The sequence below is a fragment of the Cryptomeria japonica genome, chromosome 10 (assembly GCF_030272615.1).
Source record: "Cryptomeria japonica chromosome 10, Sugi_1.0, whole genome shotgun sequence".
NCBI lineage: Eukaryota > Viridiplantae > Streptophyta > Pinopsida > Cupressales > Cupressaceae > Cryptomeria > Cryptomeria japonica.
This window is the reverse complement of record NC_081414.1, coordinates 912,885,466-912,957,147: the sequence shown is the minus strand read 5'-3', so window position 1 is coordinate 912,957,147 and position 71,682 is coordinate 912,885,466. Positions and strand designations below refer to the sequence as shown.

Here is a 71,682-nt window from a genome sequence, read left to right as displayed (position 1 = left end):
AGAGAGAGAGAGAGAGAGTATGTCAGTCAAGCATAAAAGGTTTACACAATAATGCATCACTTAGATCAACACCCTACTAAAACATGCATTGACCAAACAAATAACCATGTTGGCCTTCAATGATCTTTACATGCTTCCTTTTCAATTACTGGAACACACGCTTCAATTACTAGAGCAAAACAAGGGTCTACTAGACCCATATACACATATTCCAATCATATCAACTTTCATCTTCAAGCTACGAATGCTATAGATTCCAGAGCATAGAAATCATGGATCATATTGCAATACACACATCTGGATAGCAATTCAATTGTTGAAACTAATACCAACACTTGATACAAAAGAAAAAAACTCAACCATGACTTGCAAAACACTAGATTTTAGAGCAAAGGATCTTTCAAAAATTATTCTTTCAACATACCTCGAGTTGCTCAATATCGCATACATACATATCTTCCATTGCTACTCAACATCACATACATACCTATTTTCCACTGCTGCTCAACAAGCTACATTCAGTCCTAATTAGATCATAGGGTTTGACATCAATGACAAAATTCACATAAGTCTAACATTTTTTAGATAGTTCAATACAAAACCCCCACTTCTTGATTCATCCAACACTCCCCAAATATCATTAGCAAAAATGTCCCAGTATTTTTTTAAAAAAATGGCTAGAAAACCATCAAGGCCAGGAGCTTTTTCTCCCCTCAAAGAAAATAAGGTAGTTCGTACCTCTTCCAACCTAATAGGCTCCATTAGTATTTTGTTTGGGTCACCAAAAACACAACTCGGGATAGCATCCCCTACCTCATCCTTATACACCTCTTTCTCTAATCCTCCATTCAACAAATTCGACGTTCATAACTCATTGCCTCATTGTTTATATCTTCATGCTCCCTAAATTCCCGACTTGCCCCATTCTTGATTGAAAAGATTTTATTTCTCAATCGCCTAGCCTTAACTGAGGTTTGGAAGAACTTTGTGTTTTGATCTCCCTTTGTTAGCCACGTGTCTCTATATTTTTGTCGCCAATAAATCTCCTCTCTAGCAAGGATTTTCAAATACTTAAAGTTTAGCTTTTTCTCTTCTACAATGTCTATCTCCTCCATACCTTCATGAATCACCTTCAAATGCAAATGCTCCAACTTCATTTCCAAGGGGTTTTTTTGAAAATATATTTTTAAACTGCATTATATTCCATCTTTTGAGGCATTCCTTTAGAAATTATAATTGTTTGAAGAATCAAAATACCAAGTTGTCATATCTATTTGAAGTCTGATTCCACCACTACATAATAAGCTCCTTGAAACCATCAACCTGCATCCACATGTTTTCAAATTTGAAAAATAATTTAATTGGAGTAGAATCTTCATGAATCATCAAACATATAAGATAGTGGTCTAAACCAATCAATGGAATAATTTCCACCTCAAAGATCCATTGCATGTTTGCCCAATTGCCCGAGACAAACAAATGGTCAAGTTTTTCTGCAATATTTAGAAAACCTTGCCTTTGATTGGTCTCGGTAAATTCTCTAGATTTAAATTTTCTCCAACAACCCATTCTCATTAACAAAACCATTAAAATATTTATGGGTAGAACCAAGCCAATTATTTCCACCCCTTTTATCTGACAAAACAAGGGTAGCATTAAAATCACCACCCAAAATGTAAATCGTTTCATCATCAACCCATAACTCATCATAAAGTTGCTTCCACAAGTTTTTTTTGTCAATAGTCATTGTAGGGCCATAAGCATTCGAGAGAAAAAAGACCTTATTAAGTGGTTTTGAAAATATTCTAACCATCTAGAAACTTTTGTCTTGCTTCACTACTTGCAAGAGAACAATACCTTCATTGCAAATCAACCCTATGCCACCAAAGGCTCCCTCAGCTTCCATAAAAAACCCTTTCCACCTAAATAATGTTCTTTCAAAAACATCAATATCTTTACCTTTCGATTTAGTTTCTTGCAAATTCACAATATCTTAGAGATGTGTTTGATCAAGACACCTCTTGATCAATCGCTATGACATTCCATGAAAGAACTCTTTATTCTCAAGAAAAGACTATGCCTTTTCCTAGGATCTCAGTTTACTTTTCCCCTTAGCACTACAAACCATTTCCAATTTAGTTTAATAGTCTTTGGCACTTTCCTTCTTCTTTTCCCTATTTTAATTTTGTCCAATTCTGTTTTTGATTGACCCGAAGAGCATTTATCAAAAATACCTTCCTCTACTTGCATACTCGATAAATCTTCATCTTGTAAATCTTGAGCAAAGTCCATGTCTTCCAAACCTTCATTCAAAGGCTACCTCATTTCTCTTTCTTCCTCCAAGGAGTTATCTGGATTCCTTATGGGAGAGATCTGGATATCTTTGTATTGAGTCTTGCCCAACTCCTCATGAGGATCTAAAGTTGCTTCCCTGTTGATATCCAAATTCTCTCCTACCCTTGCACCTTAATTATAATTAAAGAGTTTATCAAGTATCTGTTGGTTTAAAACCTTTTCCTCCCATCCATCTAGTCCTTCCCTTTCTAGAGAAGCACCTCGGTCCTCTTGCCATTTTAAAATGTCATCCACACAAGGAAAATCATTTAATTTTCGCACCAAACAAACACTTCGCCCCAAAACCATACATTGTTATTTAGAGGGGGAGCACGACTTGGACATTTTATTGCAACATCAACCCTTCCTACCTCCCTTCATTCCTATAAACTTTCAGCAAAATACCTTCCTTATTCGACCCACAACCCATTTGAAAAACTTCCTCACCGTTCTATTACACAACATCATTGGGGGGAAAAATATTGTAAATAATACTTTCACCTATCATATCTCCTCCTTCCACACTCCCCATTGGATTTACTTTCCTTTTGGAGCTTAGTCAATCCATTCACCATAATTCAAGTCTCCCCTAAACCAAACAAAAAATCTATAACTTTTCTATGTTTGAAAAACCCAACATAATTTCTCCTTATCACAACATCTTTCCCCATATCATTTGCCAATTCCAAACCATTACATAAATCTTGCGGTTTTAAATGGAGTCTATCATGCTCTAGCGCTTTCCCTTTTTTGTGTACAACAGTCCTTTGTTAGATGCTTCAAACTCTTGCATTTCTTACAAATTTCTATAGTCTCCTCAATTCTCAATTTGTTGAACCCACACACCTTCGGAGGCGCATATTTCAATATTCTTCTGTAAAGGAGGATGGAGCCTCCAATAGATACAAATTCTAGGATAGATACTAAAATCCATCTTCTCTACCTTTTCATTTGCATAGATAAATCTCCCAAGCTTATTCCCTATTAGTTTTAAATTTTTTAGGTCCCAATATTCATTTGGCAGATAATACAACCTAATCTAGTGGGTATTTCTTTAATACCCGCTTTTAATGGATCAAAATTAGGGGACTAGTCTCTTAAGTAAAAACCAATACCCCAATCATAAACGAACCAAAGCTTTATCAAAATCCTTTTCACATACCACCAAATAAAAACTATTTGGAAGAGTGTTTAAAGTGAATTTTTTCCCTCAATGCTCATTGCACCATTTCCTGACTCTAAAGTAAGTTGGCCACTCTCCCGCCCATTTCATTAAAAACCCTCTATGCCTTAGCATTGTCATTAATTCCTTCCATTATTCACTTTCAATATGAAAAGTTAAAGATATTGACTAAGAAGCATCAATACATACCTTCTCAGGCTTAGGTTTTTTCATTCTAAAACTTGTGTTCAATGTCTCGAAAAATCATTGGCTGAATGTGTCAATTCCAAAAAATGCCTTTATCCTTTTGTTGTCCATTCCATTTCGATACATGCTCGAGGTTCTTTTTCATACACCTCAAGGATTTTTCCAAGAGAGCCATCCTCTCAAAACTTTCTTGGAAGGCACCATACTCTATTCTCGTAGCTTGGCTTCCGACCTTATTGTCCTCATTTTTTACTATGTCATAAAAATAGGATAACCCCTACAAATTTTGTCCAATTTGTAGCTCATGTGATCTAAGAACATTTTTTGAGGTAGTCTTCATTCTCCCTCATGTATTATTTAGGACCCTCCATTCTCGATTCGAAGGTTCTGGTCATTTTTTGAGCCTTTTAAGTTAGTTTTTGTGTTTTGATGTAAATCAGGTTTACAACCTCGAATTACACTTCCCTTAAAATTTTATAGTCAAGTGCAAATTGGGTTTGTAACCCTGATTTATACCACTTCATTGCCATGTCAAAAATCTTGTTAGGTGTAGGTCAGGTTTATAAACCCGAACTGCACATAAGGCCTAAAATCCAAGTCCTCCCATTCTGGTGCAAGGCGGGGTTATAACCCCGACTTGCACCAAGTTCGCCCATTCTGGTGTAAATCGAGGCCGTAACCATGACCTAAACTGAGTCCTCTCAAAATGGTGTATGTCGGGGCTAGAACCACAAACTACATTGAGGCCTTATCCAACGATGCATGTTGGTGCCCTAGCGTCACCATACACCATTTCCTGTGCATTTGGCCAAGTGCTAAGAGTTGGTGTGAATCAAGGTTGTAACTTCAGCTTGCACCATGATTCTTTCTTAGGTGTAAATCGGGGTTATAACCTCGATTCACACCAAAGACAATATTTCTTTCCTTTGTCTTTTGCATCATATTGGACTTGTAAGTCTGATATGCACCTATATGATTGTTGACCCTCCACAAGTGCTTATCAAACTTATAAGTCTGAAATGAACTTCATGAACCACGTCTTTGGTCTTTTTTGTCCAACTTTGGGAATTCTTCGAATCCATTTCTATAACCCCACTCCAGATGCCAGATTCAACATATTGGGACTAGATGACTATGAAATATAGGCTACCTTGCGACAATATGAAGATTTCTTGAAGAAAAAAGGAGACAATGATGAATAAGACGAGGCTCCAGACACTTAGTCATTTTTATGCATCTCTAGTTTAGGGGCATTTTGTAATTCCAATTGACACTTCAAGTGTCATTTTGTATTCAAGTTTTTGCATCTAAAATGTGCACAAGTTCTAAGTCAAATAGGACTCTTATTTGATTTAGTCATAGTTTTTCCTAGATTTTCTCAACGTACCTCACCTATATATATGAGGTTGCTCTTTGTAATATAGAGCTATAAAATATTTAATCTATATGCAACAAAAATCCGCCAAAGTGAATAGCAAAAGTGAAACTTTGTGTTCCTATTGTTATTTTACAAACTTGATCAAATAAGAATAAAGATTTGGCATTTAAACTTTGTGTTAGATTCATTGTGATTTATGGTAAGGGTGTTCTTATTTCATTATTGTTGTAAATTATTATTTTGCTCAAGTAAAGTTGTAGTTGAGGAGACACCATTAAACAGTAGAAACGATTGTTGGTTTGGGAACTTTGTGTCATATTTCAGCTCTTGTTAATAGAATTGGGAATTAGTGAATGTGATACCATTTTGAAGACTTTGAGCTTCATATTGGTATTTTCAAGATTAAAGTTAGCTGAAATATAGTAAGATAACACCTTGAAGACTTTGTGCTTTATTGTGTTGTTTTGGAAAATAAATCTTAATTTGAAGACTTTGAGCTTCATTTTATCATTTTGGATAAATATTGTTCAAAGTTGCAATAGGATATCAAGATAAAGACCTTGTGCTTTACTTTGAATATCTTAACTTGATACCATGGGTTATAGAAGAAATTATTTGAAGAAAGATTGATAGGATAGTTTTTTTTTTTTTAAGACTTTGAGCTTAAGCACTTTGTCCCATCCTGGAGAAGCAATGAAGGACTTTGAGCTTTATAGAAACTTTTCTTCTTTACTTATTTGTATCTTGATCATTCATACATTTTGTGTTAATTTGTAACATTAAAATTGTAAGAATTATTGTTGCTCTATATTGTAAACTCTTTTTTTAAGAAAGAGGAAAGACTAACATCTATTCTCAAAAAAGAGGATAAGATGATACATCACCCAAGTTTAGATTAGAAATGGAAAGTTGTATCTTGTTATAGAAAGTATAGTAGTAAGTTAAAGGGGGAGACTTCCCTTATAAATTATGAGAGGTTTAATCTCACATGTTGTGGTTGAAACCACAATTTTGTAAACTCACCTAGTTTGAAAAATTTTCAACCAACATATCCGACACCTAACCATCTCTTCCACCATAATTCCTACAAAACCCTAGACATCTTGCTTGACTCACTATAACTTAATTTTTTTCTAATAGGATTTGTGGTAATTTTGGCAAGAATCGAACTAGAATTGGTGCATAGCATCGGGATCATTAGCCTAACACTATGCCTCACGACTCGCCCTCACACTAACTTAGCTACTCACACACCCTTGAGCTAGGAGCATGTTAAGTAGTGCTAAGTTCGATAAATGATTTTTGGCATAAGTTGTCGGAACTACTTTTTATTTAATTAATAGATCTTCCTGTAAGGCTCTTGTTTATAAAACACCTTATTAAACATGATTGGTTAAAAAGCCTTCAATTTCAAATTTAAGGGTCTTTGGTTGTGACACTTTTATTCATGTGCCTCAGGAGAAGTGATCTAGATTGGATCCAAAAGCTCATAAATGCATCTTTGTAGGATATGATGAGAATATAAAAGGTTATAAGCTTTAGAATCCTCTAACCCATAAAATGACCTTTTATAGAGATGTAATTTTCAAGTAATTTAGAACCGACTTAGGTGAAGAATAACCAAAGGAAAAGACAAAGACAATGCGTTTTGAAACTAAGCAAGAAGATCCACATGTGAAGAATAGTGAGATGGACCAAAAGATGGAGAAAAAGAAGAGAGTTAAAGTGAAAGTTGTGAAGAGTTTGTTGTAATAGAAGAAGTTGAAAATAGGAAAGAACATGAGGAGAATCTCTTACTCCACCTTTGAGAAGGTCAACAAGACAACATAATCTAGTTGATAGGTAATAGCCTACTAGAATTTTGTTGTAAATGTGCTTTACTACGTATTGACGATGAACTTAGATCTTTCTAAGAGTCTCTGTCTTCTGAGGAAATCAATTTTTGGATGGAAGCCATGTAGGAGGAGATGACAGATTTGGATAGTTGTGACACCTAAGATCTTGTTACTTTTTTTAAAGGAATAAATCTCATTAGATGTAAGTGTATATTTAAAAAGTTTGGTGTAGATGGTTAGTTAGAGCGGTACAAGGCTATATTGGCGACCAAGGGCTACTCCCAAATAGAGGAAGTTGATTTTGGTGAAATATTATCTCTTATTACTAAGATAACCTCGATTAGATTCCTATTATTTATTAATGCTACTTGTGATTTTGAGGTTGAGAAAATGGATGTTAAAATCTTATTTCCTACACGGGGATCTCAAAGAAGAGATTCACATGCAACAACGTGATGATTGTATTGAGAAAGGAAAATAACACTTGGTTTGTAGGTTAAAACGATCACTGTGTGGTTTGAAATAATCACCAAGGATGTGGTACCAGAATTTTGATGCATTTGCATTAAATTTGGGTTATGTTAGAAGTGAAGAGGATCACTGTGTTTATATTTAAGGTTATTGATGATCAATTACTGACTATTGTCTTGCGTGTTGATTACATCTCGTTTAATGGTAACAACGAGGTTGTAGAAGTTGATAATACAACCACAAGAGCCAGAATCATCTAGAAGCAAAACACCTATTAAACAAAAGATATTAAGCAAATATCGATAATATGCTCCATAACAACCTGATAATTTTGTATTATTGCACACAAGATTATTGGAGATACAATATTGAAGATACATTACTATAAATGAATGGATCCTTAGACACAAATGAATGAAACCTTAGATGCAAAACCCTAATGAAAGATTAAATTAGTTAGTGTCAAGTGTCACAATCATAATAAATGAGACAACTTAAAAGCTATTATTAGCCTAATTTGATAAAAGGAAAGAGCACCTAAGTTTAGCTTAAGGGAAAAACTAATTAAAGAACCCAAATAATAAATAATTAGAAAAAAGTGTTATAATTTTTCCAACACAACCCCTTAAGATTAAATTCTAAAAAGTTAATATGAAGGCATGCATGAATGAGCACTGGGCTTGATTGGGTACTCATATAAAAACCAATGCAATTTAATCCCATTCAACTCTCACGAATGGAGAAAAACCTAGTGGAAAAAAAACCCCTCTCCAAAAGAGAGAAAAATAAATGAAAAAGAAAGTACATGTGAGTAGCACGAATGAATCAAGATGTCTTGCCAAGTATTGAATATATCACAATAGCACATTGAATATCCCCCCATATGAGAGAAAATAAGAGACAATGTATCCTCCCATAAGAGAGGATCTCCAATGTCGAGGAGGAAGGCTCAAGGATGAATGCAAATGAAGATCCAAGAGTGGCAAACCACATTCCTCCCCTGGGAAGACACAAATCAAATAGCCAAGGCTGAAATAACTCTGTGAAAGGAGGTGGAAGGAATAGTCTCATGTTGTGTGCAATGGAGGATTTCTCAACTACCCATATGTATGAATCGTGATATGCTAGAGCAACTAAAGTAAGATCAAACAACTATGAAGGAACCTAATGAGAAACCTATGAAGGCATTGAAAATGGGATGACAAGAATGCTCAAGTTGCCATCAATGAAGAACGAAATATCCTCAATCATGTCTCTAATGTTTGGAGTGTGTGATGTATTGAATAACCCTACAATATCTAGCAAGTACTCATCCCACTCCAGTGAAACTGGAAGGGAACAATCAACTAGTAGAAGTATAGATCTCTGAAGAAGCAAGACGCGGAGGGGGATCAACACAAGTCTCAAGAACCACTATGGATGAATAAAGCACACATAGGTTCAAGTGACCAAACCTCTCCTCATATACCTAATCTACTCTTGATGCATGAGAGAAGGGACTAGTCAATGGAATTGCATGCTCAATTAGAGAAAAATGAGAGAACTCGTATAATTGAGATGCATGATCAACATTGCCAACTGCAATAAGCTATCTACTATGAAGATCTCTGATGAGTGTTGAATCAGGGGTAACATTAACTATCTTGCTTGTCCCACTTTGAGTAATTTGGTACATGGAAAGGAAGTTGGAAAACAATAAAGAGACACAAAGAACATTATTGATTGTCCCACTATCAACCTCAATAGAACCACTCCCATTAACACTCGTGTGAGTATTATTACCTATCAAAATTGGTGGAAAATAACGATGCTCAAAAGAAGAGCTTAACATACCATTTGATGATTCCATATGATATGTGACTCCCAAATCAAGAAGCCACTTAGAGGATTGAAGTTGTGTCAATGCAAAGAGAGCATGGCCTTTCAACTTTGTCTTCACCATTAGCAATAAATTTTTTTGCATAAAAAAATAATAAATTTTTCTTTAAAAAATGATTGATTTTTTTTGGACCTACAAATTTTGGAGACCTTGCGCCTATAATGGGGTATGGATTCCATACAATTATATGGTATGAGATGAAAATTCGTGTCCTAAAAAAATTGAATTTTTTTCAATTGCTCCCTTTTTTGTATTTTGATAGGCGATTTTAAGTTTCTTGGACCTTCTAAGCACAATGGTGACCTTTATTTTTCTCCAGAGTGCCTAGATTTTTTTCTACCCCTAGGTTTTGGCTTAATTTTTGTGTCCTCAACCAAATTGATCCAAAAATTCAACTGCTTAGATTTTGACAAAACAACAATTGATCTTAGGGTTTTGGGACGTTGTGATTTTTGGCACGCATGGATGAGTTTCTTGAAAATTCAGTTTACCAACTTCTGGCTTTATCGGTTCCGGTTCCAAAATCAGAATGTAAGGTTCTTCGTCCTCCTTCTCCTTACAACTGAACCAAAAATTCTATTTGAGCCCAATGTGGACAAAACGATCCCTAAAGGTTGAATCTATCAAGCGTATGGACACAAACTTGACATATCTTATGCTTTAATATCATATACAGGTTGATGATACAACCACATGAGCCAATAATCATCTACATGCAAAACACTTGTCACACAAAAGAGATCAAGCAAAGATAATATGCTCCATGACAACCTGATGGTTTTGTATTATTGTACACAAGATTATTAGAGATGCAATATTTAGGATGCATTACAATGAATGAGTGAATATTTATAAAAGATATGAATGAAACCCTAGATGCAAAAACCTAATGCAAGATTGAATGAGCTAATGCCAAGTGTCACAATCATAATGAATGAGACAAGTTAAACTATTGTTAGCCTAATTTAATTAAAGGAAAAGGCGCCTAAGTTTATCTTAAGTTAAAAAATAATTAAAAGACCTGATTAATAGACACTTGAATAAAGTATCCTTACTACTTCAACAAAGGCAATGATTGGAGATCCAAAAAATCAACGTTTAAGATAGTTTGATATGAAGGACTTGGGGATTGCTAGATATATTCTTGGGATGGAGATCAACATGGATCAAATTCAAGAAAATATTTGGTTAATTCAAAGTAAGTATGTTGAACCATTTTTTAGAGATTTAAAATTCAAGACTATAAACTAGTAAGTATTCCATTTTTGGTTGGTACTAAATTGAGTGTAGACATGTGTCCTAATTCTAATGATAATATTGAAGATATGTCTAATGTTCCTTGTGCTAGTGTCATTGATAGTTTGATGTATGCAATGGTTTGTACTAGATTAGATATAGCCCAAGTAGTGGGATTTCTAAGAAGGTTTATGTCTAACCTAGGTAAAGAGAATTTGACTTTTGTTAAAAGGGTATTTAGGTACTTGTGAGGAGCTTCTAATTTATATTTAGTTTATCACGCTACTGTTGACATGTATGTCATTGGACATATAAGGTTATTTTGATAAAGATTAGTTAGGTGACTTGGACAAACTACTATTTAGTTTATCATGCTACTATTGACATGGATAAGTCATTGGACATATAAGGTTTTTTTGATGAAGATTAGTTAGGTGACTTGGACAGACGAAGGTCCACTACTGGCTATATGTTTTCTTTGTTTGGAGGTGCACTGAGTTGGATGAGTAAAAGACAATCTACAATTGCCTTGTCCACCACTAAAGTAGAGTATGTGGCTAGTAAACATGCCTCTGAGGAGGTGGTATGGTTACAGAGACTTGGTAATGGTATTGGTTTTGATTGTAGGATAGCGCAGATCGAATGTGACAGTCGCAATGTATCAAGCATGTTGATGTTTAGTATCAACTTGTGAAAAAAAGATGCTTGAGAATGGATAGGTATCGATTGAAAAAATTGACGCCTAAAATTGTCCTCTTTAATTAAATAAATATTTTTATTTATATAATTATTTTATGCCAAGTCTTCTATTAATTAAATAATTATTTATTTATTTAATTAATTCATTAATCCTCTTGTAAGCCTTTCCTCGTTTAAATAAATGCTTTTATTTATTTAAATTATCCTTTTCCTAAATTAAATAAATATTTTATTTATTTAATTATTCCCTTTCCTCTATTAATTAAATAAATCCTTACTTATTTAATTAATTCATTAACTTTTTCTACCCATTACACATGTCACTTATTCTTAATTCCTCTCTTATCTTACCCCTTTATCATTTAATTATTTCATATACCTACCCTTTAATCCTAGCCAACCATTTATCTTTACACTTCTCAATCTCATCTCTCTATTTTATTACAGTGTTCTTTATATAAGAATATTCTTATTTCATTATCAACCCTAATCATCTAATCGTCTAATCGATCTCATGCAATCAAGCCTTCTTGCGATCAAGCTATCAACCACAATCCGTTCTTTGTTGAGCTCTTGTGCACACATACAATATGAGAGCAAATACATCAAATAAGATCAATGGAGATAGGAAGAAATGGATATTGAAACCCTACTTGACATGTGAATGGCATATTTGGTCTATTTTGTTTATCTGCACAGTCTTAGGTATCTTTATTTGTGTATGGTGGATTGCTTTCATTGTTAGGCTACGATTTTGTGGTTGGATCCTTGTTAGTCTTTCAATATTGTTGTTTTCCATTATCCATTTTCATTGTATACAAACATCGATTGAAAAATTTGACACTTTGGATAATGTTATAGATTCTCTCATGAATCCAATAACCATGGATAAGGTTTCTTAGTGCAAGAAGGCCACGAGCCTTGGTCGCTATACTTAATTTTATCTTTATGAATCTCTATGGGGTGAGTTACATTGTATGATCTCAAGTGGGAAAATGTTAGGATTTAGGTGTCATCATACTTGTAAATACTAAAATTATTTATTCCATGATGTTATTTGTAATTTACCCATAAGAGGTGAAACTATTTAACCAACAGTTGTGAAATTTAACTCATGTAAAGGCAAAGTTATAGTCATAGTTTGTCTTATAGGAAAAGGACAAAATAGCTAGGAGCCCCCTTTGGATTCTCCTATTTTGAGATGCTTGGACATTTGTCAGGAGTTGTAAGTGCATGCATGATGATTATGATGGTTATCACGAGTCTATATGATAACATTTATGACATAAGACTGTTATCTTGAGTTTTTTCTTGGTCGTTTTCTACCAGTTGTTTTGTGATAACACAATGGTATTCAATCCCAAGAGTTTCTATAAATTAGGGCCTTGAGCTAGTGTTTTCCATCAAGTTTTGTTCAACTATCTTTGTCCATAGGTGCCCAAATTGGCTAGATGCCTTATGCAATCTATAAGTGGCTATTTTGGGAGGTCGACATGGGCTTTTTCTAGGTGATTTTCTACTTGTTATTTTGTGATACCATAGTGGTAGTCAATCCTAAAAGTTTCTACAAATCAGGGCCTTGACCTATTGTTTTCCATCAAGTTTAGTTTAACTATGTAAGTAAAAGAGTGCTTTCAAATTCTATGAAGTTATTTAGAGAAGTGTATTCTCTCATTGGATTAGTAATATACTTGCCTCTCTTTTTGTGGTGGATTTTTTTTCCCTTACAAGTTTCCCAACTTAAATCTAGTGTTATATGCATTACGGTCTTCCCTTTCTATTCTTGATTTTGCAATCACATACATTAAGGGTTAATCTTTGGATTTAGATTTGCGATTACATTTGGTTTAAGTTCATATTGCAAGCTTTCTTCATGTTGTTTTAAAACAAAACCATCACAATCCTCATTTTGAATATCCTTTACAACCTTTGGTCAATAATTGCTCCCAAGAATGACATTTAACATCATCTAGTCTTTAAATAGAAGGTCACATCCATCATTTTGTTTTACGATGGTGGCACATATAGTTTGATGTCCATATGTAACGAGGTGCCATCACAAATATCAATCACTTTCAACAATCAATTCAAGATATGCATTCAAAGTCATTAATTAACTCCCCTCACGAATTCACATGACAATTGTACTATAACTCTGATGAACCCTAGATGAAATCATGATCCTTCATGTCTATCATGCAATTTACCATTCTGTCTGCTATTTTATTTCCATTTTTATAAACACGTGTAATAATGAAGTTTTCAAATTCTATTAGGAGCTCATAAATGGGGGATATAAACTTATTTAGTTTCAATTAGCTATGTTCCTACAATGTAGTGCATTTTAGACAATGAGGGAGCTCCCTTTTAGTTGAATTTTTGCAATTTCAAGTTTCTTGCATAATCCAAGAGGACTTATTGACCTTGTTGTAGGGTAAGAACCTGGTTAGACTCGGTGACAAATACAATAGCAGAGTTGAACAATATCTACCTTTGAAGATGCAATCATATCATATATGTTCACATATCATGTGTAAGAGCATAAAAAGACCAAATGTCACTCATCTAAGCCTCATTCACGAAGGGATAAATGAAAGCATATCTCTCCACCTTGTTACACACATCAAACCTCATATTTTTAACATTTCAACAATTCATTAAGGTTGGACCCCACCATGTTGAAAATCATCTAATTTGTCATATGATTTTTGGTGTTTAAATAGGTTTTATCTTTTTAGTTTAGATATAAATATTTAATAAATCTAAAGTTTAATAATTTTTAACTTTTAAAAATTATCATATTAATTAATATTTTTTATTTTTTAAAATATTATTTTTCTTAATCTAATTTTCTATTTAAAAATATGATATATAATTTTAAAATATATTATTTTTATTGATTTTATTTGTTTATTTTTTTTCCACATTTCAAGATCAACTCAATTATTTTCTAGATAATTACTCCTAACAAAGACAATGTTAATTAACCATCACACCTCATTGAAGATGCAAATGATAGTTTAAATAATTTTCTCATATAGCTAAATGTGATAAACATCTTATTTTATAATTAAAAAAAAATCATATATGTACCTCTCTGGTATCTCCAAAAGGCAGGTCATAATAAAATAAACTCGAAAAGCCGTTGTCAACGCCAATCAAACTGCAGCAAATATGAGCTTAAAAAAGTTCATCCCTTAAAAAGAGTTTAAAAAAACTCAGAAAACAAACCTAGAAACATAAGAATCCGCCCGGACCTTAGCATTTGGTCTGTCTATTTTTTCTGCAAGAGTAACCAAGGAAGCCTTTGTGTCGAAAAGTTAATAAAAAATTGTTTTCAATGGCAGATGAATCGGATAAAAACTGTCCTCCTACTGAGCAGGATGCAGCTTCGGAGGCTACATCTTCTGATCCTAAGGAAAGTTTATCAGCTTCTGATCCAGAAGAAAGATTATCAGCTTCTGATTCCTCACCAACTACAGGGTCTGTTGCTGCTTTCGTATATATATACACTTTTTACATTCTGGTGTGTTATGGTTGATTGACACGTTTTCTTGTGTTGTTCTTCTAGTGGGGTCAGCCTTAGCTTGGATGAGAGGTTCAGTCTGGTGCGCAGCGTGGGAGAAGAATGCATTCAAGAAAGCGAGCTGTTGGCGCTCTTGGAGAAAAAAAAGGAGCCCATCTGTTATGATGGCTTTGAACCCTCTGGCCGGATGCATATTGCTCAGGTATCCAGATATTATTTCTTTTCGGTTTTTGGGTTGTGTTTTAATTTTCTTTCATTGGTGATGGGACTTGAACTCTTCACCACCCAGTATCATTTCCACCAATAGGTAAATGCCAGAGAATCCAGTGTTTGTGAGATGATTTAAAATAAAAAAATTATGGTACTTAGGCTCTATATAGATTGACAAAGTTTGTTTCACTGCCAAACTTTGTAGTGAGGTTGAAATCCGGGGTTAAAAAACTTGAACATTATATGTGGTAAATGAAAAGAAATCCTACAATCTGGGTGCTCGGTTCTTACATGCTCAACTGGTAATTAGCCTGGCTGTGATCAGAAAAAACTAAAAGCAACTTTTACTTTTTAAGTTTTTATTATTCCATAAGGTACTATTGGTGATTAACCTGTGCCGGTACAGATCCAAACTAGCCCTGTACTCACTGTCATGTGGTTAAACCGGAAAAGAATATCGATTGACTGATCAAGGGACTCACTCGATCTCCTTGGTGTAGATAACCCCTGAAAAATACTAAATGTCAATCCCAAGATGTAAAAGCCCTACTAAAAGCAAAAGTAATAATAACCTAGAAAATACTCGAGCAACATATTTTTTGTATCTTTATTTATATTCAAACCCACACAATCAAATTGAAATTTAACAGTTTGATGCAGATAACTGGACACATTTAACATGCAAATCTAAACACCTCTGATAAACCTGGCAAGACTCTGAAACTCAATCTACTGCTTGAGAGTTTCTGTCCCCAAGAAAGTCTAGCTGCCGCATCTGGAGGTGTCCGCCTTTAAATGCCCAAAAGCTGCTGCTCACAGCTTCATAATCTTGAAAATGAAGTTGTTTTTTGTTTTAACGTTTTAAAAATGTTTCTTCTGTTTCACACTCAATGCCTCTAGCCTCTTATAACCTATGTGCTCCCTGGATTCCCCAATCATAGGCAGTTTCAGCATTTAAGCGAGCAATCCTTTCCTCAATTTCAGCACTTAACTGAGCAGTTCTCCTCAATTGATGATAGTTTTTAAGCAGTCAACTGTCAAAGCCAGTCCTCAGTCCTGAACCATAGCAGAAACCAAACAGTTAACCAACCACCTAATTCCAGTCCACTGCAAACCTAACTAACTGACCACAGAACCATCTTATTTCAATCCTAATTATCTGACAGAAACTACAAACACACCCATCTATGCACCTTGTACACTGACAGACCACTCTGTCAAAATGGAGACATTACAGAAGAAAAATAAACGATAAAAGAACTTTGATTGATTGATGGAACAGATAAAACTGACGACTTCTTTCCACAAGAGTGTAGAACTTTCGACCCAATACCCAGTTTGATCTCCAGTTATGCAGGGATGAAACTACTGACTTTTACTGGTTGCACTGCTGGGTTACTCCTCTTGCCATCAGGGTAGTTCACATTGTGCCAAGTGGCTGGGTTTGCTTGGTCTGTTGTCAGTGACATTTGTGCATTTGCTGGATGTATTGATTATAATTTATTTTGTTGGACATGTGTTTTGACAAAGGTGAAAGTGAAAAGAAACCAGAAATAGTTTTTAATGTTTGGCAAACCAATCAAAACCTTGCATTTTCCCATGCAATGCATACATAAGAGGAGCATACAATCACAAAAGAGACAGCCAAGGTAAGAAATCTACCCCTTTATATGGTTCAAATTGTCCTTGCTGCCAATTTTTTCTCATTAGTTGAAAACATGGACACTAAGGATGAGACTAATAATATTCATTTCAGGAAAATGGAGGCTTAGAAGACTAAGTGGTTTGTAGGTACCCAAGGGATAGTCTGCGTTAGAGCACGCATTCATATTTGTTTTCCAACAACCATTTTGCTTCTATTAAGCTTAGGGAAAATAGAATTGTGGCAGACATGTAGAACCTATTTCTGCAGGTACTCGATAGTAGATACCATTGTGCTTGGTCAGAAATCATGAAAGCTCAGAAAAGAGTCAACACTTAAAAGCTTTTTTGGAAGCACCATGGTGCCCAGATACTAGGTCTAATTGTGGCGTTTGATTCACTAGCTAAATGATGTAATAGCTGATGGAATATGATGTTTGGGGTAAAGTTAAGCCAGTTTTTTAGACAGGTCATATCAGAACTGCATTTGTTACCATCTATTGATCTGTAATCAATATTGATATTCTATGTTATGATTCCACAATATGAATCCTATATTCAATACTTTTTTGTCGACAAGTTCTATGCTTAATTGAATAGTATATATGGCTCCAGGTGATGATGTTCCTACATATCTATGATTGATTTCTAACACAGTACATTCATCATGCAAAACAGAACCTGCTCACGATAGCCGTTATCTACTTTTGCTATAGATGTTATCAGTTTGCAACAATCAACATGAACAGGTGAATGAAAACATCTTAGGAAGAAGGTAGGTATAAAACATGTGATTTACCCCGGAGATTCATGTTATCTACATGTGATTCATTTTATGATTCCACAACATGAATCCTATATTCAATACTTTTTTGTCGACAAGTTCTATGCTTAATTGAACAGTATATATGGCTCCAGGTGATGATGTTCCTACATATCTATGATTGATTTCTAACACAGTACATTCATCATGCAAAACAGAACCTGCTCACGATAGCCGTTATCTACTTGTGCTATAGATATTATCAGTTTGCAACAATCAACATGAACAGGTGAATGAAAACATCTTAGGAAGAAGGTAGGTATAAAACATGTGATTTACCCCGGAGAAACTCACGCAGAAAATTCCAGCAAGAATTAAACTATAAATGATTGAAGGGATGCCAAAACATTTGTTAAGAGCAGTGACCACATCTTGTAAAAAGTAGCACTTCTGATTAATAAGAAAAGTTAAATGCAATAATAAACATAAGAGCCAAGTCTAGAGGAGTGTGATTTATAGCAAAGTAATTAAAGATTCATTCGGTTCATAAAGAGAAGAAAGGGTGTGATCTATGAGATCTATTAATATGTTGGCAAATATAATAAAAGACTTGTTAAAGAGAATTTCTTCAAGAGTCACGATTTATTTTAGAATGGTCTAATTTGTTTATTAAAATAAAAAAATGTGTGAGAATGCAGCAAATATTATTTAAAGAAGAATAGTTGTAAGAGCAGATCAAGAATATTAGAGATATGTTGTAAAGAGGATTTGATGCAAAGATAAAGAAGACTTTGGAGCAGATTTATGAAGCATTTTGAAGAGAGTATTTTGAGAAGTCTATGTCAGATTTAGGAGGACAACTAGGACCATTATATCTACAAGAAGATCATTTATAGAAGCAAATTTGAAAAGAAGAGCTTGTTGATTCAAATGTGATTGCTTATCATCCATTGATGTGGACATTCGCAAGAGGATAATGAAATGGATAGAATCTATATGAAGATCTTTAGATAAGAAGCAAGTTAGATTACCCAAAGGGATGGAATTGATCATAGTTGGATGTTCTTGCCTCTTGTCGGCCGTGTGATGAATTGGTTACCCCAAGGGATGTAACTGGTCATAGTTGGATGTTCCTGCCTCGTGTGGGCCAAGTGATGAATTGGTTATCCAAAGGGATGGAACTGGTCATAGTTGGATGTTCTTGCTTTTGTGGGCCAAGTGATGAATTGGTTACCCCAAGGGATGGAATTGGTCATAGTTGGACATTCTTGCCTCTCGTGGGCCAAGTGATGAATTGATTTGCCCAAGGGATGGAACTTGTCATATTTGGATGTTCCTGCCTCGTGTGGGCCAAGTGATGAATTGGTTACCCAAAGGGATGGAACTGGTCATAGTTGGATGTTCCTGCTTTTGTGGGCCAAGTGATGAATTGGTTACCCCAAGGGATGGAATTGGTCATAGTTGGACATTCTTGCCTCTCGTGGGCCAAGTGATGAATTGATTTGCTCAAGGGATGGAACTTGTCATATTTGGATGTTCCTACCTCTTGTGGGCTTAGTGATGAATTGATTACCCCAAGGGATGGAACTGGGCATAGTTGGACGTTAGTGCCTCTTGTGAGCCAAGTGATGAATTGATTACCCTAAGGGATGGAAATGATCATAGTTTGATGTTCTTGAGGCTTTTGGGATGTGAGGTGAATGGCCATGATTTGGATGTGACACACTCTTAGGCTTAGTTGGGTTGGGCAGTTTACTGGCGCCCTTTCGTGTTTCCTACCAAACTAAGCAATGATTGTGTTATAGGTTAATTAGCTAGTCATAATGTTAATTGTAATATGCCTGTTCACTATGTCAATAGACAATATATATTCATGTGTATGCTCCAAGTTTAGTTCATGGCTGATGTGATTCCAACATGTCTATTCCACGAGTCTCTATGATTATTGCCTTGGGTTGATTTATTCAAATTATAGAAACCTACATTGCTGGAGGACAAGCAATGTTGGGAAGGGCAGACTGTCATGCCATGTCCTAAACCCTAGGGCAGCCTTCATACTTAATACTGATCGCAACATTATATATACCCAGGTGTCCAAATTAAAAACAAGAAAAAATAATAATTCTTCTTTAAGAGGGCCGAACTAGGCTAACCCCTGATTGGGGCCAATCCCTCTTGATTCATACACCAAATTCAGAAGGTAAATTTAATTAATTTTTGGGCCGACCCTATCTTGGCACCCAATTTTGTAAGAAAAATGGATTTAAAAATAAATAAATTAAAGGGAGGCCGACTTGGTAATCTATCTTGGGAAAACCCTTCACTTGAGGGTGAAAAACCCAGCCACACAAAATGAATCTTTTATTATGATAGCAAGTCTGATACAATAATAAGAAGTCAAGAACTAAATAGGATTGTTATCATATAACAACCCAAAGTAATCTGAATCTGTTCAAGAGAGACCAAACCTTCACAGAGAGAAGACTGAAAAATGATGAAGATCGCAGCATAAATGATCTCCAACAAAAGCTCGAACATTACATAGACGCCCAAACCTTACACAAGAAACTTGAACATTACATATGAAGCCCGAACATTACACAGGGTGATTATCAAACAAAAAATGAATGATGGAATGCCTTCAGCTCTACCTACGGCTGCCTTATCACCAACCTTATATTGGAATCCATCATAACCTGCAACAAGAAAGAGAACAATCAATGCACGAAAAAGACCAGACTCTTCACGTACTCTCCCGAACTAGCCATTACTCTTCCCCGCGGGAATGACAAGAGTCACGCATAAGAAAGAGGTCGGTTACACCACCGACGCAAGGAGGAAAGGCAATTGACGAACTCCATACGGAAATAGAAATGGCAGCTAGCACAGAATAACTCCACATCGGATAAGAACAGCTGGCAAGGCTTCTTCAGAAAATCTCTCTTGCAGCTATAAATTTTCAGCACTTCCTCTTAGCAAGAGAGAGATCTTCAAAATGTCATCACATGACAAGTACACATAGCTGCAACCAACAGAATGTCAACAACAAAAAAAAATCTCATCACAGATTTTTTCAAATAAAAAATGTTATCTCAGCATAACAATATTCACCATAGCTACCCCTAGAGGGTGAATCAGAAAAACAGAAAATAAAGTCATGAAGTCATACACATGACTTCCACCATGGCTACTCCCAGAGGGTGGATCCACCATAGCTACTCCCAGAGGGTGGAACAAGGGATTTCACCTCGAATTTCTCTTGCAGAGAAGAACTCATCAACAAGGGATTGCACCTTGACCTTCTCCCTCATAGAGAAGAACTCATTAACAAGGGATTGCACCTCGAACTTCTTTCTCACAGAGAAGAACTCATTAACCAAAAGATGTGGCTTCCTCTGAAGCTGAAAGTATCACTCCCTCTGAAGCTGAAAGTCAAGCTCCCTTTGAAGCTGAAGTGAGGCTCCCTCTGAATAGTAATTCCTCCTCTTCAAGAAAATGTCTACAGTCACCAACTCAATCTCATGGCAACCATCATCAAGGTCTTCCTTCCTTGAATGCAATCTCTCATCATCCTTTTATAATTTTGCTCAGCAATGGAATTTCCATTCACTTGGATTGATCACACCAAAGCACCTAGTGATGATCTGATGGCTGTGTGGCCTTTGGCTCTCGCCATCACTCATCATCTATCCACAATATCTGCCCCGTGCATAGTTTAAGCATCATCTGAAGAACTGTCGTTAATACCATCCACAACAAAGTGATGGACCAACCACATAAATGCTAAGCTGCAGTGCCCATCCTAGGACAAAAGCACAGGATCTACCTTCAAGCGGTTAGGCTCTATAGGAGGAACCTGGCTCTAATACCATGTTAAAACCTGAACCTGAATATATAAAACTGAAACAAGATACACATAATCTATCCTGGGAAAACCCTCCACTTGAGGGTGAAAAACCCAGCCACACAAAATGAATATTTTATTATGATAGCAAGTCTGATACAATAATAAGAAGTCAAGAACTAAATACGATTGTTATCATATAACAACCCACAGTAATCTGAACCTGTTCAAGAGAGACTGAACCTTCACAGAGAGAAGACTGAAAAATGATAAAGATCACAGCATAAATGATCTCCAACAAAAGCTCGAACATTACACAGAAGCCCAAACCTTACACAAGAAACTTGAACATTACATGTGAAGCCTGAACATTACACAGGGTGATTATCAAACAAAAAATGAATGACGGAATGCCTTCAGCTCTACCCACGGCTGCCTTATCACCAACCTTATATAGGAATCCATCATAACCCGCAACAAGAAAGAGAACAATCAACGCATGAAAAAGAAGAGACTTTTCATGTACTCTCCCGAACTAGCCATTACTCTTCCCCTGTGGGAATGACAAGAGTCACGCGTAAAGAAAGAGGTCGGTTACACCACTGATGCAAGGTCGAAAGGCAACCGACAAACTCCATACGGAAATAGAAACGGCAGCCAGCACAGAATCACTCCACATCGGATAAGAACAGCTGGCAAGGCTTCTTCAGAAAATCTCTCTGACAGCTATAAATCTTCAACAGTGTCAACTCTCTTGGGTGAAGGGGTACTTGTGTGGGATATTTAAGAATGTAAATTGGTGGAGTTAGAGGGAATAGATTATGGAAAATTATTCCCATTTTTTAGCAGATCTAGAGTAGACTCTAGAGCAGATCTGAGGTGCATTTATGAGCAGATTTGAAGGTAAATTATTACAGATTTATAATCAGATCTTAAGGCAAATTACTGCAGATCTATAAGCAGAAAATATTGAAGATTTCAAGCAGATTTAAAGAAGCAGGTAACCGAGACAAAACATCAAAGGAGACAACATCAGGCATCACTGAACAGGATCAGATTGGATTTTAGACAGTCATATTCAGGCATACAGAAATTTAATATTATAACTGTGATTTGGGCAAAAACTAAGGTATTTACAAAGGGGACATTACATCGGCTTTGTTATTTTGTTGTACAAGGTATGATATCACCTGCTGCTGAAATGGTTTGGCACACCGTATCCATCATGGCGTTTTGCCAAAATACTAAAACTATTTCTTCCTGAGTCAAATACGTCAATACCAGACAAATCTTTCTATTCTTCAACTATTTTGAAAATCACTCATAGGATGGCTAATCATTCAACCAACTAAGCTCGATGTTTATGCAATAAAATTTGGGTCATCTATTAATTCTTTGCTAGTTTTGGACTGATGCAATCCAAGCATACCTGTTGATTGGTGCACTTTTTTTGCCGATGATTTCTGAACGTGAGTTTCCTCAACCAAACAACAAATAAGCACCCAAAACTTTACTGATGCCAGTATGTTGGGTTCACCAATGTTAACATGCACTGGGTCCAAAGTTCATTCTTTCACGCTTAGTTAGGAAGGTGCAATATATCAATATGACAACACAATCGAATAATATATTGTAATAGTAATGCACAATAAGCTATAGATTCAAATAGCAGCAATTAGTAGTTTTAGATTGGTATAGCTTATTATAGGCTTGCAAGTTGATGATTTCCTAACTTGAAATGAGCTCCCCAATATACAAGGTTATGATCAAAGGTTGCAATCTTTGATGAGGCCTTTTCCTACTAATTAAACTTAATTGAAAGAAGTCTAGCAACTTAATCAAACTCAGTATAGTTAGTGCTGAACTACATGCAAAATGTACCTATGTTCCTGTTAAGCTGCCTACAATAATGAATGCTAAAATAAGTAAAACATAACAGAATATGATAATAAATGATAAAACTTAAACATTAATATTCCAAAATGGATCTGATACTGACAACTAATAATATGCAATAGAAAACTATGTAGATTGAAATGATAAGGATTCCAGATCGAGTGTCATGTCCCATTTTTAATTAATTTGATTTCATGGAAAAATTGCTCATTCCAAATTTTCCAAGGGTTAAGGAAGGAGATTGGAAAATAAATTATTTAATGGACCCCACGATAAATATACATTTTCAAGCTGTTTAAATGAGGTCAATTAATATTACATATATTTTATTTAGTGTTGGAAACCAAAAATAAAGTGGGGGTTTATTATGGTGCGATTAGTAAATTCCGATATCATGTTGCACCTAGTTTCAAAATATTCTATGACAGTTATGATAGATTTTATGACAGGTTGTCATAATGGGAGTTTTTTTCTAATTTTAGTTAGAAATCTTTCATGGGCTCTTTTGGTGAGCATCTTTGGAGGAAAATTAATAAAAATCATCATTTTATTTGTTTTTCCACAAAAGGGGTTGTTTGGATTTGCTCCTCTATATATTTATAGGAAATTTCACATTACATGCACCTCTTTTTATCTTTCAAATTCAAATTTATCAAATTTCCACAGTTCATGCTATTGATTGTGAATCGTGATATATTTCTGGATTCAACTGTGTAAGAACTTTTGCATTGACGTTTTGGGTCACACTCCATGAACCATCATCAGGATGAAAGAGAACAGCTGAAGGAGAAAAATCAAAGTTATTTTTATCTCATCAAAATTCTATCAAGATTTGTTTGGACACTCATGTTTAATAAATAGTCTTTTGTGGACAAAAACCCATAGAATATTAGTGATTAGGGGATGAAAACCCATTGGTTTGTAATGTCCCCTTTTGGGGGTACACCTGATTTTGCCCAGAAATAACAAATCCAATAATACAATTTATTGACAAGAGTATTCTTTCACCAAATTACACAATAGCAATTGAATTTAGGAAAATAATCAATAAACATTAAAAAAAATGATAATGAAGATTCCTCTTGTAAACATGCACACTATAGCTTATTCCTAATAACCAACCATATTAGAAACTTGAGGGGAAAGCTCAATAGGGTGTCGGGAGACTGTCCTCCACAACTAAGCCCAAGAGCGTTGAACAACCAACCAAGTCAATCCGACCCTGTGGCCCACAAGCAATTCAACTCAATGGGTAGTCTACTTAATTCCTACATCTCCTGCATCTCCCTATTATGTTTCCTTATTAATTCCTAATATGATTGCTTTATGAAAATAAAATGAATAACCACTAATGCTTCTTGATGGATTGGCAATCTAATGCATTAAATAAATTAAAGATTCATTAGATTCAACCATATTGCATACCAATCACTTGCTAAATACAAATGGATTCTTTTTCTGAATTCAAGTCAGATCTCAAAATTTTGCTTTTTAGTCAGATTGGATTACTTATTTCTTATCTCTTTCTTGTTTTTCAGATGCCTACCTCAAATGAGACTTCTCTACTTTTATACCTTTTACGGTGGAAAGGGTCATAACCATTAAGTTTGAAAAGATGTAGCCTTTGCAATGAAGTGCTGCCCTCAATGAATAATAATCACCAAATGACCCTTCACTTTACTGAGTGTTAAGGATAATCGATATTCATAAGGATTGTCGACCAGTTTTGCCAAGTGTTGATATTAATAATGGATTGCTGACCTGTAATTTATAGTCACCTCTTTCCTTGGTGAGTGTCACTCTTGATTTGATATGTTGACATTTTTAATTATAATAAATTGCAATTTTTGTGGTAGAGCATGACAGTTTGCCCTTCCCAAGATTGGTTGTCCTTAGGCAATTTTAAATTTGGATGATCAAAGATCTCGAATCCTTCCCAAGTGGTAGATCTCGAGTCCTTCCCAAGTGGCGCCTTCTATAGGTAGACCCTTCATTTAACCATATACTCAAGAATAGTCTGATTCCTTAACCTCTTCTCTCACATATCAAGAATGGCTTTGGGCTCCAAAATCAACTTGCCTTAATCATCAAGCGGGGGTAATTTTAAACATGGAGTAATATGCTGGCTCAGTACCTTCTTTAGACGAGACACATGGAAGACATTATGGATTTTGCTATTTGTTGATAGTTTCAATTCGTAAGCAAGCTCTCCTATCCTTTTTATAATCTTGTATGACCCATGGAATCTAGATTTTAGCTTTCTCGGCTCCACTTACTTTGATTGATGATTGCTTATTGTTGGCAATTAACACTGCAAATGTTGAGCAGAAGAGCATAATAGAGATGAGTTCAACCGAACTCATGATGATTGCAGCTTAGAAAATGATCAAGGAAGGGACTGAGGAAAAGCAAACAATTGATCATTCCATTCCAATTTTGCACTAGTTAGTCCTGGAATGCCAAATTGATAAGGGAGCAAGCCCATTTGGCAAGCTAAAAATGCTGACAGAGCATATTTCAAAGGAATTTCAATCACTGCAGCATATTTTTAACCGGCATGCTCTGGACTGGTTTGCTCAGGCCAAAAGGGCCACTTTTGATCAGTTGATTGAATCGGACAAAGTACAGATAGCAGATAGATTGAAAATGATAGATGATGCTTTGAGGCAATGTACAAATATTTACCGGGTATGCTGCAATTCAAGTTTACTTACAGCAGGTATAGACAAAAGCATTAAAGATATTCAAAATACAATTGCAGGCATTGTAAATAACTTTGATGGAGTAAATTCTTTAACCACATCTTTGGATGGTCAAATTTTTTTGTTAGAAGTCCAGATTTCAGCTCTTGAAAGAGACAGGGATAAAATCATACAGAGAGCTAAAGAGCTCAGAGGGTTAGTGAGTCCCCGGTTGGACGTGTATAGATATGATGGAAAAGGCCACACTAGCAGAACTCAAGGAAAAATAATCTCATGCATATGTCCTAAATGGACTTGTGTCAATTTCAGGGGTATTCAAATCTAGTTGGGACACATTTGGAGTTCTTGAAGAGTGCTTACCCGGAAATCTTCAAGCTCATTCAACTCCAATAAGTATTTTGAGAGACATTCCCCTTACAGAATCTGATTGATTTATTCATTCTTTGTACCGGTTTTTGGCATTGATGCCAAAGAGGGAGTGATGTATGTGAAAAATAGAAAGGAGAAATATGTATGGATTGGATTTCAGATGATATATATAGCTTAGGGGGAGCAGAATCACATTCTAGGATCAACAGGGCAGATTGAAACCATTTTTCACATGAGTGTTGCCATCAATGCCAAAGGGGGAGATTGTTGGCAATTGACACTCATTCGGTTTGTTATGTTGTCATTGATGGCAACATATTTTGGTTCACATTAACAACTAACAAACACTTCACTGGCATCAAGGATTATAAAGGTAACCGGCAAACTAGGTACCGGTATGGGAAGCCGACATCACTTGGAGATCCGACAAAGGGTAGTATCCGACAAATCATTTTATAATTCATAATGAGCCGACATGTATTATCATTTTGTATGTAAGCCGACATATGACATAAATGTTTGTAAGGGTATATAAGTAAGTCTATTAGGTCATTTTCAAAACAACATTTTTTTGTGATAAGATCTAAAATGCGAAGTTTATGTATGCGAGATCATTTGTATGTGAAAGCAATATTCTGTAATGTTCTGTAGATGATTTCTAAGGTACTCATAAGGTGTATGTTATTCCGGCAAGGGTTTAGGGTTTAAGAACCGGAATAGTAAGAGCCTTAACCGGAACTCAATCAGGCATAGCAGATGCATTATATGAGTTCAGTTTTGCATTTTTGTATCAAAAAGTGATTGCAGTCAGTGAGACTCTTGGTGATGAGAAGTGTGCTCTAGGCAGTGTGCCTTCCTGCATGTGCAAGCCCCTATTATGCGTAATATCTCTTCATATGGCCAGTGAATTGATATTGTGGGTCACACATCCCACCATGGTTTTTCCTCATTGAGGTTTTCCACGTATAAATTCTCTATGTTATGGTGTTCATTTATGTGATTGCATTAGTTGTTTCTGTAGACGTATAAAAATGACCATATTCCTAAATGAATATTTAATGTTCATTTTATTCTTGAATTCCTCTATTTTAGTTAAATCTAATTTAATTAAATCACCACATTCTTCTATTTAATTAAATAAATTATTCAATTTATTTATTTAAATTCACTTAAGCCCTTTATATCATTTAATTGAATAAATCATTTTATTTAATTAAACCCCTTCTCTCTATTTTTAATTAAATTTACATTTAATTAAATAGTTTACCCCAATTAAATAAATCTAATTTATTTAAATCTCCAACTTGCAACCAAATTAAAATAAAACAATTTATTTTAATTAATCCTGTATCTTCCACCCACTTGTATTTTCCTACAAATGCAAGTTGCACAACTATTTTAAATAAATCATTTATTTAAATCACCTTTATCCTCCACCCACTTGTATTTTCTTACAAATGCAAGTTGCACAACTATTTTAAATAAAAATTATTTATTTAAAATCCTATTTATCCTCACCCACTTGAAACCTTTAATGGTTTCCCTTAAAGTCGTCAAACTTAATGGCTTCCTTCTAGAGTCTTCTTAAGCCTTTAATGGTTTCCCTTAAAGTCTTCAAACTTAAAGTCTTCAAATTTAAAGTCTTCAAACTTAATGGCTTCTTTCTAGAGTCTTCTTAAGCCTTTAATGTTTTCCCTCAAAGTCTTCAAGCATTTAATGCTTTATCTTCCTTTTTCTCATGTAAATAAATTAAGATTTATTTAAATCCAAAATTCACATTCACATTTAAATAAATTAATATTTATTTAAATATTTATCCAAATGCAAATTACACCATTTAATTGAAATAAATGATTTTATTTTAACTGAAAATCCCAAAATTCCTCCCACTTGCATTCTCCTACAAAATTCACTTGCATGCCTAAATCCCTTCTAGATTCTTCTAACTCCTTCTAATTAGCCTAATCCTATCCTAATCATTGTCACATCTCTAAGCAAAGGGAAGTCACTTCTCAAACCTTCAAAGTCTTTGAAAACTATTAAAGGCTTTAAGTCTTCAACAACTTAAAAGTCTTCCAAACCATTAATGGTTAACTCAACCCTCTTGCATGGTTAGAGACTTTTTGACTAACTTAACCCTCATGTAACCCAAGGGTCTCATCAAACCTTTAATGCTTTGACCATGGTTATTCCTTAATCCCTTGCACAAGAGTTTATCCTTTGGGTAAAAGCTTTATCTATTGGATAAACACTAATCTAATCCTAATCCTTACCTCTTAAGGTAACCATCATGTCCCCTCAAGCATTTAATGCTTCCTACCTCTCCTCTCAAACAATCTTATGTTGACAATTGTCACCATTTCATTGGTGAAAATTGTAAATATGGATTGATAACTTTCAATCCTGACCCTTGATAACTCTTCCAATCTTGACCCTCCATTGCCCTATTTTCACTATAAATAGAGCTCTCCATCCCTCCATTTTATCACCCAAGCTTTTAGTATCTCTTTTATGCTCAATTTTAGCTTGCATCTAGCCTCTCTTTGCAATAGGAATTAATCTAATATAGCATTTTAGAGTTTCTATTATCATTAGCTTAAATCATTAACTAGTATATCATGTTAGGATAGTATTGCTACTAACCTTGTCATCTTATAATCTAGTTTAATCCATTTTGTAGAAACATGCATAAATAGGATGCATTCATGTTAGAATTAATTTAAAGCATCTCTCATTCTTGCATTAGTCATCCCTAAGTCACTTTGCTCATTGATCTGAGAGCAAAGACATTGGCTTGAGGGACCTTGTGAGATAGAGAACCATGGAACCAACCTTGGGAAGTTGAGCTATCCTTCATAGCTCCATAACTTGCACCAAGAAGTCCCATGTGTGTGTGCGGACAAGTCTTTTGAAATATTTTCATATATTGAGTTTCATCAACCCACTTTTCCCGCATACAGTTTCAATTATATGTATTTATGTTTATCAGTTGATGAATGGATGCTTTGATAAGGCTAAAATCTTATATTCCGAAAGAACACTGATTCACCCTCCCCTCTCCAACTTCAAATGTCCTTTCAATCCTTCTTCGATCAGCATATATCTTTTGGTGATTTTGTGCTTGATGCAGATTATCTTTAAGTGTATTCGTAATGTCTACATTTTGCTGCACAAAGTCTTTGGCTCTTGGTACATGACTTCCCGGAAGGATTAAATTGCCAAATGAAGTTGCCTCATACCCTTACAATGCCTTGAAGGGACTCATTCCTATTGACATATGATGTGTGGTGTTATAACAATATTCTCTGAGGTGTAAATACTCGATCCATGGATTTTGCCGTCTCGATTTGCCCATTGGTTTGTGGATGTTAACTTGTACTTGATGTGAGTTCTGTTCTTGCTAGTTGGAAATGTTCTTACCAAAATAAGCTAAGGAATCTGCTTTATTTGTTGCTGATGATGTTTCTAGGTAAACGATGTATTTTGAAAATCTCCCAGAAGAAAACATTGGCTATCCGAGGAGCTCTATAGTTTGTGGATATTGCAATGAAATGTGCGTACTTGGTAAGGCGGTCTACCACAATGTATATACTATATACTATATTTACCTTGCACTTTTGGAAGCTCTTTTTTAAAAAGCTTGGAAATACTTTCCGATTTTTGGTTATGTATGGGTGGGGGTTGAAGGAGCCTGCTGGAAAGGTTTGTTTTCCCTTGTTCCTTTGGCACATCATACATTCTTGAATGTGTTTTAGGATGTCTTTCTTGAGACCCTTCTAAGAATGCTTATCTCTTACTTGCTTATAGGTTTTATAATATCCTTGGTGTCTGGCTAAGGGGTTGTTATGGTATTCTTCAATGATTTTCTCCTTTAACTTCAAGTTTGGTACAAGATATATCCTATCTTTATATAGTTTGGTACAATACATCACAACACACATAGGGTTGCATTCTAGGGCAAGCAAAGCACACATAATATCTAGTGTTAAATCTATGACCTGATGATAAATGGTCAAGATTTACAATGATAAATTATACACAAAATGTGGCTTTTAGGGGTGCTGCTTCAGAACCCCTGTTGGGGGCACTATCCTTGCCAGACCCCACAAGGGGAGTACCTTCCCTCCCTCCCCTTGCAACCCTCCACGCTCATTTATCAACAATAAACATTTATAATTGCAAGGTTGAGACCATTTTCCTAACAGTACCTATAGGCCATACACATTATGTTATTTACCTGTATGTTCAGACTGGTGAAGTTTCCATTGGATTTAGTTATCAAATTCTCAAAATTGGGTGCATAGTTTATATAGAATATTGATAAATCTTTGTGGGTATTTCTGTTTATGTTGGAAAATAAATTTATGAGGGTTTGAGCATCATTTTTTGCTTAAAAATTGCTGTGTTTATTTCATTATAATCAATTTGTTTCTATTGGGAAATATTACGTTGAGAAGGTTTTTGATGATATCTACATTTAGTCTTGTTTTGTTTTGAGTAGTAGTAGATTCTTATAGTTAACTTATTTTGTGTTGCAGGGAGTCATGAAAGCAATAAATGTAAACAAGTTGACAGATGCTGGCTGCATTATGAAAATATGGATTGCCGATTGGTTTGCGCAGCTAAATAATAAGATGGGAGGTGATTTGAAAAAAATTAGGACTGTAGGTCAGTACATGATTGAAATCTGGAAATCAGTTGGTATGAAGCTTGACAGAGTGCAATTTCTCTGGTCGTCGGATGAGATCAACTCACGAGCACATGAGTATTGGCCACTTGTCATGGAAGTTGCACGAAACAATAAGCTCCCAAGGATTTTAAGGTAAGAATATAGACTTAGATATGGTTTTCAGACAATAAATAAATTCTTTTCTTGGAAAGGAGAGTACAAGCAAAACATGTTTTCATTTCTATTAGAGTCACCTGTTTACATCAAACTGAAAATTGAAAGTAAGGTAGAGATAGGGTAAAGTTTTTTAATGTTAAAGCTTTCATTCAGCAGAAGGGCTAGAACTGATGGTAGGCATGCAATGTTAAGATTAAGAAGTTCAATGTCTATATAGTAACCAATTGCATGCATTGATAGAAGCATAGCATAAAGTTTAAACGCTTTGGTGGTGTAATTTTAAAAAACATAATGAAGTTCATAAACCACGTCTGTAGTCATAAAGTACCAAAAATCCTTTACGAGTCTTGCATTCTAACAGTTGTTCATTTGTGAGATCCACTTTACCATCTACGCACATGATGATTTTAATATATAAACAATAAAAGGTACTCACTGACAGAAGCAGAGCTAAATTCCCTTGATGGTGTCATTTCAAAAATTTCTAAACCATATTAAAGTTAATTAACCAATTATATAGTCTTAAACTACAAAAAGATCCTTAACAAGTAGTTCGAATAGGCAACTGATGTTTCTCTTGTTTTCCATGAGTTGCTTTTTTGTCAGCTATGGAAAACGAGAATCCAAATTCTCCACATTTGTACATGTTATTGATACTTATACCTTCAAATCTTAAAAGTGCATATAACTAATGTTGCTCTGTAGATACGGTAAGATTTTTGGTAAAAACTGTGAACATTTATTTTGTTATGTCCACCACCTAGCTGGATTGGTCAGCTTCCAGCTCAACTGTTATAAATATATTAATTAATAAATATTTAAAATGAAAATAAATAAATGAAATAATATTAATATTTTTTCTTTAATATATAATAATAAAAGTTTTGTTTGTGGGCCGATCTATGGTGGTTTTGTCTGGTGGCCGATCTGTGTAAAGGTATTTGGGGTTTTGGTGCCACCATTTGGGTATAAAAGTTAGTACAATCACCTCCACTTGGGGATCGGTTCATACAATTCTGAGTTTGCAAAGTGCAGATTCATTTCTCAACCGGGACAGAAATCTCAGTTAGAGAAGGCTACAGGTAGGATGCATACCCTGCCTGAGAACATTCCTTTTAGAGCAGCTCTTGGTTAATTCAGGATGTTGCTGCACCAATCCTAAGGCGCATTGAAGAATACTATCCTTAGCAACAACATATTCACCCTACAGCAACCTGGCTTTACCAACCGGCACATCCAGATAAAATGTTTTCGACTATTGGAGCAGATCAGGCATGATTTTGCTCATGATTAACCTGCTACAAAAGATCTGTCAGCAATGTACTGTAATTACTCTTCTGAGAGTACAAATCCTGCAATCGAATTCTTCTTGAAGTTTCTGTGATCTGTGGTTTATATTGTCTTGATTGTAATTTGCTTCCATAAGACATATTAGACTTATTATGCAAGTAAACAGTAGTGTGGACAGTATCATCTGTGAATTTCTTTGGCACATATCAGTTTATAATGCAGAAATTAGTGGTATTGAAAATTGTTTCCGATCAATCCATTTCAGTAATCAGTGTTTGGTCCATTCCAGTTGTTAATAATAAATATAATGAGATTTACATGCAAAGTTGAGTATATTCTCTAATCTGAGTGGTTAGGAATGCAAATGTCATGGTTTTACTGCTGCTGTTGTAATTATCACATGCATGTATTGGTTTAATACTGTTAACCAGTCAATATAGAAAAGTTCATTCCTTATTTCCTAATGTTTTGGATCACTCTCTGTCATCCGTCATCAGGATAATGGGAGCAGATTGATAAGATGATTGCAAGATAGCAAAATGTAAACAATGGATGGCAAGAAGTGACATGAAGTTAAACAAAACATGCTAAAAATAAAAATTCAAAATAAACATTTAAAAAAGGGATAAGAGAAGAACCCTACGAGACAAAGTTTAGGGTCAGCAATTAATGTTAAAGATTTTTTTGCAAAGTTGAGTATAGTCTTTAATCTGAGTGGTTAGGAATGCAAATCTCATGGTTTTACTGCTGCTGTTATAAGTATTACATGCATGTATTGGTTTTAACTGTTAACCAGTCAATAAAGAAAAGTTCATTCCTTATTGCCTAATGTTTTGGATCGCACTCTGTGATCCATAATCAGGATAAGGAGAGCAGATTGATAAAATGATTTCAAGATAGCAAAACATAAACAATGGATGCCAAGAAGTGACATGAAGATAAACAAAAAGTGCTAAAAATAAAAATTAAATTTGTAAATTCAAAATAAACATTTTAAAAGGGGATAAGAGTAGAATCCTATAAGAAAAAAAGTTTAGTGTCAGCAATTAATGTTAGAGATTTACGTGCAAAGCTGAGTATATTCTCTAATCTGAGTGGTTAGGAATGCAAATGTCATGGTTTTAATGCTGCTGTTATAAGTATTACATGCATGTATTTGTTTAAAACTGTTAACCAGTCAATAAAGAAAAGTTCATTCCTTATTTCCTAATGTTTTGGATCACACTTTGTGATCCATCATCAGGATAATGAGAGCAGATTGATACGATGATTGCAAGATGGCAAAATATAAACAATGTATGCCAAGAAGTGACATGAAGATAAACAAAAAATCTAAAAATAAAAATTAAATTTGTAAATTCAAAATAAACATTTAAAAAGGGGATAAGAGTAGAACCCTATAAGAAAAAAAGTTTAGGGTCAGCAATTAATGTTACAATATTTAAAATAAGGTACACTACAAAGATTAGAAAAGAAAACTATAAATATTACAAATTCAAAATTAAAGACTTTAAAAGAGGGGGCTAAGTTTGGAACCTGTAAGATGAAAATTATGAGATGAGGTTAGAGAAAGAAAAGAGGAAGGGAAATAAAGTTTTCGTTCTCTCATAACCTCACATTTTTATCTAATTCTCTCCTTTAACTTTTCGTCTTATATTCCAATTTTATCACCTTTTCTATTAAATCTTTTTTTTTGAATTTGTAGTTTTTGTTTGTATACGTTATTTCAAAGTGTAACTTTAATTGCTGACCCTTATTCTTTGTCTTATAGGTTCTACTCTTATTGCCCATTTTAAATTTTATTTAGTTTTAATTTAAATTTTTTGTTGTTGTTGGTTTTCAGGCCTTTCTTGACATCTGTTATATTGGAACATCTTGTAATCCTCTTATTATTTTACTCTCTTTATCTTGATGATGGATCACAGAAGCGCCGATGAAATAAATGCACAGTATTACCAGAAGCTTTACTTTATATCATGGACTGTGAAAAACAAATGTTCACTAGTGATGCCCTGTGTAAATTCTATTTTATTTACCTAGAACTACCAGTTTGCATCAAACTAAAACTTCAAACTTAATTATTTCTGAAATAGTCTACAGAGGAAAATATGTCCTGTTTCTATTCCAACAAATTACTATTATCTAGTTAACTTTTTTCCTTATAGGTGAAAGGAGAATCCTAAATCTATACTTTTTTACTTGTTATGGATATGGATCGTTCTTGTACCTTCAAAAGTCCATATAAGTGAGGGTGTTGTCATTCTTGTTTGCAGATCCTTGAGTAGTTTCATAATTTCTTTGACTTTTGCAATGCTCGAAACAGAATGTGTCTGTATCTCAATGTAACATGTTTGAGAAGACTTTTCTCTGCATATTGCAATAAATCAAATAACTTTTCTTAAGCATTTGAAGAATTTGGTTTGGAGTTTCATATTTTTCATTGCTTATTGAAATGATCCTTTATGCCATAAATTTCTATAATGAGTTTCAGTTCTTTAATCAGGGTTTATATGGTGCATATCCATGTCTCTGGGCAAGATTGTGCTCCACAACAAATAGACACCTTGATTCTGACACCTTAGACAGCCTTTAGCTGATTGTGCAAACATAAGCTTCCACTCTCTCATTGAATGGTAGAAATGTGAAGCCGTGGACTTAATGTACGTGTCGCATACAATATTACTGGCAGTAGCAATATTTTGCAATAAACAGTATCCATATTGACTCCTTGCCTGACCACAAGAACAAGAAACAGAGTAGTAACAGTAGAATTTTCATAACCTTCAACCCTTAAATACACCAGATTAACAGCAGATGATTCGTCACTTTACATCAATTGAATCAAGATAGAAGAGCCTGCCAGCTGATAGGCTGGTTACTGAATCCTAATCATATTAAATGCATGCTCAACTTAAGATGTGAAGGTTATGCTGTACCTAGGTAACCAAAAGTCACTAACAAGCAAGCCAGATGATGAACTTTTATTCAGTGGGACAGTTGCCAAAAGATGTCTCCTCCCGTATCAAAATAATTTACCAAACGGCATACCAGGTTTTATTGCAATTTGGATGTCATTGAAATCTTTGATATTGTACATTTGGGAAATATGTGTGTGGGTGTGTTTCTCTATGCATGCATATAAGCACACACACAAATATCAATAGAGTTGCATTTTTATAAGGAGCAGGTCCCTGTAATGTCTCCTATTAGATATAGGCCTTTTTAACAACAATTACCTAATTTTAATACACTTATGACTTAATTAATTTGCTTGATTAGGTGACAATTTCCATTCTTAACTTGCTAACAGTATATCTGAGACAGATATTTATCATAGTACTCTATGTAATTATCCTTGAATTTAATATCCTAGTGCAATCAAGAATTCATAAATTTATAAATCAGAAATAGGGCTTGAGACTTACCTTGTATTAGGGGAGTGGAGACTTATAAAGATAACCTGCACCCACAACGAAAGGCAAACACCTACAAGCATATCCATTCTTAATCAATCATAATCTATTCTAAGGTAACAACAAAGAGAGTGGGTATACGAGACATGAAAGGGTTGCTTGGGTCCGTTGTCTACCAACTCCAAGGAATGGTTGCTTCTAACCTCCTTGCTAGATTTGGCTGTCCCTTCCAAGCCCATTACCTATACACTGAGACTTGAAAGGGTTGCTTGGGCCCGTTGTCTACCAAGTCCAAGGAATGGTTGCTTCTAACCTCCTTGCTAGACTTGGCGGCCCATTTTGTTGTCCCTTCCAAGCCCATTATCCATACACATCACCATCTTTGTGAGTTTGGCATAGAGGGAGTAACTGGTTCCTTGACTCCATCATGGGTCCTTATGACCACTTGTGAGCCCCTCGTCACCACTAGGTTACTCCTCCATCGCTCTCCCACAAAATGGGCTATCAAACACAGTTTCTAATGTATCTCTTAGAACAACTATCATACCAGTCGGTAATTACATGCCAGTCGGTAATTATGTCTGCTATCCTTCTCGATGTTAGCAGATTGCCTTATCCACTGAAAGATAATCCACTCAGATCGGCAGGCCCGTCTTATTCTTATCTTCTTTCCAGGTGCTTTTTCTATCGTGTTTCTTTCCTTTGAACCTTCGTATGAGTTTCAGAAATCTCTAATGGCTGAATTTGATCAATGCTTCTCTTCCAAGATTGTTCTATGGCTGGATCTGGGTGCTGGAGTGATCCCTTATATCCTTCGCTAGACATTGGAGAGTCATGACCCTTTCCATGGGTTGCAATGATTGTGAGGAATGCGCCTTTTCATGGTTTGATTGCTGCCCCTTTGTTAATCCATGTGGACTAATCAGTTGTTATGAATGTAATCACACCTCTATTAACAAATCAATTATGATGAATGTGGTTGCTGTATTATAGAAGAGATCCGATCCTTTAGGCTGATGCTTTGATGCTGTGTATTGTCTAACAAACTCGACTTCATGGGATAAACAATTGTGTTTGATTCATCGAATTGTGAAGTCTTACTTTGTAAGACAATTTCAAAAATTGGTTTGCTGTTCACCACATATCAGGTCGGGATCATGGCAAATTAAGGAATGGGCTAAAAGTGTGCTAACTTCAATGTATTATGAATGTAGATGGAATTAAGTATGACTGTCATTCATATTGTAGTCTATATTAATATTACTATTAAATTCTGCATAAGAATATTATCAGGCTTCATATATTAAGCACATCCCCATGCATACCTCCAAGAACCAGGATGTTAATGCCTGTAACTTAACAACAGTACTGATCTGGTCTGATTTTTGGTGATCTCCCTGGAGGCTTTTGATTCCTCTCCTTTATATCTCTCAAAGTGGGGGAGAGGTCACACCCCTTTATTATGTATGCCTTTTCACAAGAGACACACCCTTTCACCATTAGCAGCCTTTGAAAGAGTGCAACTCTTCATTATTTCTGCCCTTTGAAAGGGACACGACCTTTCACCAATTAGATCATCACTTCATAATATCTTATTTAAATCAGATCTGCACTTCTGATTCCCCAAAACTATCCCCCCTTTAAATGAGTTCTCTTTCTCCCTTTTATACCTCATATTTGGGGAAGTCACAACTTATCATATCATGCCTTTTGACCATTCATTAACTTAGTTAAATTTTAATCATATTTAATTATATATTTTTTTGATCGGTAATTGGCCGAAGCTTGAATAGCTTTTGACTGGAGCTATGAACCAGTGGGGACACAGTAGGGGGCCCCATCCCCATTACATATCTTTGAATTATTATTATTATTATGTTTGATTAGATTGACCCCAAGACCTTCCCCATCTTATGGAAGGCCAAGAGTCGCAACTTAGAATTCCAATTCAGATGTCCCTATTGGGAATTGAACTTGGGTCTCCACAGTGAGAACCCAGTGTTTTAATCAGTTAAGCTTAATTTTTTATTCTTTTGTATTTTAATTTTATTATTATTATTATTATTATTATTCATTATTAAATCATATTTCAAAGTGGCAACATTACAGTCCCCTTCTTATTTTACAATTTGCATGATATCTGAGAAGGCACCTAACTTTTCCCACCTTTGCTGGATGCTACCATGAAGTCAATGTTTCCACATACAAGAAGCTGCATAGAGGTGACCACCATTTTTTAACATAGTGCAACATGTTGTGGGGTTTTGGATCTGGATCAGTTTTGCTAAAGCGCACTAGATCATAGCCAAGTTTAATCCATGTGCAATCTAGGTTACTTGTGTGCTATCCCTAAGAATGTTAGAGTTTTGTGTTAGTGTGCCATTGACACACTTGGCACTTTTGAGCATTGGGGGCAATGCCATGAGTTGTGGATGTTGTTGTGTGCCAAGGATAGCGAAACGGGACACAAAGGAGATGCTTCCCGCCATCTCTATGTACCTGGAATGGGTGAGGGGATGGAGATGCAGGGTTTGGGGGGATATTTCCCCATGTTACATAGTTCTACAATTATTTTTCTTTTTCAAATTGTATGTTTATATTTGAAATTGGTCAGGCTGTCATCACATTTGTGGATCTGAATTAATTTCATTCCATTAGGGTTTATGTGTATTTTCAGACTGACACTAGCATTAGAAATTATAACGATTTTGAGATTTTTTTTCAAGTTATTTGTGTAATGTCAAAACCAAACATTTTCTCATCTAACTGGCATTTAACCTGTTTTGTGAGCCATATGTTTCAGTTTTACTTATTTTTTCTTAGCCCACTTATGAAGTTCAACTAGTTTTGATTGCTTGAGGGCATTAACACATTTTTGTTTATAAGAATATACTTATAGCTCTGTCTATTTCTTAATGACCTAAAAACTCTCAGGCACTATTCTGGTCTAAATTAGGCGCTTTCTTTCCTAGCTTTTATGGGAAGAGACTTTCCTTGTGATCCTTGTGCTCAGCTAATGTAAATTGTTAGTTGATTGAGATTATATAAGATGCACTTTTTTCAAAAGAAGTTTTGCATAGATTAAAGGGGCTTGGCTGGCCAGATAGAAATTGTTCTTTCAGTTTATGCGGCTGCAAATTAGAATTGGTAATGCGAGTTTCTATACTGTTATAAGTTGGCTTTTAACAAGGTGATTTCTTAAACATGCAGATGTTGCCAAATAATGGGTCGTAGTGAACAAGACGAGTTAACTGCTGCTCAGATATTCTATCCGTGCATGCAATGTGCTGACATTTTTTTTCTGAAGGTTTCTCTTTCATCCTTGAATCCTTTTGGAGTTTAACGAGGTTTAACACAAGCTCTATAATATATAAATTGTGTGCAATTGCTAAAATGACTCATGGCTGAATTGTGGCATTACAGGCTGATATCTGTCAGCTGGGCATGGACCAACGTAAAGTAAACATGCTGGCAAGAGAGTTTTGCGATGATACCAAAAGAAAATTCAAACCAATAATACTATCTCATCGTATCCTGATATGTTTTATATCTAACTTGGTGCCATTTTTATGTAGTCTCACATTGATCACATTTTTCCCTTATATTAAATATAATAGACATGTTGTCTGGACTACAACAAGGACAGGAAAAGATGTCAAAGAGTGATCCAAGTTCTGCTATCTTCATGGAGGATGAAGAGGTGGCGTAAATTCCTACAATTTTTTCTGTCAAATTCTGTGTGGTGTAATATATGCTTAAGATTGCCTTGACATCAAGAAAAGTGGATTTATATTAAATACAGCATTTAATGCAATTTATTTTTCAGGCAGAAGTGAATGTGAAGATAAAAAAAGCTTTTTGTCCTCCAAATGTAGTTGAGGGAAATCCGTGCCTGGAGTACATTCAATACATTATTTTTCCATGGTTTAAAAAATTTGAAGTACAGCGCGCAAAGGAAAATGGCGGTAACAAGTAAGTATGCTTGCGACCAGATACCTTATGGTTCACCCACAGCTGTTATTTTCTGGTTCATGTTTTTGCGTGCTAATCATTTGATTCTAATTCATAGTTGTATCTTTTCCCTTCTGCATATACATGTTTTATTTCTGGACGTATCTCTCTTTATGTTTTGTATTTAGCTCATTATTGTTTGCAAAGAATGCCTTTTGTTATTCATATTTTCTTTTTATTTAAAAGTATTTCAAGTTTTTGCATTTGTCATGTGACAGATTTTAATTGTTTCTTTTTACCAGGACCTATACTACCATGAAAGAGTTAGCAACAGATTATGAAGCAGGAGCATTGCATCCAGCTGATGTCAAACCATCTCTATCAAAGGCTTTGAACCAAATATTGCAGGTGGGTTCCTGGAGTTGGACAAGTTTTATATTCTTTCCGATTGAGGGAACATTATTACTTATTTTTAGCTCCTTTGCAGCCTGTACGTGACCATTTCAAAACTAATGCAGTAGCTAAAGATTTGCTGAAGAGAGTTAAGGTGTGCGTTTATATCTAAATGGCCTACTGCCTTCACTGATTCCTCAAAGTTTTCATGTTACTTGAATGCATAACAATTTAGCCAGGTTGCTCAAGAATACCGTTGTAATTTGGGTTTTTATTTTGGGATATGAATCTTTGAATGTCATGTTTGCAGGCATACAGAATTACCAGGTGATAGAGACCAAATCAATCGCTCAATACAGCTTTTGTACTGCAAACTGAAGATCTAGTAGGCTAACGATCAACTGCATTCTTTGTGGGCAGTATCATTTACTACCATTTGTTAAATCTTTTTTGCTAATTCCGTTTTTATCAATTTGAGGGCTACACTACTGCTGACAATATAAATATACTTTTTTTAATATATATCAGATTCAAGCTGTCAGAAGGCATGAACTTAGAAGTTGAAATTACAAAATTGAATCCCAAAAGGCCATATTTGGTAAATCTTATTTTGTTTGGTCATTGTTTGTTGTTCAGACATGGCTTAAACTTAATCGTAAACTGAATCATGTGTCTATGTAATCTCACACCATTATGGGCATGTGCATAACCAACCCTTGCCATGTAGGCCATTGAAGATTTTTTATCAATTTTATTGAACTATGCATGAAGAATGCTCCTTATGCACGTAATATCTCATGCCTTTATTTTTACTAAGGTGTTAGTAATAAACTGTTATTGAAGGATATGTTTATTGCGCTGATCTTCAAGAAGTAAATACCAAAATATAGATTAACCAAAGTTCAATTTAAAAAAATTGTCTTAGCAAGCTTTCAGTGGCAGAAGCAATTTATATATAAGTAATTGCAACACGAGTGGTAGAGGAGCTTGCGATTGGTTTTTTCATTCACTTTATCGCTCGAGTATGTGATCCATTATTTTGAGGTGTAAAATGGGATATCGGGGTATTACAATAGTTAAGAACTTCATATCGAGGATAAAATCTTCATTTTCTATATTGAGGGATATGCTTTTGGCTTTGTTGTGAAGCCTTCTAAATCTATAAGAAACTAATACCACGCTAAATAATAGCATATTTAATGTTCTTTTTTCTTTTTTACATTACCTTGGAGATATCAGAGGACTACTTTTAAACTACTTAGGTGCATGAAGGAAATCGTCTTCTCTTGCAGTATTAAAACTCCCAACATCAGTGCATCCCTTGACAATCAGATCAGTTGGCTTCCACTTACATTCCATATTCCTCTTCTCCTATACGCCATTCCACATTAGTCAGGGTGGAAGGTTGTGGAAGCAACAACAAAAAGGGACAGGCGGGAGAAAATTATCTGAACAAAGAGGAATCTACCTAAATCAGGGCAAGGTTACGGCTTACAACATTGCAATATAACCAAAGACCCTGGCTTGAAAACAAGAGATGTTTATTCGGGGGGAGTGTTGAGTCACATAAATGTCCTCATTTCCTATTTTTAATCTTATACTTTTCACGACATTTCTATTTTAAGTACTTCAGCATAATGGATGATAGATATATCATGTTGACAAATGAATGTGATTTTGTAGATGTTTATGGAATGTTATGTGTTTTGATGTTAATAATGATGGTTAATGTTGATAAGATAGTTTTGAGGAACTAACTTGTAGCTGAGTTCGATTGTCAACCCCCTGTCGAAGGGTTGTCACCCGTAGCACGTCCATACCCTGCAGTTGATAAACAAGGTAGCAGTCATGGTGGTAGCGGTTATGGAGTAGTAGTCAAAGAATGTGGAATGGTTCTTACCATCTTTTGTTGTTGTTGTCAAATATGTGTAATTGCAATCATGGAACAATAAAGGATTTATGGAATGGAAGAGCATTATTCATAATCATGTTGCTTTGTTCTTGCATGTTTTCAACTTCAATTATTCTTTAATAATGCAAGAGTCTGAAGATGTCTGTGATACTCTCAAATCCACTTAATTAGACATTTATTGTTGTTTATGGAAGAATAAATAGTTGGTTGTTTAGAGTGTGCAAAAAATCCAACTCTTAGGATTTTTTGTATAAATCTTGGATCCTATCAAAGTTGGAGTTAGTTGCTAGTCAGTTAGATTTTGTTGTTAGTATCTTTGTCAATCAATAAGACTATTACCAATTTATGTTTTCCTTTTCAATTTGCAATAAATGATGAATGTTGATAATGAAACTGTGACTTGTAGATTTAGTATCAATAGATGAGCTTACACCCACTAAAGAAAGGGCCACTTGAGGCACTATAATTCTCTTAGTAACATAGATTATTGTTAATGATAGATTGCTGATTAGTTGGTAGAATAAATTGTTAACTTCTTTAATTCAGATCAATATGATAAGCTAATAATAATAAGTTGTGTAATAAGCAACAAATAGTTAATCCAAATAGAAACCGACACCCGCAACAACTCCCGTGTCATTAAACAATCACCTACATCAAGTAATTTACAATTAGATTTACTTTTAGCATAGTTATGCTTCTAGTTTAGTTTGGTTCTTTAAATTGATTTCCCATACAAATTCGATAGAATAACTGAGTTTTTCTTTAACTACACGTGCAATGCCAACACGATACAAGAAGATACACTTCCCCTAGTTGATAATTAAATGCGCCTAATGAGTTTATAAGTTACTTGATAAAGGATTTGTTGGTCCGTTGTGTTGAATGCATGACTTTTTTGCATAAATCTATTACACTTAAGAGTTAGTCAGATGTTATCCTTGGAATTTTGACAATAGTCTTGTTTGTTATCCTGGGTTTGTAGCATTAATCATTTGCTTGGAGCTTCATGATTTTGTTTCTATATTTGAAGTTGACATGGATTGATTGGTGGATGCTCATGAAGACTATAGATATCTGTGTGAGGCTAAGAGATCTTTTTTTTTTTAAAAAATGGAGATTGTATGTTGAGATGGTTATGGATGCGAATCCATTATGGATTTGAAGAGAAGATTTTCATGTAATGCAAGCTTTAATTGCTTGTTTGAGAGGGTTTGAAGAGAGGATTTTCATTTAATGCAAGCTTTAATTGCTTTAAGTGCACATGACAATCTTTATCCCACCCTCAATCTACTCGAAAGGTTTGATTTGAGAGGGTTTTCCCACTTGATTGTCATGAATTCTTTATTTTTTTATCTTATTTTCTCTCGTGAGTCTTGAATATAACATCGTTGAGGACATGTTGAGATGAATTTGCATGGTTTTATGAATTTGTGATGTATTTTTTTTTGTCTTGAGCTATGTTCTCATTGTTTATTTTCTTGAGACTATGTAATAGAGGAGCTAGCTGTTGGCATTATTGTCAATGAGGTCAATAAGTGTTGCAGTGTGGATGCCAGAAGAGGTTTCCGATTGGAGAGTGCATAGAAACAAGTGTTGCAGGTTGCAGATGGTTTCAATTCCTTACAGTCAACATAACACACAAGTTATACTGTAGCATTATTAGATCGAAATAACTATACTGATGTTGGAGTTTCCTTTGTGTTTTGTCATAGCGGAATAGCTATACCGACAAGGAGACCGAGGAGGTGTATTAGAATAGCTACCAAGGGCGGAATGGCAAATTTCCCCTATGCCGATAGACCAAGCTATGCAGATAGAGGAAAATGAAGAGTTTGACCTTTTGGCTGTGATTTCAGAATAATCTATTCTGATGGCGTTCGTCATCGTGGAGTTTGATCATTGGGATAACATATGTCGATAATGCGAGATCAACAATATGTCATCAGTATAACTTGTTTTGTCGTTTTTGGCATGTTTTCTCTATGCCGATAGTTATGACTATTTTGATGAATGGTTGTTTGGTTTGAAGTCTTCAGTTCGGGATAGTGTATGTCGATAAGGTGTGTCAACATGGAGAATGTAGTTCGGTATAGTTCATGGTGATAGGGAAAATCAAAGGGGAGGTTCTCATCGGAGTAACCTATGCCGACAAAGAGAGGTTGACAGTATGATTCAAAATAGCTTACACTGTTGATTCAACATGATTTTCCTATGTCGATAGTTAAGGGTTATTTCGATGAGGTCATATGATCTGGAAGTTCTTTTTTGGAATAGCTATGGCAATGAACATGAGGATAGAGTAGATCGGGATAAGGGTTTACTGTTAACTCGATAGATGCAACATAACACGAAAGTTAGTGACAACATGAAGATTGACCGATTTTAGCAGCCCCATTGTCCACATGGTTTCTGACCGACCTTGACCATCTGATCTAGGCAAAGAGTGTGAAGACATGTGGCTCCTTGGTGGACAAAACAAATCAGATCTGCTGTAGTCGGTGACGGTGGATCTCATATAGTCGTCAAACCTGTCTAGGTAGATCGATAAGATGACAATGATCTCATTAATGGTGACTGAGTTGCAGATGCTTGATGGGCTTGAGATGATTGGCAGATGTAGGATCAAATTTGGAGTACAGATCAAGCTTGCTAAAAATAGCAACCCAGTGACAGAAAGTGAATCAAGCATAATCCCAAAGGGCAGAAAACATAGTAGGGTCAGTCGATTCAAAAGATCAAATCCAATCTACTACAAATTGTATTCAAGAAGGGCAGATTCATATTATGAAGTTTAGTAATCTATGTATTGATCGACCTGAAGATAGATGAAACACATTTAATGTATGTAGCCAGTCTGAAATCATTTTGTAGACAAAGAATAAGATCTTGTTGAAAAAGAGAGCTGACAAAGGGCAGGGCAATGTGATATGATTCGATGGGAATAGATGAGAAAGTGATTTTTTGTGAAACTAATGACATCTCTTGAAGTTGATTGTGCGAGAGATGTTACGTGCAAAAGTGAAGTGCATTGTTGAATAAAATAGATAGAGGGAGTTAGAGTGTGAGCAATTGCAAAAATAGAGTAGTGAGGGCTATTGTAGCAACAAAAGATTGAGGACTATTGTAGCAGCAAAAGATTGAGGACAAAGAGTAGTCTGAGATAGGTGAAGTTGAGGCAGAGTAAAGAAGAAAAAAGAGTATAGAACAAAGAAGAAGAAGATAGAATTGTTTGTAGAGAACTGATAGGGTGTAATCCTCAGAATCAGAGAGAGTCATTCTCAAGATATGAGAATTCTGCAGTGTTACAAAATTCATTTGTAACTTGGATTTATCATTGTAAACCTGAATTTTATTTTATTTTCTCTGAGTGGGTGCTCAGAGCAGGGGTAGGTGCTCCTTTGAGTAGGTGCTCATAAAACTAGGGATTGGTGCTCCTTGAGTTGGTGCTCAAAGTATCAGGGGTTGGTGCCCTAAAACATCTTGTAAACTGTTATTTACCTGAGGCTGGATTGGAGTAGTAGACTCCAACAACTATTCTCATCGAGGTTTTTCCCACATTGAGTTTTCCTTGTACATCTAGTGTTATGTGATGTGCTCTTGTGTGTGTATGGTTATGTTTGCATTACATCCTTAAAGTTTGCACACTGAACTTAAAGTTTTGAAATACACTGATTCACCCCCCCTCCCAGTGTCCATTTGTGTTCTTCACTAGCCACATCTTCTATATGAAGTATTATAGATATATTTGGTATGCTTTAATCTATTTTTAGATTTGACATTACTCATGTAGTGGGAGTTTATATCATGTCTTGTTATCCTTTTTGATATCTTGGTTTGTTGATTATTGACGTGATAATGAGTTTGCATGTTTAGTTGGATTTGGATCTACAAGTTATGCAATTTGGCTAGGTGCATACAACCTATTGATTGTAGTTGGACAACTGAAGTGTGGGTTGTCTATATCCATGATATTGTTTCACTGTTAATGTAGGACTTTGTTAGTTGGCCTTGGTTGTGATCATTTGTGTTAGTATGTTATATTGAGATAGGTAGATTGATATATAGAGACTTGATTGTAGTTTAGAGTTGATAGATTAATGGCATGAAGTTCTCTATATAATTGTATACCCTTGTTTGAGGTATGGTTAACTTGGATGAATTACAATTTTTTTGGTTGCTATTCCATGTGGCATGAATAAGGCAACTACTCAAAGCCTTTGTTATCATTTGAAATTGATGTTTGTGTTCATGGAAATATTGGTGCAAGTTTCAATGACATTTGATGGTTCAGATTGCCATGTTCCTTTTCTTGCATAGGTCACATATTGGAGGATGTGAGTATTTGTTTTCTTGATGGTGATTATCACGGTTGCTTTTGTAGGCATCTTGTTAGAGCATGAGAGCATCAGTGAAGATTCAAGTGGTACATGGTTGACTAAGGGATGTTTTTTCCTTGTTTGTGATTTTTATGGGTATATTTATAATGTATGATGCCAAGTGGGAGAATGTTAGGATCAAGGTGTTGTCTACCTTGTAAATTGTATGTCATGGTTCTAACATCCTTGGAAATTGTCCTAAGGCACTTAGGGTGTATTGGAAAAGTAATATTTAATATTTATCTCACTATTATTTGTAATACATTCATAAGGTGTTATGGGTTCTATTAGCAGTGGTAAAGTTGGGTTCCAAACATAATTAATAAATATTATTTTTCCCAAATGTGGAAACCTAGAATGAGATAATTAATGACATGTGAAGATGACAAATGAGTGATCTTTTGGCTTATCCAATTGAGTGTTTGGAAGAGGTAATATGTGGTATTTCATCATTTATTGTATTTAATGTAATGGATATCTTACATGTTTGGGCGCCCGAGTTGGAGGGAAAGTATTGAAGCCAACATTGGTGCTATTTTGCATTTCATAAAGGCATTTCAAGTAGTTAGGAAGTTTGGAATGAATACTCTTCTTTAGACACCTTGTTCAGTGTTTTAGAGCTTTTGACATGTCTATATAAACAACTCCTTAGATGTAGAAAGTACAAGAGGAATTGTTAAATGTAGACTTACTTTATAGGAATAAGGATAGGTTGAGGCATAAGGACATTGTTCACAAGTACACAAGTGGCGCCATGTTGGAAATGTAATATGGTAAATGAGATTCAATATTCTAATTATGCAAAACTAAGAACCAAAAGCCATTTATACAAATAACACATTCAAGAATGAATCAATAGGCCTGGACTACAAAACCCTGGGAGAGATGGGCACAATGATTGATTATTCTTCTTCTTGTGATTTGATTGGATGGGATGAATGCAAAGAACTATATTAAATATTGTAAAATTGACAATAAACAATATAAATAGGCAAATGTAGATTTGAAAATCATTTGATATGTACATAACTGAAAAGGGTATGCAAAGAAAAACCTACGATAAAATATTGAGCTCAAAATGGGTAGACATTGTAGGCTCCCTAGTCTAGACAACTTTTCAGGTGTGGAGTAGGAATCCAAATAACTTAGGTCCTCTAATCAATTTGTAGGTCAAAGCACTTGGACTATGGTGCTAGGCGCCCTAGTCCTCTTATATGTTGGACTTGTTCTTGTCGCCTTTGTCTCTATTTGTATTGTGATCCTGTATCCTCAGTCTGAACCTAAAATCGGTTTCTAAGTCTACATATGTACAAAAGGAGAGAAAATGGTGTTGAGTTGTATAGGGGCTTGCCTCAGTCAAACATTAGGTTGGACTCAACCCTACAACAATGATGATTAAGAAAGAAATAAAAATTTGAAGTAATAAACTAAACTGAAATAATATTACCTCAATATTAATGATATCAATGACGATGCAATGCTGTTAGGGTAGGTCCTTCGCGTGTTGATGCAATAACATGATACATCATCACAAAATCCATTATGAAAAAATAATTAAAGATGTGTTACCTCAATCTTAATGATATAAATGGGGATGCAATGCTCTTAGGATAAGTCCTCCATTTGTTAATGCAATAATATGATTAATCATCACAAATTCCATCACAAATACATAATAATAGCTTGATTTTCTTTGAACTTAGATATGTCCTTGAAGAAGAATAATTACTCTTGAATTGGAATGATATCTTATGAAGACATGATAAAATGAATTATGGATGATGTCTTACATAGGGTTCTCAAGGTAAATTCACTTTTTGGTTGCCTTACAATAGTCATATCCCAAATTTGACGATAGATTTGGAAAAGTGAAGGTCGACACTTTATCCACCTAAAATTTCAGCCAAAAAGCATCATAAGAAATGTAAGATAATAAGGGCTTGATGTTGGATATGTAATTTTTAGGAGAAATGATGACATTTAAGTGGGGGAAAAAGTGCTTTGAACTTTAAAATAAGATAGAACCCATATAGACTTAAAATGATATAGAAGAAATGACACTCTTAAAATAAGGGCCCAAGAAGAAATGTGTTGATGTTTTAAAGTAAGATAGGACTCATAATCATGAATTGAGGATTAATTCAAGGCAAGAAAGGTCCCAAAATGCTAAGAGGATTGGGTTTAAGCTAAAATGAGTGCTTGTGGACTCGGAGGAACCTAAGGTTTCCTTTGGTTTTCTTTGAAAATCCTGACTTTGGGCTTCCCCTTTGCCTTCTTGGTTTCCTTTGGAGTCCTAGACTCTGGGATCCTAGGACTCACATTAATGTCAAGTTTCTACAATATTCAGGACCCCAAAATCCCATATTTCGATGTGTTTGGTGCACTTCGGAGTCCCAGACCTTGAAGCTTAGCAATTTGTCATTAATGCGACTTAAGGAGGGGTATTTAAACTTGCAAAAGCTCATTTTTAATTTCATTATGCATTCAAAGAGCTCTACGACCCCAAGACCCTCTTTCTTATTACCTGTATTGACTGAGATTCCATTTGATCATGTACACTTGCTCGTGCAAAATTATCAACTTTGGAGTGCATTCTTTTGTTGTTTGTGTGTTGGGAGGTAGGTTTTTTTGCTTCCCTCTTTGCCCCTTTGCATTTTTTTTGTTTTTCCTACTTTTTGTTTGCATTCTCGTTCTTGCTTGTTTAGTCTAGTTTTGTTTAACTTAGATTAGTTATAAGTTGACCCCCTTCGTGGGATTCAATATGTGGACCTTGAAGCAATCATCTTGTGCCCTAGTTTTCCTGGTGTGATCTTGGGTTTAAATTTGTGTTTCTCATACTTTTCACATTGTGCCCTAGCTTCATACCTTCAAAAAACCTAGCTCTAGGGTTTTCATTAATTACTAATGCATTCAAAAACCCCGACCCCTCCTTATTTGTGCTGAAGTTGGTTAAGTGTGAAATCTTCTTTTCTTCAAAGTTTCAAACTCTAGTGTCTCCATCAACCATGAAGAGTGCTAGTAATGATTCTCTAGAATCCTAGAATCTTGGGATCTTCATTTGCCTTTCAACCCAAAATGACTTATTTTGGAATTCTCAACTTAAGAGTTCTGGGTAAACCTCTACCAAATTGGACCTTGAGTGATTGAAGTCCCGAACCTTGAATTCTAGACTTAATACTTGAAAAGAAACATGCTTCATAATTATAGACTTTGGGAACTTGTCCAACCTTGGCTAAAAGGTTTGCAAGAGATTGAAACCCCGAACCCTGAAATTCCAAATCACTATGTAAAAAGACCAATTCTTTAGAATTCCAAACTTCAAGATGTTGGGAGAACTTGTGCTAAGACCAAGAGTGACCCAAACTATGAGATTTTGCCAAGATCAAGAGCTTAATGAAAAGTACAATAGAGAGACAAAATATCGATAGGAATAAACTGTATTCTATCAAGATGAAAATAATGATCAATTGGATCATCAAGCGTTACATACAATGAATATGAGCCTGCTTATATAGGAAAGGCTATATGGATATGTGAGCACACAAACATGACATGTAGCTCAATAAGAAACAAGGGTAGGTAGGAAATAGGTGTGGTAAGTAGGAGAAACAATATAATATTCCACATGAGGTGGATCACCCACCAAAGGTGGAATTATCACTCCACAATAAGTGGATATGATAGACTAGTAACAAAATCACACCATAAAAGGTGGAAATTCTCCTACACACACTATCCCAATGTGGCACAAACACCCAAGTGTCTCATACCCAAACTACTATGATATGCATGTACCTAAGTAAACTTAAGTAAGGTGTAATAATATCCAAGATGAATAATTAATTACACCAACACCCCCCCTTAAGTGCAACTTAGGGGAATGCACTTAAGTCTACAACACAACTAAGCAATGCAAGATGGGTCTTGGCTACATGGCCATGTTAGGTACCCATGTAGAAATACAAATGCACACAAACCAATGCAATAAAATCTCTCATAAAGCAGGGAAAGAGAGAAAAACCCAATGGGAAAAAACCCTCCCCCAAAAAGAGAGATAAAAACTATACAAGAGAACTCTCATAGAAGTATGTGAGGAACAAAACCCCATGTGAGGAAAAAGTCCCCCCCATATGAGAGAAGAAGAGAAGCTAGGTAGCCCCCCCTCAATATAGAATCTGCACCAATGATAGAAGCTCAATGATGTATGAAGAAACTGCTCCACGAACGTTGAACAACGTTCCTCCCCTTAGGAAGAAACAAAACCAAAGGTGTATCCATGAATTCTCCCCAATCATGAAAATAAGAAGTAGGAAAAATACTCATGATGTATCGAATCTCTGAAAACTGCTCGTGTCCCCATGTTGATGCTGAAAGTTACCCCCTCCAAAGGTGGTGAATTGCTCCACACTGTTGGAAAAGGCACTCCAAGATCTAGTGGAGAAGAATGTAGAACAATATCCAAAGACTCACATGTCTCCTCAAAAGATAAAGAGACCTCCTCCAAGTGTTGTACAAAAGTATCCACAATCATGTCAACCTCGAAAGAATGATCATGTAGAGAATTCACAAGAGGGTCAAAGTGATCCCTTGCAACAATCGAAGAAGGATCATCTTCAACAAAGAGAAGATGAATGTCATCAATGATGTCTCCCAAATCTGCAATGTAGGACTCCACAAACAAACTTGCAATGTTTGTCAAGTAGTCATCCCAATCAACTGAAGCTGGAAGATAAGGAATATACTGCTGCACTGAATCACAAGAAGGCAAAATTGTCGCACTAGCTGCATCATCAGGTGCAATAGGTGGTATGATATCAAGAGGATGAGATGAAATAGAAGGCTCAAGAATGAGGTCACATGTAAGAATCCCCAAGTTCAAGTGCCCAAAGTTCTCCTCAAAATCTGAATCATCAACATAGGAAGAATCAACCTCATCAATAGGACCAAAATGTGAAAAATAGTACAACCGAGATGCATGATCAAGCACCCCAGTCGCAATGATATGTCCACTCTCCAAGTCTCTAATGATAACTGAATCAGGTGTGAACTCCACAGTTTTCCTAGCTGCCCCATGTGTGATTTGATAGATGGAAAGAATATTGTTTGTCAAATGGGGCACACACAACACATCATTGAAGGAGTTATCCCCAATGGCAATATATCCTTTCCCAATCACATCCATGTATGTATGATTTCCCATCAAAATCTATGGCATGGTGCAAGGCTCAAATGAAGAGAACATAGACTACGAAGATATCATATGATGAGAAGCCCCTAAATTTAGAAGCCATCTCCCTAAATCATGACTTGTAGTACCACAAAGAGCTTGTCCCTTTCCTTTATATGTCCCAAAAGAGTTATCCTTTCCTTTATATGTCCCAAAAGAGTTATCCTTTCCTTTATCCTTATCCTTGGAAGAAGCCGATGTAGATATTCTAGAAGGTAGGTTGATTTTGTTCTTCTCAAGAAGAGTCTTCAATTCATCAATATCCTTCTTGTAACAATGATGTTCATCATGTCCCGACTTCTTGCTGTAGACACCCAAAATTGTCATGTCTAATTAAATAAATATTTTATTTATTTAATTATCTAAGCCTAATTCTTCTATTAATTAAATAAATCTTTATTTATTTAATTAATTCATTTATCCTCTTCTAGCCTTATTTCTCATTTGAATAAATACATTTATTTATTTAAATTATCCTTTTCCTAAATTAAATAAATATTTTATTTATTTAATTGATCCCACTTCTTCTATTAATTAAATAAATCTTTATTTATTTAATTAATTCATTAGCCTTTTTCTACCCATGACACATGTCATTCATCTCTTAATTCCTACACTACCTACCTCTTTCATTATTTTATTATTTCTTCTACCTACCCTCTAATCATAGCCGACCTCCTTTTTACACCTCTCAATCTTATCCCTCCATTTCATATAGTGTCTTCTATTTAAGGAGATGCTTCCTTCATTATCAAACCCTAATTAGCTAATCAATCATTCTAATGACCTAATGACCTAATGAACTATTTTTGATCATTTGACTACACTATGATCCTACTTGCAACCACATTCTGTTCTTTGTTGAGCTCTTGTGCACATAAAATCTGAGAGCAAATATATCAAGCAAGATCAATGGAGATAGGAAGAATGGAGTTCAAAACCCTATTGAACATGTAATGGTATAATCTTTGTGATTTCATTTGATTTGCATTGTCTTAGGTAATCTTCATATGTTATGGTGGATCTTTGTTGTTGTTAGGCTAGGGTTTGGTGGTTGAATTCATTTAGCCTTTCAATTTTGTTATTATTGTTATCCATTTTCACCATATACATTTTGGCACGCCCCGTGGGACATGGATTTTTGTTAGATCTGTGTTTTTTGCAGATTTTTCTAACCCTATATTGCTGTTTTGTAAAACAATTTGGAGAATAACCTTGTGCATCTAGGGTTTTGGACCAAAAGTCAAGATCTTGGAGAGATTTGATCATATCTCACAAACGGCTAGAAAATTTTGCACCAAATTTTTTTTGCAGGTTGAAGAAAGTATCAGGAGCTCTCAATACAAAATTCAAATTTTTTGGAGCATATTTTCATTTTATATGAATTTTTTATGATTTTTCATAAAAAATTAATTGTGAGAGCAAATGAGAGAATTTTTTAGATTTTCTTACATTTTTGGAAATCTCTCATAATTATACATAGTATCTGTTCTTTGTGATTTTAATTTTGATCCAAAATATTTCCCTAAAAATCAGATCTTTAAAAATTAGGGTTTTTCCTTATTTTGATCATATCTCACAAAAGGATTTGAATTTTGGCATAAAATTTTTTTTGAAGGTCAAGAAAAGTATTATAAGGATCCAGTACAAATTTCAGATTTTTTGGATCTATTTTGAAATTTATATGAATTTTTTATTATTTTTCATAAAAAATTAATTTTGAGAGAAAATTAACAATTTTTTTGGATTTTCTTACATTTTTGGAAATATATCAGAATTATACATAGGATCTGGTCCTTTTGATTTTAAATTTGATGCAAAATAATTCCTCAAAAATTAGATCTTTGAAAATTAGGGTTTTGCATTATTTTACTCATATCTCACAAACTGCTTGGATTTGTTGTAGAAATTTTTTTATGCAGGTTTGGAAGACCATCAGGACTCTCCAGTAAAACTATTAGATTTTTTGGATCGATTTTTCATTTTATATGATTTTTTTATGATTTTTCATAAAAAATTAATTTTTGGAGCAAATTAGCAAATTTTTTGGATTTTCTTACATTTCTGGAAATCTCTTGAAATTTTACAGGTGGTCTTTTTTTATGATGAGTCAGATCTTTTAATTGGTCAACAAAATGCATTGTTGAAGGCCCCTATTTCACAAAGTCATTTGGATCTAAAATTTACCTAACTTGTGTGCTTGCAGGAAGGGATGATCATTTGAAACAATCCAAACTACTAATAAATCTTTGTTGCAGGTCCTTGGCAAGGGTTTTTTGGATTTTTATTGTGTGCCTTGTTTTCATAGACTAGCAAACACTTCCATTGGTGCACTAAATTTGAATCATTGTTTTTTGTGTCTTGAGCACTAGGCTCTTTTTGTTTAATCTTTAGAGGGCCTGTCTTCCCGTGTGGTCATTAGGACTACTAGTGAGAAGAGAACGACCCAAGTGGTAGCAAAAGAAAAGCCATCTTCTTCCAAACCACTATAAATAACTGTATTCATGGTGAAAACTATGAATAACGTGTGCTGATTAGTTCATACCGACACTATGTCTCCCCATAAACCCGTTTGATCAAATTTATTTGATCAGTTGTAGGGCGTAACCCCTACTGGCTGGGAGCCTTCTGTATTTATAGAGCTGAAAGTGCCACATGTATGGCCACACGAGCGGATGCCCTTACTAGCACCTTTTTGTTTTAGAAGCCCAAATCCTTCTAGTTGTTGGGGCAGGAGTTCGGACCTCTGGTAGCGGCCCACACACATACGGTTCTTAGTAGAGATATAAAGTTCGCCACAGGGAGTTTTCATGGGGACTGATGCTTGGTTGACCCGAGAAGTGAGTGCCGAGGGTGGAGCCAGTGAGGTCAAGCATCTAAGTATCCGCTCTGAATAGCGTAGCCTTGGGGGTAAAACCCCATGTGGGATCAACAACTATTGTCTTGGCCAGCCATAAGAATTGTGCTTGACTTATTTTAAACATTCAAACATTCAAGACCAAACAGTAAAACATTGTGTCTTTTGTGTCTTCAAGTGTATGCAAAACAATTTTACATCAAACAACACACTTTTCTTGGAGTCATTGTCAGTCTAAACACTTGCAAACATTGAGTCTTTATCAACATTGTGTCCTCTTGTCACAAAAAATAGTCAAACATTCAGATTTGGTCACAACCAACAACTTCACAAATTGGAAAATTTTTACAGTCCAACAAACAAGAGCAATCAGTTTCGAAATTCTTGAGCTTCCTAGGTTGTTTCTCCAGGTTTTCATCTAGCATTCAACTTGTCTTTGGGTCTCACATAGTCCATCATTGCTTCACATCTTGCTTTACATTCACACTCGTCTAACTTGAGTCAAAAGGTCACTTGCTTGTCCTCATCATACTTTGTCAACACACTACATACAACAACACTTTGCTAAGTGGTCCCTCATCAAGGTCTATCACCTTTGGGTCTCATTTGGTCTTACTTAGAGTCAAGGTCAACTTACCTCATCAAGAGAAACTATCCTCTCTTTGGAAGTCACACCTACTCTACTACATACATACTTGGTCTTACACTTTGGACATTGCAAGTACACCTTAGATTCATTTACACTCCATCCAACTCTTGGTCTTCCATACTTTTTCCATTTTCATCTAGTCTCACACATCTTGGTCAATACCTAGTTCATGGTTGAAACTTATCTTCAAAAATCTAGGAGAGAAACTAAAGAGGCTCAAGAGTCCGCAAACATGAGTTCTTATGAGTATGACAATGATATCTTTTTCAATACTGATCATAACACATTACCTGACATGGATGCCTATAGAAACATTCCAAATGTTGAGAACATTGACACTACAAACAACAATGATACACACAATGACAATATGGACAACTTTTCAGTACATTCAGCAGATGTGGAAGAATCCATTATGGACCCCTGCTTCAATCGATTGATTGAGGAAATAATGAGGAGAGATAGACAATACTTCTTACAAATGATGGCACAAAGTGGAGCCAAGATACCTCATGATTTTGGCATGTCTCAAATAATGAAAAATCGACCTTTGCAACAAACTCACTCCAACATGGATCAAAGCAGACCTAATAGTGGAGGCAATAGAGGACCACATATGGTGCCTGAATCACCATCATCTTTGTTTCAAAAACCAGAGGTCCCACATACACATGGTCAAGAATATGATACTCACCTTCGCAGACCATCATGGAAGTCTTATGCAGAAAGATATGCTCAATCACTTACAAATGCTAAGGATCAACTACCAAAGCAATTGGATATTCAAAGGCATGCTCAAAAATTGGACACAAGGAAACCCTGTGTCAAATTTGGGGGCAACACATTAGAACATGACATGCATGTAGAGTATGGTATACATGCACAAAATACATATGGTGTTCCTCAACATGAATCTATACCAAGTGGTCCATATACGCAACATCACTATAGACCACCTCCATATGAACATGTGTATGATCAATATCATCCATATATGCAACATGATCCTCCTCCAATTGGTGCCTCAAGCATGGGGTATGGTCTGAGAAGTCGATCTCCACCTAAGAGCAATTTGGAGCAACAAATCAGGGACTTACAAAAGAAAATATTTGGAGCTTCAGAAGAGACATATTTGATGAGATTATTCCCACAAAGCTTAGGTGATCAAGCTATGGAATGGTTCTCCCAACTCCCACCTGGTATTAAGTCATGGGGTGACTTAGCAGAGGCATTTATTCAACATTTCTCCTACAATATAGAGACAGACATATCAGTCACTACTTTATGCAACACCAAGCAAAAAGAGGGAGAGTCTTTTGCATCATTTTTACAAAGATGGAGGAATCTAGCTAGCAGATGCTCTTGTGAAATTCCACAAAAACAAATGGTAGAGATGTTCACACAAAACGTTAACAAAGATATTGGCTATGATCTAAGGAAAGCTTGTTTGTCCACCTTCAGGGACGTTATTGAAAAAGGCTTAGCAACAGAAAAAGGTCCTAATTGAACAAGGAGTCATTAAGATATTTAAGAAGAACAAAGATGACTTTAAAGGAAAAGACAAGCCAAGATTTTGGAATAAAAACAAGAACACAGTCAATGATGGTGTTGTTGATGCCAATACAGTGCGACCCAAATTCATCTTTTCAGGATCAAGTTCTACAAACAATCAAGTGAATACTCAAACAACTTCTAGATCACGAAGGAAGTACACTCCATTGGGAGAACCACTTGAGTCAGTCTTCAAAAAGTTAGTGGCAAACAAGGTAATCACAGTTCCAGATTTTCCTCCATATGAACCAAAGGTTAAACTAAATTGGTGGAATGATGATGAGTATTGTGAGTTTCATAAGAGCAAAGGTCATAAGACAGGAAATTGTCACCGACTGAAGAACATCGTACAAGATCTCATTGATAGAGGTGACATTGAGATTGAGGGACACTCATCCAATCAAGAACATGAGATGTTTAAGGAACCATTCCCAAAGCATGACAAGGGAAAAGCTAAAGCCACAGATGATCAAACCAACTATACTAGAGCACATCTCGATGGACAATTATGTCTCTACTATTATCATCAAGGACAAAAACCCTGAGAATTCTACTCAAAGACCCAAGATTGTCCTAAAAGGTGTTGGATCTTCTTCTGAACCTACCTCTGAATGTCATGTTACAACTTGTCGAGGTAAAATTACTTTGCCAGGTGCTCCAACTAAAAACACCGCTTCGTCATCAACCAAACCTGAGTATGACCTTGCAGAACAGTTAGGGAAGACACCCGCACTTATCTCCATACTTGAGCTCTTACGCATATCCCCCACACATAAAGCCATTCTTGACAAAATCTTGAGAGACACTGCCGTTCCTACTGATCTGAACATGGACCAGTTTCAAGCCATGGTGGGATACCTTTCCATTCCACATTCCCTTACATTCATAGAAGCCGATGACGCCTCCGTAAGTCAGCCACATAATGCACCATTACATGTTGAAGCCTTCATACACAAACATAGAATAAAGTGAGTCCTGATAGATGGAGGAGCTAGTCTAAACATTTGTACATTGAGCACAATTAAACAATTGGGATATTCTGATAAAGCTGTGAATTCAACAAATCAAATCACTATCAAAGCATATGATGATGAAGAGCGTTCATCCAAAGGCATAGTCACCTTACCTCTCAGAGTTGGGCCAGTAACAAAGGATGTGGTTTGTCAAGTCCTAGACCTAGATCTCACATATAATATATTGCTAGGATGTCCTTGGATTCATGAAATGAGGGCAGTCCCATCGACATATCACCAATGCATCAAGTTTCCACACAATAGAGTTGAAGTGACCATCAAAGCGGATCCAAATCCATTCATATATTGCAACAATTTGCAACCTAGATCAAAAATAACAATCCCATTCAATCGAGAAGCTATTCCTTCATCAGCATATGTGGATCCGGAATCCTTGAAAGCTTCTACATCCAAACAAGCAGAGATCAAAGAAAAGTTCAAGATTAAAGACATGGGATGTGGTGAGTATATCTTTCATGTTGATCAACTCCCACTATCTGCTAAGATATTCAGTCGACAAGAACAAACTACAAAAAATTTGCAATGTCAAGGAATTGTGTGTGAACCACCTAGTGTTGTGGCTACTAAGTCTGAATGCAAATCTCCTCTAGTGGTGCAAGAAACTCTTGATATCAATAGTCCTAAGAGTGGTTCCAACAAAGAATCTATTGAGCATATTGCCAGCCCTCTTGAGAACTCACATAGCTTTACCATATCATCCACTCATTCCATTTCCACTCCTCTCCTAGACTTGGATCAACAAGAATTACAAAAGCCCTTACTCATTGGGGATCAAGAATCAAGCTTTGAAAAGAAAAATTTAAAAGTCAAAAATAAAGAAAAGTCCTTTAGTCCAAATCAAAATCAAAAGCTATTGGACTCTCCAAATATTAAAGTCAAGGATAAAAATCCTATGAAGCAAAAAGAGAAAGAGTTGATCTCCCCTAATATCAAAATAACTGGGGGCAAAAGTTCTAAAATTTCAAGTCAAAAAGCATACTTGTTGATCCTAAGTCTCCATCATGCTATCATACTTTCACTTCTTTTTGCAATCATAAGCCTTCATAACTCATCCACTTGTTCCACACATCCTTTCCCTTCTGGTGATACATCATGGACCTTTAATGGAGCTTCCTCGAAGGACTTTGTTATCAGGGATGCCCAAACTTCTTCAGGTGACATGCATATGGGCCTACATAGTCCACATATTAGTAATTCTATCTCAGTTCCTTCATCAAGGAAGACAGTCACTCGAGATACACATCATTCAATTAAAGAACGTTGCAGTTACAATTATAAAGTGAAGCCTCATACATTTGAGGTAGGTGACTTGGTTCTCAGAGAAAACCCCAAGAATCAGCAAGACAGAGAGAAGAAGGGCTATCATACTTTCACTTCTTTTTGCAATCATAAGCCTTCATAACTCATCCACTTGTTCCACACATCCTTTCCCTTCTGGCGATACATCATGGACCTTTAATGGAGCTTCCTCGAAGGACTTTGTTATCAGGGATGCCCAAACTTCTTCAGGTCACACGCATATGGGCCTACATAGTCCACATATTAGTAATTCTATCTCAGTTCCTTCATCAAGGAAGACAGTCACTTGAGATACACATCATTCAATTAAAGAACGTTGCAGTTACAATTATAAAGTGAAACCTCATACATTTGAGGTAGGTGACTTGGTTCTCAGAGAAAACCCCAAGAATCAGCAAGACAGAGAGAAGAAGGGCTATCATACTTTCACTTCTTTTTGCAATCATAAGCCTTCATAACTCATCCACTTGTTCCACACATCCTTTCCCTTCTGGCGATACATCATGGACCTTTAATGGAGCTTCCTCGAAGGACTTTGTTATTAGGGATGCCCAAACTTCTTCAGGTCACACGCATATGGGCCTACATAGTCCACATATTAGTAATTCTATCTCAGTTCCTTCATCAAGGAAGACAGTCACTCGAGATACACATCATTCAATTAAAGAATGTTGCAGTTACAATTATAAAGTGAAGCCTCATACATTTGAGGTAGGTGACTTGGTTCTCAGAGAAAACCCCAAGAATCAGCAAGACAGAGAGAAGAAGGGCAAGTTCGAACCAAATTGGCTTGGTCCTTACATCATTACAGCAGCATATGGATCTGGGGCATATCAGCTCTCAACTATAGAAGGTGAACCTTTGGAGGATCCTATCAACAACATGCACCTTCGTAGGTTCTACACATAGCTCTTCAGAATATCCTAATTCAAAAATACAAAAAAATCAAAAAAATTCAAAAATACAAAATTTTTTTTTAAAACAAATAAAAAAATTGTTACTTGGTGAAAACCTGGCAAACAGGTGCCTTGTGACAACAAGAAAAAATCAAAAAATCGAAAAAAAGTAAAGAGAAATAATTTCGTCCAATGGTGAAAACCACTTCGGTGGCACCCTGGGCAAGTACCATGGTGAAAACTGGGTCACCAGCGCCATGCGTAGAGACATTGCTCCTCCCTCCTTCAGGATTCACTTTCATCCTTTTACTTTGCACACACTCACGACCAATTCATCCATAATAAACTTACCCATTCCCATCATGGCTTGTTATTGATCTACCCAAGATTGGTTCGCCATTCATAATAAACCTTCCTTTTCACCCCTTTCCATCCATAATAAATCAGATCCTATCCATGGCTAAGGCAAATCCTACATCTAGTGATGGGTGTGGAACTAAGAACATCACATGTTTCAAGGAGTATAGTTTCTTCCAGCTTCCTTCAGTCTATCCGTGCACACTCCGTAATAAAGCAACATTTGCATCACAGATCCACAAAAAAGTTTCATCTTCTCTGCAATAAAGTATCAGTTTCATGGATTCAATCAGTTTCAGATGAGACACAGCAGCAACAATGGGTTTCAACAAATCAAATCTTTCAGCAGACTCAGACAACATATGGTTCAGTGCTATCTATCCTTTTTGTGAAAGTAAACATTGTGACCACAATCAAATAAGACTTATACAAGTGACAAGAGACACTAAACTTGAGAACTACAGTGGATGTTAGTGTTGAGTCTTGGTTTTCTTTTGATTTTATCTTTTGGTGACATGTCTTTTAGCTTTTCTAGGATGTCTCTGACTAGAGATTATATCTCCAGGATGTCTTTGACTAGAAAGGCGAGGATGGGGTATCGTCACCTATTTGTATTTGCTGTCTGTGGATTGTCTTTTAGTAATGCTATGACTTGTCCAAGGATATGAGGACACTGTGAGTCTAGTGTGAATTGGGGCATTCCTTGTTTGTGACTGTCTTATCTCCATGCAAACAGGTACAATGACTTTTTGGGTCAAACATATGCCTCAATTGTCATAACCTACTTGCCATAATAAAGCTCAATGATGATAATGCACAAGAAGCTCTTTCACGTTCATATCTTCTATCTTTCATCCCCCTTTCTTGATTGACTTCCATCATCCTTCTTGAGTCCGCGTAGCCTGCTATCACATGACTGAGTATAATGACACACCAAAAACATTTGCATTTTATGTAGTTGCACCTACATTACCACATATAAGCATTTCATACATACATATAGATATCACAACTGCATCACATCCTGCACACAACACCTGTTAGCACAATTTACATTTGCATTATCATATTCATCTACATTACATACATTCACATTTGCATCATGCATACACATATAAAACATAAAAGAATAAAAAAATATATTGCATTGCATCATATACATATTTGCATCCATATCATAAGCATCACATAGAAACATACATCACATAGGTATGCATGCATATAGCTTCCGCAAAGATGAATAATCTCATATATATATATAAAGTGTCATGATACAATGATGTCAAAATCATATGGCTACAATCACCCGCAGGTGTCTACATCATCATACAAAATGGTACAATACTGATACATAGGGAGCCCTCTACGGCTATGATGAATTCCCTTCCTCAAAGCCGGCTGGCCTAGATGGAGTTTGAGCCCTAGAAGGACCTGCCCCAAGATCATCTCTCCTGGCCCCTGTGTCCTCTACAACCACCCCTTGTGTCGCCCTATCCAGACAGAGGAACCCACTGATAACTACTGCCAACACTGTTGGTAGTGCTAATCCTGTCCATGTCATGGTATCCCATGCCACATGTCCCACCCTCATCTCCAGTCCCAGACCCTAGAACACTCGTCTCAGTGCATCCCTGTCTCTGTCTCGATCGTAGGGTACTAACTCCCCATTGATCGGTATCCACAGAATTTTGTATACATCCTCCAAGGTGACTGTCATCTCCCCCATCGGCAAATGAAAAGTACATGTCTCGGAGTGCCACCTCTCCGCCAGTGTAGTCAGTAGTCCCATGTTTGCCCAAAAATCAGGCACATACAGAACATGTCTCAATCCCATAGCCTCAATAGCCGCTCGGTCCTCAAAGGTCAGCTCAGGTTGCAACCTCTGAGTCGATGGGAATCTCTCTCGTGACTCTAGCATCAGCAAATACTCCTGCAATCAAGCAAATAAATCATGTCAGTCATAGTGGCATTCACTGTTTATCACAAAATGCTACTTTTTATCTAAATGCATATGGCATTCTATCCTAGTGACACTCACTGTTCATCACAAAGTGTTGCTTTTATCCTAGTGGTACTCCCTGTTCATCACAAAGTACTCCTCACATTTGCACTCCCTGTTCATCACAAAGTGCTGCTCTCACATTTTGGGTACTCCCTATTCATCACAAAGTACTCTATCTTGGTACTCACTGTTCATCACAAAGTGCCTTGATCTATTCTAGTCTTCCCTAGAGGACCTACTTGAGTGTATCCTCTCAGCAGCTTATCCAATCGATAGCGTATGTTCATCACAAAACTGCTGATTTGACCTAGAAGACACAAATTCACATTTTTGGACACAAGTGCGTTTTCCTGACATAAACACACATTTATTACATTACCTAGCATGCATTAATGACAACAATAAATGCATCAAAGTACGAGGAGGTTTTGTGGTACTTACCGACTCTCCTGCCTCTGCTGGCCTCTGGAATCAGTGAACACAGTCGAATCGACCAACGAAAGCCATCGCTGCTGACTGCTGCTGTTCTATTTTCACTCTGCACTTTGCTCTCATGGATGTGTGGATGACAATGAGGATGTCTTTTGCCCGTGGTCTATCTTATAGCCTACCCTCGCCTTAGCCCTCATTTCCCGAGTCAGTCTTCTTTATCCCGTGACTTTGTCACTTTATCCGGTCAGTCCATTCTAGCCTTTCTTTCTTATCGAGAGATTGTCTGCAATCTTTTCACACATTTTCATCCAATCTCTCGAGGGGGCATATCATTCCCATCTTGGGGCAACTCTGTATCAGTTCATCTTATCTTCTTTGAAACAACGCGACAAGCCGCATTGTCTCAAAGAGGGGCAAAATGTAGACACCCAAAATTGTCATGTCTAATTAAATAAATATTTTATTTATTTAATTATCTAAGCCTAATTCTTCTATTAATTAAATAAATCTTTATTTATTTAATTAATTCATTTATCCTCTTCTAGCCTTATTTCTAATTTGAATAAATACATTTATTTATTTAAATTATCCTTTTCCTAAATTAAATAAATATTTTATTTATTTAATTGATCCCACTTCTTCTATTAATTAAATAAATCTTTATTTATTTATTTAATTCATTAGCCTTTTTCTACCCATGACACGTCATTCATCTCTTAATTCCTACACTACCTACCTCTTTCATTATTTTATTATTTCTTCTACCTACCCTCTAATCATAGCTGACCTCCTTTTTACACCTCTCAATCTTATCCCTCCATTTCATATAGTGTCTTCTATTTAAGGAGATGCTTCCTTCATTATCAAACCCTAATTAGCTAATCAATCCTTCTAATGACCTAATGACCTAATGAACTATTTTTGATCATTTGACTACACTACGATCCTACTTGCAACCACATTCTGTTCTTTGTTGAGCTCTTGTGCACATAAAATCTAAGAGCAAATATATCAAGCAAGATCAATGGAGATAGGAAGAATGGAGATCAAAACCCTATTGGACATGTAATGGTATAATCTTTGTGATTTCATTTGATTTGCATTGTCTTAGGTAATCTTCATATGTTATGGTGGATCTTTGTTGTTGTTAGGCTAGGGTTTGGTGGTTGAATTCATTTAGCCTTTCAATTTTGTTATTATTGTTATCCATTTTCACCATAAACACTTGAAATATGCACGAAAAAGATTGTCCTTATATGATTTCCTCTTAGGCAAGAATGGTGAATCACTTTGTTGTAGAGAGGATGATTGTGCTCCATCTTGTTGTAGTTTTGACTTAGGTTGCTTTTGATTCTTGTCTTTTCCTTGATTGCTTTGATTCCCTTTGTTAGCCACCAAAGCTTGCGACTTTGAAGATTTGAGAATCCCCATCTTGGTCAACTTAGATTGCTCAAGTATCAAAATCTCCGTGAATGAATCAAATGAGGGAGAATTGTAAGAGGAACCTTGAGCTAACCTATGGGTGTGAAATCTAGATACAAAGGCTGCATACTCTGAAGGAAGCTTGTCCAACAAGTTATAAACCAATTGAGCATCCTTTTTGTCAATTCCACAATCCTTTAGCTTTGCTCTTAGCTCATTTTATTTTGTCACATAATCTTGTATTATATCAAAATCCTTGGGATCCAAAGTTGTGAGCTCACTATCAAGCTTGTATCCCTTAATCTCATCAACTTGACCATACAATTTCTTATAAATATCCCAAGCCTCTTTAATCGTAGTACACTTATCAATGTGAAAAATGAGGTCATCTGATACATACTTTCGAAGATTTCCAAGTGCCATAGTATTTTTAGTGAGCCATTCAATGTGAGCATTAAGATCAACCTTAGGATCAGGTGGTGCTATAATAGTTCCATTTACATAATGAATGAGTCCTTTTTCCATTAGTTTAGTCCACGCCTTTATCTTCCATGAAGCATAATTATGAGGAGTTAAAAGTGGAAATTTAGGAGAACCCTTAGCACCAAAATGAAAAAAAAAACAAGATAAAGAGAGACACGATCACACAAGACACCCCCCCAAATTCACTTAATCAAGAACCCCCCCCCCCAAAAAAAAGTAAAAATAAAAATGAAGATTTGACACTTTATACTTAGTGCGTATACAATGGACCACTTGCAAAACAAGGCAAGGTGGAATTTTGATTTCAACTTTACAACTTCTCAAAATGAGATATAAGAGACTCCAACAAATATTGCAAGTGATCTAAATTGAGATCAAAGCAAAATACAAGTACCAAATAGGCAAAAAATGACCAAATACTGAAAGTAAAATTTCTACTCAAAATCACTGTAAACTAATGGCAGGTTATGAAAGTAGATGAAAAATTATGCACTTTAAAAAAAAACGGCACCTGAAAAGGTGTCCATATGAGCCTGAATGAAGCCTCCAAAGTTGTAAAAATTGAGATTTCATGATTTCAGAAAAAACCTGTATCCGAAAATACAAAAACTTCTGCACCATTGTATAGATCACAAAATTCTACCCCAAAACAAAAAAAAAATGTTTGAAAAAAGGAGTCTGGATGAGTGAGATATCACTATTTGAAAATTGCTTGCAAAATTATAATTTCTGGAAAATTTCCGTCGTAGCTTCAAACTTCAAATGCCTCTAGAATTGGTCTCCGAAGTCCAATTTGGGTAAAGAAAAAGGCAAAAATGACTTTCTTGGACCTCCTCAATCCAATGGTGACCTCATAGTTGACCCACAAAGCTTCAATAATAACTTGCAATAGAAAGCTCCAAAATACACAACCCCAAATAGCATCAAATTTCTTTCAATTGACAAACCAATGACACTCTAATGGCTCTAATACCATGTGAGATTTTGCCAAGATCAAGAGCTCAATGAAAATTACAATAGAGAGACAAAATATTGATAGGAATATACTGTATTATATCGAGATGAAAATGCTGATCAACTGGATCATCAAGCGTTACATACAATGAATATGAGCCTGCTTATATAGGCAAGGCTATATGGATATGTGAACACACAAACATGACATGTGGCTCAATAAGGAACGAGGGTAGGTAGGAAATAGGTGTGTTAGGTAGGAGAAACAATATAATATTCCACATGATGTGGATCACCCATCGAAGGTGGAATTATCACTCCACAATAAGTGGATATGATAGAGTAGTAACAAGATCACACCATAAAAGGTGGAAATTCTCCTACACACACTATCCTAATGTGGTACAAACACCCAAGTGTCTCATACCCAAACTACTATGATATGCATGTACCTAAGTAAACTTAAGTAAGGTGTAATAATATCCAAGATGAATAATTAATTACACTAACAAAAACCCCAAACCCCAAACTCTGATCCTAATTTTTAAAAGCTAAAGTCCTTTGAGATTTTAGACTTTTGAAAACTGGTCCGACCCTTACATTTTGAGCATAGTGTAGCTAGAAATATTGAACCTCGAAGTCTGGGGTGACTTTAGTTGAAAGACTTACTTTAAAATCCCAGATTTCAAAGTTGCTTGAGAACTACTTGTGTACTGAACCTAGGATGCCCCAAACCCCACATTCCACCCTTTAACACTAAGAAGTACCCATTTCGGAATCCCGAAATCTCAGAAGACTTCCAATCTTCGAAAACTTGTATATTTCACATGCTTGGTTTTTAGGCCTCCAAATTTTAGCGATAAACTTTTCACTTCAAAATCTTAGACTTCAGGGTATCCTTAGTTTCAAATGCTGCAAACCAAAGGTTTCTTGATTCCATGAATCCTGAATTTCAAAATCTTAAAATCTTGAAAGTAAGTAGATTTATATAGGAAGTAACTTCCACTTTATGGATTCAATGGTTTTGTTAAGCATGCATGGTGATTTTAATTCTTCTTTAACCCTGAAAAATGTACTTGAGATGTCTATGGAAGAAGTAGAGCCATAAGTCGAAATACCTGAGGTTACAAAGAAGAAGATAAATGTAGAGCAAAACTTGGAAAAGGCACTTATAACAATGAAGTACTTGTACGAGGGTCAACCTACCTTATCTAAGTTTGATAATCAAGTACAATGGGTAATTAACATTGAGATTGGGCATATAGATATGGATGCCATCGAAAGAGCAGTATGGGACCCTCAAGCTAAATAACTCATATCTTAGGACATAGAGTTCTGAATCGGTGCACAAAGTTGTATTTCCCAAAGCTATGCAATGACCCGAGCTCACTATGACAGTGGCTCAACACTACAATAAAGCTACATGACAATGCACTAATGGTAAGGTAAATGTAATTTGTATATTTGTCCCCAATCATGATAGCTCAAATATTCATAATCCCACAATATGACCAAGTGCATTTAACTACTTAAGAAGAAGCAGTAGAAAAGTATTCCATGCAAGAGGATATACATAAGGAGTATCTAAATAAGACTTGGCTCAAACATTCTCGTAAGTTCGATAATAAAGTCACTCAAAAAGTCTATAGAATAATTTGCAAAGATTCAGTGGCTAATCTCATCATAATATGGAGCAAAGCATTTGGTAAAGAGGAATAAAGACACTATACTCCTTGGATGTATTACTTTATTTACACTATTCTTAAGAATGGACATCATTTTGACTGGGCACATATAAATTTTTTGATAATATGTGCTATTTTTTTGGTATGCTCGATTAACCATGGGAAATAATTCTTATTGCCCTCCTAACCATAGACGATATATTTGTCTCCCCCGAGCACTCTAATTTATATTGATCTGCATATTTTGTTATATTGTTATGTCCTTATTTGAATGAGATCACACACCTCATTATGTATATGTGAGAGATGTCTATACATAGACGATATATTTGTCTCCCCCGAGCACTCTAATTTATATTGATCTGCATATTTTGTTATATTGTTATGTCCTTATTTGAATGAGATCACACACCTCATTATGTATATGTGAGAGATGTCTATACACCAAGGGTCACCACTCTTCCAAGTGGCATCAATTATTACATTATTAATATAATATAATAATTATTGTATTATCATATAATATAATAATTATAAATTATAATTATAATAATATAATTATATTATCTCATAATAACAATATAAATATAATCACAACCTTTGTGATATCAATGTCGGCCCATAGATTCTAACCACAACTACAATAAAATCAACACTCCCTCTTAGCTAGGGAGGAATCCTATTTGATATTTATATTTAATGAAGAACTTCTTCATTAGGTCGGCCCAAACAAGGATCCAACTTTATCTATAAACATCAACACTCCCTCTTGTCTAGGGAGGAATCCTTGCTCATATCTGAGTCATGGAATGACATCCACCATGGCTACTCCCAAAGGGTGGAACAAAGTTCATCACAAATGTAGATAACATGATGACATCCATCATGGCTATACCCATGAATGAAAAGAATATAAACACAACTGCCTATCACAGAGTCACTCAACGTGATGTCATTATCTCATCATGACAGTCACAAGTGATGTTGTCATGGACTCTCTCACGTGACATCCACCATGGCTACTCCTAGAGGGTGGGTCCATCATGGCTACTCCCATGAATGGAAATACAAATGAGCACAACCACCATGGCTACTCCAATGAATGGTGAAAGAATAAATATAACGTCACCGTGACATCAACCATTATGGCCTATCCATACATATCACCTCACATGATATCCACCATTATGGATTATCCATAGCTATCACCCCACGAGATATCAACCATTATTGTGAGATCGTCACCTCACAATGATTGTAGGATGCACAAGTGTTCATCATTGTGAGATTGTCACCTCATAATGATATTCACCATGGGTCATCTAGAGGGTAAACACGCAAGTACAATAAAATCACCACAAACTCTCTCACGTGGTGTTGTCATGGCGTCAAACATATGACATCCACCATGAACCATATCAGAGGGTGGAGATAAGGGCTTACGCATCAAGTCTCTCTCAAGGAGAAATGCATTCACAAGAGTTTATACTTTAAACTTCTCTCTCAAAGAGAAGAATGCATTTTAATATTATTATATTATCGCAAGTAATTTCAAAACCTAAGACAAGAGGTGAGGGGCGATCTTATTGCGAGAAGGAACAAAGCTAGGGTTTGAACGTGGTTGAAGGGGTCTCGGCCTCGCACATGGAGAAGTGCCAGACGAACTCCTCCACGTAGGTAAGAGCCTTATTCCTTTTTTTTATTTTGGTCATTTTACTCCGTGTTGTCCTTGTTTTTCCCTTCATTTTTTTTTGCCCTGTGTATGTGACTCCTCGCACGTTTGGGCTTTTATGGTGGGCATGTCAGATGGAGACCCTCTCGTCGAGGGCACGACAAGCATTAAATATTTTAAGTCAGCCCTTGTCGCTTTAGACTCCACTTCTGTTTCATCCATGACGAAGTTTGATGCTAGGGCTTCTCTGAATTCTTCAGGTATCAATGGAGTTGAGGGAGACAAAGGTAAGAACCCTCCCTCCTTTGTTTCTTCCCTCTATTTTTCCTAATCCGGATATGATAGAGGCTATTAATAGTGAAAATCCATGACTTAAAGATGTAGCAATTTTTTTAGCGGCTACAAAATTAAATAACTGTTCGACCCGCAAATTCATAGATGCATGGCTTAAGAATGTGTGGATCAAGAAGTTAGGGCTTCATTTTTCCTTTTGTTGTTTGATTTAGAAAGGCTTATTTGCTATATTTTTTAAAGATGCTAAATCTCAAGAACAGGCTATTAATAAGCAATTTTGGTTAAATGGTATATGTACATTTAGGACCATAAAATGGTCCCCCGATGCAATTAATGATGAAATCTTAGAACTCTCTTGGATTTTTGTCAAACACTTGCCTCCCTTGTTATGAAAATTTATTCCACAGATTCTTGAACCCTTGGGTAGGGTTGTTAGATTCGACCATACTCCTTCTTTGATCTTGCACCTTGATGCGCGGGTTCTCTTTACCTTGGATCCTGGCAAGGACATTCCAAATCTTATTGAGATTGCAGTTGATAATGACCTTGTTGTCTGTTTAATTGAAGTTCTTGGCAGTATCAATACTTTCTTCCTCTACCGTCGGGAAGGGCATGTCTAGAAAAATTGCCCTATTCTTGCTAAGAGAGGTCCTAACCCTAAAACCAAGGACTCTTCAGAAGGGGTTATTAATAAAGACAATGCCTTGAGCTTTAAGGTTTTGCAGACCCTGATTATTGAGAAGCTCAATGTTCTTCAAAAAGCGGTTTTAGAGGCTATGTCTAAGCCTCCCAACCCTCTTCCTACCTTTGATAATAATGTGAATTTTAGGTGTTTTGATGCAAACCCCCTCCCCCCCACTCAGCCATTGAGGTCTCTTTGGCTCAGATTAAGGATAACAAGGATAATACTCCCCCCATCCTGTCTCTAGGAGACTTAGAACAAAAAATTCCCAACAACTCGTTCTTGTTAAACTCAAGAACCCTCCTAAGTCTATGGTGGTCGACAATTTGGTTGATCCCCCTCTTAAGAGTTCCGTTGTTAAAACCATGATCCAAAATATGGAGAACAAATCCAATTCTATTGGTCATATGAAGATCGAAGGTGATAGTAGTAATTATAATGTTGACTTTGGATTCAACAATGATAAAACCCAAGTGGTTGATATGTCTCCTCAGAATCAAGATATCAATTAGATTAATAATTTATAGATAGACACTCATCCTATTATTTGTGATAGAGATGTCTCTAGCATTGTGGTTATTAAGGTTGATCCCTTTGTTAGCAATCAGATGGTAGTTTTCTCCCAAGATGTTCCTTTCAAGAAATATGTCGGGTCCAACCCCTTATTCGAGGTCCCTGACGGGGAACATGGGTCCTTATCCGGTGATCTAGCCAACATTGAGGATCTACTTGACCAACCCTACTCCTCTGACCCTGTGGATGATGAAGATGGTGAAATTCCAAACATAGATGATGAATGGCCCTTCATTAAGGTTAGGAGGAAAAGAGGGAGGCTGAGAGGAAAGAAGAAAATTTTGCCCCTCCCCAAAAGGATGGACAACAAGAATAGTCTCCCTAAGTACTTCACTAGCTTCAAGGCTGACATGAATAACTCTGCTTAAAGAAGTTTCTGATGAATTTGAACATTATCTCTTGGAACATTCGGGGCCTAGAATCCCAAGATAGAAAACATATTGTCAAGAGATTCCTTAATCAACACGGGAATTTGGATTGCTTCCTCCTACAGGAGGTCAAAGCCACTGGATTCACCCTTGAGGTTAATATCGGATGTATATGGAAGGAAGCATTGTACTTTACCACCAATCATGACATAGGTAAAGGTAGGGCTGTTGTCATGATTAATAGGAAGTGAGCTTCTAACATCAGAGAGAATGGCTCTTCCCCCTGTAATACGGCTTCTTGGGTGACTGTGGAGGTCGATAACCTTAAGTTTGGTATCTATTTGGTGTATGCACCTAATGATTATAGAGACAAAATCAACTTATGGAAATGGATAAATACCCTCCCTAATATACCTTGGATTCTTGGTGGTGACTTTAACATGATTGAGAGTGTAGAGGACAAGTGTGGTGGGTTGAACATGGAATGGAAGAGTGGAGAAAAGTTATTCTGGGAGAGAATGAAGTCTAATCACCATCTCTTTGACCCACTCGAGGGCAGGAAAAAAGAACATAATAACATATGGTTTACATGGTGCAATGGTCAACAAGGTAGGAAGAGAATTTACTCCAGATTAGATCAGTTTTATACCAATTCCAATGTATGCACCTTTAAGAAAGATTTATTGGGTGATGTGGTTAGGGTAATTCTCTACACCCTTTCCGATCACCACCCCATCATGGCACATGTATCTGTCAACTCTACCTCGGCTCCCCAACCCAGGGCACACAACAACATTATGCTTAATAATAAGTTGTTAGATCATCATGATGTTTTGAATGATTTATATATTGTTAGGCAGATCAATAAATGGAATTGTCAACAATCAGTAGGTGGAATAGAAATGTGGG

At 35.8% G+C, this 71,682-nt stretch overlaps 1 protein-coding gene across 2 annotated transcripts; it reads left to right on the top strand.

Annotated features, from left to right (window-relative positions):
* Nucleotides 1-14,344: 14,344 nt before the first annotated feature.
* On the top strand, nucleotides 14,345-40,857 carry LOC131061713 (tyrosine--tRNA ligase 1, cytoplasmic). Of its 2 annotated transcripts, none has more exons than XM_057995525.2 (10): nucleotides 14,345-14,684; nucleotides 14,773-14,929; nucleotides 30,691-30,974; nucleotides 38,912-39,008; nucleotides 39,125-39,230; nucleotides 39,319-39,401; nucleotides 39,528-39,673; nucleotides 39,955-40,060; nucleotides 40,140-40,199; nucleotides 40,356-40,857. In XM_057995525.2, the coding sequence occupies exons 1-10, from the start codon at nucleotides 14,542-14,544 to the stop codon at nucleotides 40,374-40,376; spliced, it is 1,203 nt and encodes a 400-aa protein (XP_057851508.2). In that variant the 5' UTR covers nucleotides 14,345-14,541; the 3' UTR covers nucleotides 40,377-40,857. The 2 variants fall into 2 exon arrangements, with proteins under 2 accessions (XP_057851508.2, XP_057851509.2); XM_057995526.2 differs by having other exon boundaries at nucleotides 14,365-14,684; nucleotides 14,782-14,929.
* Nucleotides 40,858-71,682: the final 30,825 nt, after the last annotated feature.

Bases quoted from the DNA above. Each gene is read 5' to 3' on its own strand.
- LOC131061713 (XM_057995525.2), top strand. From the start codon at position 14,542: ATGGCAGATGAATCGGATAAAAACTGTCCTCCTACTGAGCAGGATGCA. The intron at 14,930-30,690 runs GTATCCAGATAT...TTTGTGTTGCAG, and splicing joins GCCGGATGCATATTGCTCAG to GGAGTCATGAAAGCAATAAA. The intron at 39,402-39,527 runs GTGGCGTAAATT...TTTATTTTTCAG, and splicing joins TCTTCATGGAGGATGAAGAG to GCAGAAGTGAATGTGAAGAT.